The 71161-nt window shown below is 49.9% G+C and overlaps 1 protein-coding gene across 1 annotated transcript; it reads right to left on the reverse strand.

Annotated features, from left to right (window-relative positions):
* Positions 1-42724: 42724 nt before the first annotated feature.
* On the reverse strand, positions 42725-58353 carry LOC123623614 (rho GTPase-activating protein 27-like). The gene is given in 25 exon segments (XM_045530947.1): positions 42725-43783; positions 43786-43862; positions 43964-44055; positions 44229-44386; positions 44464-44541; positions 44716-44952; positions 45367-45407; positions 45458-45549; positions 46133-46231; positions 46532-46656; positions 49135-49238; positions 49985-50058; positions 50397-50480; positions 50866-50987; positions 50990-51050; positions 51052-51207; positions 51210-51350; positions 51353-51394; positions 51396-51438; positions 51440-51522; positions 54272-54382; positions 54533-54807; positions 56028-56187; positions 57764-57994; positions 58306-58353. Coding segments are annotated over 25 exon segments (2826 nt in total). The 3' UTR covers positions 42725-43691.
* Between the last annotated feature and the right edge of the window lie 12808 nt (positions 58354-71161).

Genomic DNA, 71161 nt, shown 5'->3' on the forward strand with positions numbered 1-71161 from the left:
GGGGGTCAAAGTGAGTTCAAACCTGGGCTAGAGACCCCAGGACTAGTGGACACTTCATATTAGAAGCAAGGGGCAAGTGTCTCTCCCTGGGAACCAAAATTCCACCAGAGACAATGAACAAAGCTTTGCAGAGAGAAAGCATTTGACCATTTTATTAGCAGAAACTGGCCCACATGCCATATGGACAAAACAACTTCCTTCAAGGCAAACTAGAGCCATAAGGCTTTTGGTCTAAGGAGTTTTGAGTATGTATGTACAAGGGATATCTTCACATACTAGGGAGAGGTAAATAACCCAGACACCTAGTTTGGTGCTTGAAGATTATTACTCAGACTTGACAGCTGACGGAAATTCTACCTGGTGACCAGGGAAGTAAGTCTTTCACTAGAAGGGCTGCCTGGGTTGGAAGGCTGAGACCAATCAGGGCCATCTCTTTTAAGCAAATAAGGGTCTCTGGTAACTTAGCTAGGATTTCTCAGTCTCTAAGCCTTCAGGGCTGTGACACAGTAGAGCAGTTCTGTTCAGGGACTCTCTGTGCATCAGGTTTCCTTTGGGCACAAACCGTAACATTCACACTGCGGTAAAACTCAACAGGGGACATAATCAATGCCATTCAAAGTCTGACCACCTTCAAGGCTCACATGAAAGCAGCCAATTATTACATAAGAATCATAGTCCCCCAATGTCAGGGCCAGAAATTAAAGCTGAAACTGAATTCTTGATTCATAAAGCATAATCTAATAAACTCTCCTCAGTAGAGTTTATTTATCTATTTATTCAGGTAGAAAACAATGATAACAATAGTTAACGTATTTTGTCTGTTTACTATGTAAGCATAGTTCTGAGTTTTTGCATTTGTCATCTCATTTACTCTTACAATATCCCCCATGAGGTAGGTTGAATTACTGACCTCAGTTTGCAGAGAAAGAGATTGCAGCTTAGAGATATTAAACATCTTCAAATCTCTGTGGCTATGAAACCTAAAACTCCATTAAAAATCTAAAAGACAGAGTTAGGCCTCAAACCCACGTGTCCAAAGTTTATAGTCAGTATTCTGTGTGACAGGCAAGCAGTTGAGAAATAAGACTTGGATCAAACACTTTCTGTGTGAACTGAGGCAAGTCATTCCACACCTGTAAACTGGGGACAATAATATTTGCTGTCATTTTTCTCATAAATGTCACAAAGAACAAATCCGAGACTGTGGCTGTAAAACAATTTAGTGAATAAAAGCATAATATGGAATGTTTTAGATATCCATACTTTCATCCTGTTAACTTTTCTTGCTCATTGAAACTGAAGTCCTTCAAGAACAATCAAGAAAGTCTTACTGGCCGGGCACAGGTACTCACACCTGTAATCCTGGCACTTTGGGAGGCACTTTCCCTCACCTGTTTCTTTTGCTTTTTAGGGCCAGTGATGGCATTGTGTCACCATCCACTTCACATGCACTGTATTGTTTAACTTGTGGGTGTGATTCTTCTTCTCACCCCCAACGTCCAAAATATCAGGAAGTTCTTTCCCTGTTACTTTCAAAACAGAGCCCCAGCCCTTCAGTTTCTCCATCCTCACCACCGCACTCCTGGTGCAAACACCACGATTTCTCTCCTAACTGATGACATTATTTTATTCTATTTTTTTTTGAGACAGAGTCTCATTCTGTTGCTCAGGCTAGAGTGCCGTGGCATCAGCCTAACTCACAGCAACCTCAAACTCCTGGGCTCAAGCGATCCTCCTGCCTCAGCCTCCTGAGTAGCTGTGACTACAGGCATGCGCCACCATGCCCAGCTAATTTTTTCTATATATTTTTAGTTTTCTGGTTAATTTCTTTCTATTTTTTAGTAGAGACAGGGCCTTGCTCTTGCTCAGGCTGGTCTCGAACTCCTGACCTCGAGTGATCCTCCCTCCTCAGCCTCCCAGAGTGATAGGATTACAGGTGTGAGCCACTGTGCCCGGCCTGCTGACTATTTTGATTTTGAACTGGGGTGGCCAAAAGCTTGGAGCTGCTGAGAAGACAGATGACAATGACAACAACAACAACAAAAAAAAAAAAAAAAAAACAAGACCAGTGAAGGAGACTTGAGTAGAACACATGCACTGAAAAAAACTTGAGAGAAGCCAAAAGCATGGTATTTGAACTGAGAAATGAACACATGAGCTGAAAGTTGAGGATATTCTCTCTTCAGAATACACTTGAGAGGCAGGAGAGTACATTGGTTAATGGCACAGCCTCTCAGGCCAAGGTGCCTGGCTCAGCCTCTTGATGTCTCTATGCCTCAGTTTCCTTGTCTGTAAAACAGGGGTGATGATAGAGATATTATGCTGGGTTGTCAGGAGAAGTAATAAGTCACCATGGGTAAGACACATAGAACAGTGCTTGGGGCACGCAGAAGTGCTCTGCCAGCATTGGCTATGGTATTACCCTGTGTGGCCGCCATCTTGCTCCTCACTGGGCATGGCAGATGTGGCTGTTGGCACTTCTTGTCTGCTCCTACCTCCAACACCCTCTACCCTGCCCCCACGTGGAGTCGTTTATTCATTCAACAAGTATTCCTTGAATACCTGCTCATTGTCCAGGCTCTAAACTCTTATTTTACTAGCACAAGTCCTCGAGCTTATGCGCAGGCTGCCCTGGGATTGCTGTCACTGGAGATAGGAGGCTCCCTCCCCTGCCATTTCTTGCTCATGCTCAAGGTCGTCTGGATGAAAAGCTGCTTCTGTGTGGTCCAGTTACCTCATGTCCTCCCTTTGGACCTTTGGCTGCTGGCTCTGAGTCCCTGGGCTGAGCGTGAGTCATGAATGACCCGTGGACCCTTCCTCTCAGACTCTGGAGGGTGCAGCAGGAAGCAAGGCTGCGGGTTTTCCTTGGGCCCTTGGCAGCATGGGAACTGGCTCTCCCGAGCGGGTGCACGCTCCGTGTGGACCCTGCCTTGGCCGTGGCCTTGCGTGCTCCTGGCTCAAGCCTCCTTTTCCTGGATGGCAGCTCTTGACCACAGGAAAGGGCCTGGAAGGGAGGAGGGAGAGGTGAACAGGAGGAGGCAGAGTGAGTAGAAGGAAGGAGTGAGGCCAAGTCAGGCGAGAGGGGCTGAGCGGGGACAGGGGAGAGGATGCTGATGACATTGACATGAGTTGACTGGTTAGTGCCCTAATCCCTGTGAGGCCAGTGCTGTTACCATCCCCACTCTGCAGAGGGGACAGAGGCAAAATGGGTTATGTAAATTGCCCAAAGCCTTTATCTCTGTAACCTGCAGAGCTGGAGTTTGAACTTGCCTAGTCCAGCCCCACCCCCTGGAAGGGGAAGGATGCGGAAGTTCCACAAGGGCACCCAGGGGAGGGCAGGCGGCTGGCACACAGCAGACACTCAATCGTGCTGAGTGGACGGCGGTGAGGGGCGTTGGGCCGAAGGCCACGGGCTGACGCTTTACATAAATCCCTGGTGTCTGTGGCACCAACTAGTGAGGCATCTTATCTTCCAGCGTTGTTGTCATCTCAGCTCTTTGTCACACACGCCCTGCAACCCTTCCCGCTCCCACCTCAGTCTGACTCGGGTCCCCTCAGCCGGTGGAAGGCGCCGCAGAACCTCCCTCTCTGTTTCACAGAGGAGACTTGCAGGGGTCTGCACGGGTGCCAGGGAGAAAGGGCCCCCTGGGTGGGGGAGAAGGGGACCCCGGAGCGGTGCAGCCTGCCCTCCCCTCCCCCCTTAGCTGCTGAGTCCACTCCCCGGCTGGGATCTGCTTGCCCATAATGGTCCTCACGTCCCTTTCCAGTGACAGCCTGACCTCGTCCATGTGGAGAAAAACAGGAAGCTGGGCACTGCCAGGAACTGGAACATGCCCTTCCTCAGCCCTGGGCTGAGGGGCTGGGGTAGCGGGGTGCTCTGGAAGAAGGACATGGGACAGGGTGTGGGGTGGGGGCTCCACAGGCTAAGCCAGGTGGCTTGGGCCACGCTGAGGGGTTTGGCTCAGGCCGCTGGACTTGCTGCGACACTCCAGGGCTGATAGGAGGCGGGAGGTGTGGAGGTGGAGACAGGTCCACGGGGCACCAGGGCCACGTCTGACTTTTGCCTTCATGGGTCCCTTCCTCCATAAAAAAAATAATAAAAAGTATATCATATGACTGTGTTGGCATAAATATAATCCAAGCTGGATTTGTGATTATATTCATTATTATTTTCTTCAATTTTTCTTCTGATTTTAAAATAAATTAAAATCAAAACATTTTCATGGGCCAGCGAGTGATGGCTCATGCTTATAATCCTAGAACTCTGGGAGGCCGAGGCGGGAGATTGCTTGAAGCCAGGAGTTTCAGACCGTGTCTCCACAAAAAGTAGAAAAAATTAGCCGGGCGTGGTGGTGCACACCGGTAGTGCCAGCTACTCGGGAGGCAGGAGGATCGCTTGAGCCCAGGAGTTAGAGTTTGCTGTGAGCTATGGTGATGCCACTGCACTCTACCCAGGGCGACAGAGCAAGACTTTGTTTCAAAAAACAAAACAAACAAAACAAAACATTTTTATTGCCCCCTAAATGTGTCGAGGACCCCAGGCACTGCGCCTCCTGTGTCTAAGGGAGAAGCTGGTTCTGTGGGAAGGAAGCTTCTCGCACTTTCCTGTCCCCTCGTGGCCATGCAGCACGGAGATTAGAGACCAGACATTACAGGGGGACGCTGGTTCAGCTGAAACAGAACCTTGCGGAGCCTTGGTTTCCCCTTCTGTAGAATGGGGGAATGAGAACACCTGCTTCCTGATGCTCTTATGAGGGGACCCTGTGACAAGTGTTTGGCCCAGTGTGTGACCCAAGTGAGCCCTGCGGTTCTCCCAGTGTATGTGAGCCTCAGAGCCTGGGAGGGACTCCAGTGGCTGCACCGGGCCCAGCCTTGGGGTTTGGGACATTCCCAGGGTTCCCACATCTTTTACTTCTCCCTCCTCTCCTGTCTGTCCCTCTTGGACCCCTGCTTCAGTCAGACCCAAAGCAACCAGGTGTCAGTCCAGTTCACGAATGTCTTTGGCTTCAAAATGCCATCTGTCCTCACAGCAGCCCCATGACTAATGTCTTGTGCGATTTTTAAGCTCACTGTCTGGGAGAGGACACTAACCATCAGAGAAGTGAGGGACCTTGTCCAGGGTCACACAGCCAGAGAAGACAGAACTGGGACAAGCACTTAGATGTGTCAATTCTGCCCTCAGTTGGCTCTGTTACATTCGGCACCCCAAGCTGTTCGTGCCAGCATGTGTGTGCTAGTGTCCCGTCAGAAGGCAGGTGACAAGGATCGGAGTGGGTCTGGAAGGCCTCAGGACCTTGCTGGGGTGTGTTGATGGGTGGGTCACAGCATCTGGACTTTTGTCTTTGCCCTGTTGGGGGCTGGGGTGGGACCTGGTCGCTGCCTCCTTGGCTGTGCTGCCCCGAAGCCCCCCATGCCCCTGCCCCCTCTCTCCTAGCCGTGTCCTTACTGGCAATGTAGGCGAGGCAGCTACTGGGTGCAGAACTCAGGAAGGTGGCTGAAGAGAACTTGCTACTTTCTATCAGGTCTCTAGGGTCATCTTTAATTTTTAAATTGTTACTGGAAAATAATTGACTATCTTCAAATAGACCCAATTTCACAAAACAGAAATACAGCAAAAAGCTGGTATTGGTGATAGATTGCATTAAAGAAGATTTAGGCTTATGAGAACAAAGATTGATATAAACCTTATTTAATATTATTTAGATACAGAAACCGATGACTGTGTACCATGTAGTGCATGGAGAATGCTTTTTAAAGAACTCACAGGAGAGACTGAATTTCCATCTGGCAGGGGATGGTTCAGGTGAAGGTTTTAATTTCTGTGATGTTTCTGATTAAAACCTTCCAGCTCCTCTGGCTAAGTTAGGCTGCTTTGATCTCTCATTATTTTGTTCTTTCCTAAGACTCTGAGCTGGGGTTGGATGACAAATATGGTCCTCTGCTGGGTCACCCGGGGGCCTCCCGGATCAACCCCGCCTTTGCAGAGGAGGATGGGGTGGGGGTGGACAGGACAGGCCCCCCAGCTGGTAGGTGCTGACACTGAGGGTGGGTCCCCTGCTGCGGGAGGATCTCCCAATGACTCAACTCTGATCCTGTCACTTCTCTGCCTGGAACCCTCAGGGGCATCCTACGGCTCTCCCAGTGGGTTGGGGGTGGGCAGCCTGCTCGCAGCCCTCCCTAGCCCAGCACGGCCCTGCCCCCTGCCCCCTGCCCTGCACCCTCCTCCCCCCACTGCTGAGACCAGGCTAGCTCCTCCTCTGCTCTCCCATCCTCACAGCCACTCTGGCTGAAGCAAGCTCCACAGTTCCTCTGGGCTCCAGCCTCCTGCTGGCCTCCTTCCTGGCCTTCAGCACCTGCAGACGACCCACTCATGGGTGCAAGTCTTTGGACACAGTCTGTGAGTCCACGGGGGTCCAAGTTCCTACCCTCAGCTTGTCCTGCTCACCGCACTGTGCCCAGTACCCAGCTTGGCCAGCCTGCACGAGGCACCCAGGAAATTCCTGTTGAATCCATGATTTTATTGAACCATACCTTATTAACCCGCACAAGAACGAGTTCAACAAATATCTCCTGGAGATGGGCTTAGAAGTCACCCAGACCGCGGTTCATATTCCAGCTTAGCAAGCCACTGGAGCTGAGTCCTCAGGTGCCTTCACAGGGGACATTGCACCTGGCTCACTGTACACCTGTGGGGAAAATGGGGCCACACACATAGAGCACTTTTCAAGTGAGCCCAGGCGATTCTGACCTGCAGTGGAGGGTGAGAACTGCTGCCTCACTCCAGGTGCGACTTCAAGGCCTTCTGTCTTCTCACCAGTTTCTTCCTCCACATGCCTGAAACCCATTTGACATGGCACGAAGACGAATGCAGAGGCCGACTGTGCAGAGAAAATGGCTGAATCTTATTCCTACCCGTGCTCGTCAGGCAGCGGTAAGATTCTTTCCTGTCTCCCTAGCAGGGTGGGGATTAGGGCAGAGGGGCTGGGCCCTGGGAGTGGGGATGTTAGAGCCGGTTCCCCTCGGCCCCGGGAACAGAAAGACAGAGTCACTGAGGCTGCAAAAAGGCAAAGGAGTTTTATTGACTAGCTCGAGCTAGGGTCCAAGCCCCGAGCACCAACGCAGTGGTCTCTTTCCATGGGCAGGGACCCCGCGCAGCGGGGGCGCATGTCTTTTATACCTTTTTTAAGCAGAGTACATGCACGGGGCAATGGATCCCCCCTCCCTCCCTTAATCCATTTGCTCTTTCAAAAGTGGCTGATTGTCTTGGCTCCTGATTGGTTGGTTTTCAAGCCACGGGACTGGCTTTTGATTGGTTGATTTTTAAGTTGCGAGACAGGCTTCTGATTCTGCCTTGCCCTTCTTATCTGGTTAATTGGTTGGAGGCCCCGGGACTCTCCAGCCCTTTATCAGGAAGTAACTTGCAGTTATCTCCCCGGCCTGTTAGACCATCTCTCTCGGCTCCACTTAAGCTAGGTCAGCAAATCATATTTACAGAAGCAATTAGCACCCGTTAGAATCAAAGAGAGCACACTTTTTTTTTTTTTAAACAATTCCCGTTCTTCAGGGAGAGAAAGAGGATCTAGTGTCTGGAGACCCACATCAGCTTTGCCACTGTGTAAATATGAGCAAATCACCTCTCTCAGCTCCCGCTCCATGAAATTCCCTTCCTTTGAGAGCCAGCAGCTTGCAGCTAGGGACACAATCCCTGAGAACCAGGCTTGCAGCAATCCCAAAGCCTGCACCTCTGTGTAGCTCCCTGGGGTCTCACTGGCCCTACTTTCTGAAATGTATTTGCCTTAACACAATCGAGTTATTATAAAGTTTAATTCCCAGAAGACATCACTGTACTTTTGAGGTTATCACGCAACTCAAAGTAAAATTTATAAGGTGTTGACAAGTAGAGGTCATGGGGACCAGTTTTTTATTGTACAGAAAAGAACCTTGTATAGTCAGCTGGGGGATTATCTGCAGCAAGATGTTGTCTGAGAGAGGGAAAACATTTCCTCTCTTGAGCAGGTCACTGTGGAGCCACTGTAATAACTTTTTTGCACAAGTTGTTTAAGGCGAACCCTGTTCTGATTCCGGTGGTTACCAATTGATGAGGTTTTTATAGTTCTTGGAATAAAGAAAAAATGGAAATTCTAAGGCAAGAGACAGGAGACCTACAAAGCACTTTTAATTAGATGCAGGAATGAGGAGTGTTGTGGTAAGGAATGTCCTGGAAGCAGCCTGAGGGTGGGCCAGGAAGCTGTCCCTGGGTGACTACTCCTGGCTTTCAGACTTTTTCCACAGTCATGACCTAGGGTCTCCCAGCTGTGGAGCCTAATCAGGCTGCAGTGATTAGACAAATCACAGATATCTAGCTCTAGACCAATCAGGCCCAAATCCAACATTTAGGTCAAGCTCTGTCGGACACAGAGAGGAAGGGTATTTGGGAAAGCACAAAGTTTTTCCAGAAAATCAGCCCCCCCCCCAATTCAGATTTGGGAGCACATCCAAAGCAAGGCAACAGCACAAAGACTGGGGAAGCTTTCTAGATAAAATCCACCTGATCAGCTGAAAATATGCATTGACTGAGTCTCCTTGTGCCTGGCACTGGGTTAGATCCTTGAGGAAAAGGTGGAAGGTAGGTGAGCTTGGCATTTTCTCTGTTCTCTAAGGAGGATTGAATAGTCCTGTGTTCTATGCATTGTGCCAGGGATTGGGGGTTCAGAGGTGAGGAAGACCTGCCCTTCCTCTGGAGGGGTTTACACTCTGTAGGAGAGACAGACGCTAGGCCTGGCCTGACTACCCTGTGCCCCACCCAGACAGACCCTGGCTCTTGTTTCCACTCATGGTGATCTTTAACCACTCCCTATGCCACTATACCCCTCCTTTATCCCACTGGCTGCCTCATGAACTATCTGGTCAACTCAGCCTCCAAATAATAATTTATCTTGATTAGTGAGTTTTTGGTAACTCCTGAAAGTTTGCTCTTGAGGCAAATACCTAACTCATGTAACCACAACAAACCTATAACTGATGGCAACACATCTAAAAGCAGCTGGTTGAGTGCTTAGAAAAAAGCCACATGAGATTCTTTCTGGAGGGACATTTGAGTAATTCCAGGGCAGTGTTTCCCAAAGTGAACACTGTGGAACATCAATCCTATGCAGTGCTCCTCCAAAAAATAAAAGATTTTGAGAGCAAGTGCATACTTGGGAAACAGTGCATACTCTAGCTTCCCCTTTAGATATACATAATGGACATGAACATAAAAAAGACTCTGGAAGAAACATTACTTTCCTTGACCATCCTCTTTGGCTACTCAGCTGAGTCAGCTTGGGCAAGTCTATCAGTGTTTCTTAAAGGACACTCATCTGAGAATCTCTCAGGAGTGCTTGTTAGAAATAGAGAGTTCCTAGCCCTGCTGCAGACTTTCTAAGTAAGAGTCTCTGTAGCCCAGGAACCAGGCATCTGCTTTGAACAGCGCCATTGATTGTGATGCATATTAAAGCTGAGAACCCCAGATAAATCTGCCTAGGTCTTGGCTTTTTCTCAGAGTGTTGTATAAACATTAAGAGATAAGTTTGACCAAATGTTTAGTGAAAAAGAAACTTAGACACTTCACAGCTCATTCTGTTGGGCTAGTGTTGCCCTGATACTAAAACCAGGCAAAGACGTTAGAAAAAGAGAAAACTAAAGATCAATATATATCATGAACATAAATGCAAAATTCTCAATAAAATCCTAGCAAACAAATCCAGCAACATATCAAAAGGATTATACACCATGACCAAGTGGGATTTACCCTAGGAATGCAAGGTTGGGTTGACATCCAAAAATTAATATAATATACCATTTCAATAGAATAAAAGACAAATACCATATGATCATCTCAATCCATACAGAGAAAGCATTTGACAAAGTCCAACACCCGTTTGTGACAAAAAACATTCAGCAAACTAACAATAGTAAAGAACTCAGTTTGGGAAAGGGCATTTGCAAAAATCCCACAGCTAACATCATATTTAATGGTGAAAGACTGAACACTTTCCCCCTAAAATCAGGAACAAGACAAGGATGTCCACTCTTCCTGCTTCTATTCAACATTGTGCTGGAGTTTCTAGCCAGGGCAATTAGGGAAGAAAATGAAAGAAAAGGCATCCAAATTGGAAAGGAAGAAGTAAAACTATCTATGTTCTAAAATGACATAATCTTTTATATAGAAAATCCTAAAGAATCCATTAAAAAAATTTTAGAACTAATAAGTATGTTCAGCAAGGCTGCAAGACAAAAAAAAATCAGTTGTATTTCTATATACTTATAATTAACAATCTGAAAATAAAATTAAGAAAATTATTCCATTTACAATAACATTAAAAATAATAAAATAGGAATAAACTTTTAAAAAAGTGCAAACTTCATACTTTTGAAAACTGTAAAACATTTCAAAAGAAATTAAGGAAGATCTAATTAAATGGAAAGACATCCTATATTTGTGGATTGGAAGACTTAATATTGTTGACAATATTCCCCAAATTTATCTATAGAATCAATGCAGTCCCTACCAAAATCTCATCTGGCCTATTTCCAGAAATCAACAAACTGATTATAAAATGTATATAAAAATTCAAGGGATTCAGAATAGCCCAAACAACCTTGAAAAAGAACGAAGTTGGAGGACTCACACTTTCCAATTTGAAAACCTACTGCAAAGCTACAGTAATCTAGACAGTGTGATACTGGCATAAGGATAGACATATTGATCAATGGAATAAAATCGAGAGTCCAGAAATATCCTCACATTTATGATCAGTTGATTTTTGGCATGAATGCCAAAACAATTTGATGGGGAAAGAATTTCAACCAATAGTGTTGGCACAACTAAATATCTACAAACAAAAAAAAAATAAAGCTGGATCCCTACCTCACACTATATACAAAAATTAATTTAAAATGGATCAAAGACCTAAATGTTAGTGCTAAAACTGTAAAAGTCTTAGAAGAAAACATAAGGGCAAATTTTCATGATCTTGGGTTAGGTAATGGTTTCTTAGATATGACACCAAAAGCACAAGCCAAAACAACAAAATAGATAAATTGGCCTTCATCAAAATAAAAACCTTTTGTGCTTCCAAGGACACCAACTAGAAAGTGAAAGACTACCCACAGAATGGGAGAAAATATTTGCAAATCATATATCTGATAAGGGCCTAGTATCTAGAATATATAAAGAACTCTTACAACTCAATAAAAAATTGATTTAAAAATGAGTAAAGGGTCGGGCGCGGTGGCTCATACCTGTAATCCTAGCACTCTGGGAGGCCGAGGCGGGTGGATCACTCAAGGTCAGGAGTTCAAGACCAGCCTGAGTGAGATCCTGTCTCTACTAAAAATAGAAATAAAAATTATCTGAACAACTAAAAATATATATAGAAAAAATTAGCCGGGCATGGTGGCGCATGCCTATAGTCCTAGCTACTCAGGAGGCTGAGGCAGTAGGATAGCTTAAGCCCAGGAGTTTTAGGTTGCTGTGAGTGAGGTTGATGCCACGGCACTCACTCTAGCCTGGGCAACAAAGTGACACTCTGTCTCAAAAAAAATAAAATAAAATAAAAAAATAAAAATGAGTAAAGGATATGAATAGACATTTCACCAAAGAACATATATAAATGGTCAATAAGCACATGAAAAGATGCTCAACATCATTAGCTATCCAGGAAATGCAAATCAAAACCATAATGAGATACCACTTCATGCCCACTAGAATGGCTGTAATAAACAATAACAACTGTTGACAAAGATAGAGAAAAAAATTGATGATGAGAATATAAAATAGGCAGCTGCTTTGGGAAACAGTCTGGCAGTTCTTCAAAATGTTAAATGTAGAATTACCGTATGCTCTAGCAATTCCACTCCTAGGTATGTACCCAAGAGAATTAAAAACATACATATGCACAAGCTCTTGTGCATGAATATTCATAACAGTATTATTCAGAATAGCTAAATAAGTGGAAACAACTCAAATGTCCATCAACTGAAGAATGGATAAATAAAGTGTGACATTTCTGTACAATGCACCATTATTCAGCAATACAAGGAATGAAGTGTGGATACACGCCTCAACCTGGATGAACCTTGAAAATTATGCTAAGTGAAAGAAGCCAGACACAAAAGGCCACTGGCTGTATAATTCCATTTATATGAACTGTACAGAATAGGTAAATCTATAGAGATGGAAAGTAGATTAGTGGTTGTTTGGGACCAGGTGGGGGTGGGGGAATGTGGGATGACTGCTAAAGGGTATGGGGTTTCCTTCTGAGGTGATGAGGCTGGGTGTGGTGGCACATGCCTGTAGTCCCAGCTACTCAGGAGACTCATGCAGCAGGGGCGCTTGAGCCCAGGAGTCTGAGGCTGCAGTGAGCTATGATTGAGCCACTGCACTCCACCTTGGGCAACAGAGTGAGACCCTATCTCTAAAAAAAAAAGGTGATGAAAATGGTCTAAAGTTGATAGTAGTGATGGTTGCACAGCTCCGTGAATATATGAAAAACCACTGAATTGTACACTTTAGAAGGGTAAATTGTATGGTGGATGAATTAAGTCTCAATAAAGCTGTTACAAAAAGAAAAGAAAAGAAACCTAGGGAAGGAACTCCAGTTGCACCCCCTGAATGACAAAGCTCATCAGCCTGCAAGCACACAGCTAACCCAAACATGAATCACCACCGGCCACCTCTGCTTCCTCTGACTTCCTCAGTGTGCTTTCCCTCGCCTTTCCCTGCACCCCCTGTGACCACTGATTGACACTGCCAAGGAACCCCAGCTGCTGACCCTAGGCTGGTGCTCAGGGTAGATTCATATTGATGCTTCTGGCTAATTTTTAAGATCTCTCTCATTCATCCCAACGAGCATTTATTTAAAATCTATGTTCTGCAGTGCACTTTGAAGAAAATAAATACAGCCATTGTCCTCAAGTTGCCTGCAGCCTAGTAGAAGAGATAAAACTGTCACTTAGGATTCATTCAGTTGATATGAGAAAAACCCAAAAGAACCATGGCTTTAACAAGATAGAACTTATTTATCTTACACAAAATAGAAGCCTGGAGGAGGCAGTCCAGGACTGGTCCTTGGGGTCACTGAGAATACAGGCTCTTTGTCTTTTTGTTTTGTTCTAGCTAGTGATTTCCCATCCTAAGAGCCACTCCCTCCCTCCCTCCCTTCCCTCCTTCCTTCCCTCTGTCCTTCCTTTCCTCCCTCCTTCCTCCTCTTCTTTCCTTCCTCCCCCCATTCCTTCAACAAGCATTTATCAAGCACTTACTGCATTCCATGACACTACTCTAGATGCTGAGATTACAGTAGAGAATAAACAGACAACAACATCTAGTTACCTGGAGCATACATTCTATTAGGTGGAGAGAGTCAACTAATAAAATGAATAAGTAAGCTGGGTGTGATCCCAGCACTTGGGGAGACTGAGGCAGGAGGATCTCTTAAGCTCAGGAGTTCAAGACCAGCCTGGGTGACATAGTGAGACCCTGTCTCTAAAAAAAGAAAAAAAAATTAGCCAGGCATGGTGATGCATACCTGTAATCCCAGCTACTCAGGAGGCTAAGGCAAGAGGATCTCTTGATCCCAGGAGTTTGAGGTTGCTGTGAGCTATGATGATGCCACAGCACTCTAGCCTGGGCAATGGAGTGAGACCCTGTCTCAAAAAAGAAAAAAAAAAAGCATAAGTAAGTTTTATTGGTTTTAGAAAGTGTTAAATGCTACAGAGAAAACTAAAACAAGCAAGAAGGTAGGGCATTTTAGTGGGAAGGAGAGATGAGAATTAGAGAAGGGGCCATGGAGGAAGAGTACGTGGGTGGTGGGATTGATGCTGTCCTCACACTCAGAGGATTGGTGCAGTGGGGACAAGAGTCAGAAAGCTAGAAGGAAGGGTGATGATGTCCAAGTGTGGGATGCCAGGAATCGGGATGTCAGAGGTGGGACAAGGTCTAGAGTGTGCTATGCACATGGGTGGCTGGATTGGAGCACAGCAAAAGGTCTCTGGGGATGAGGAGGTCAAGGAACTGAGAAGCCAGAGTATTGAAGGTCCTGCATGTGGTCGGTGAGGTCACAGGAACGTTGACAGGTGTGGGGGTGGGGGGGAGACTCTGCCTGGAGCTCAAGTCCACGAACAGGAGGCTGGTCGGGAGGCAGGTGGCCGCACTGGGGAGAGGTACAGAGTGGTTTAGCGGGTTGGTGGGAACTTCAAAGGAACTAGAGTATTTGAGGGAGTAAAGGAAGAGAAATGACTTGGAAGGAACATGAGGGCAAGGAAAACACCTGCTCCCTCCCACTTGCTGGCTCTGAGGGTCTTAGAATATGAGAAAAAAATAGTTTCCTCTGAGCAAGAGGCAGCGTCCTGGGGACTAGTTTGGTTTCCCTTAGGCTCAGGAGGTAGGGGGAAATTTCCAGAAGAGATCGAGAGTCCAGTGGAGTGGAAGATCCAGAGAGCCCAGGGGAGGGCCAGGAAAGGGTTGGGCAGCTTGGGATGAGGGTCTGGGTGATGATGGACCAACAGCAACTTGTTTCATGAACAAGGACATCCAGTCTGATGGGGGAGTCTCAGGGGTCTCTTAAAAGAAGAAAAATGGTCCAGAAAAATGGAGATTTGTTTGTTTTCCCCTTTATCCAAAACCTTTTATTATGAAAAATTTCAAACAGGCAAAAAATTGGAAAACTGGGCATTCATATACCTACCATGTAGATTCTACAATTAACAGTTTGCTCTATTTGCTTAATCACATAAATGTACATCTCTCTCTCCGTCCATCCATTCATCCATCCTTCCATCTTTTTGAACCATTTCAAGGAAAGTTGCAGGCAGGTAAAGAAGCTGTATTTTCCCCCGAAACACTTTAGGATGCATATAATTGATTAGCATTCAGTATTGGTCTTTTTTAAGGTAAAATTTAGAAACAGGAAATGCACAGATCTTAAATATACAATAGGTGAGTTTTAACAAATTCCTGTACCTGTATAACTCAAGCCCACTGCCCTGGAACGTAGCCTCTTGAGACTTCCCATTGTGATTTTTTTCACCATAGATTAGTTTTGCCTATTCTGGGACTTCATATAAATCAATGAAATCATGTTATATAAATACTCTTTTGTGTCTAGCTTCTTTCACTCACTGCTATGGGAGATTCATTAATGTTGTTGCATGCATTAATTCCTTTTTATTGTGGAGTAATATTCCATTATGTGATTATACCAGAAGAATTAGTCATTCTTCTGCTTATAGTCACTGGAGGTGTTTCTAGTTTGTAGCAATTATGAATAAAGCTGCTATGAATATTCTTTCATAGGTCTTTCTGTGGACATATGCTTTCATTTCTCTCAGGTAAATACTTGGAAGTGGAATTGCTGGATCATAGTAGGTCTAGTTTTATAAGAAACTACTAGCTTTTACCCAAGTGTTTGTACCATTTACATTCTGTCCAATAATGTGTGAGAGTTCCAGTTGCTCTATATCCTTGTCAACATTTGATGTTGTCAGTCTTTAATTTTAGCTATTCTGGTGGGTGTATGTTAGTGTCTTATAGTTTTATTTTGAATTTCCCTGATGACTAATGATGTTGAGCACTTTTTTACGTCCTTCTTGCCCATCTGTATATCTTCCTTTGTGAAGTTTCTATTCAAATATTTTGCCTATTTAAAAAAATTGAGTTATCTTTTCATTAATATTATTGAATTGTTGGGGGTCTTTATACAGTCTGCATGTAAGTCTTTTGTCAGATACGTTTCACAAATATTTTCTCTGAGTCTGAGACTTACTTATCATTTCTTAATGGTGTTTTTTCATGAGCAGAATTTTTTTTATTTTGATGAAATCTAATTTATCAATGTTTTAAAAATAGTTATTGCTTTCTGTGATCTGTCTTAATATATCTTTTCCTACCCTCCAAGTACCAAAGATATTCTCCTATGTTTTCTTTTAGAAACTTTATAGTTTTAGCTTTTAAAAAATAGTTTTAGCTTTTGACTGATTTCTATGATCCATTTAAAATTAATTTTTGTGAATGGCATGCGGGGGAGGGTTGAAGTTTATTTTTTTCCATGTGGATATTCCGTTGTTCTGGCACCATTTGTTAAAGGAGTTTTCTTTTTTCATTGGATTGCTTATGTGACTTTATAAAAAAGCAACTGACTGTTTAATTGTGGGGCTATTTCTGAGGTCTCTCTTTTATTCCATTGATCTATTTTTTAATTCTTGTTAGTGCTGCAATGTCCTGACTACTTTGGCTTTATTATAAGTCATGAAGTCAGATAGGGTAAGTCCTCCAATTTCGTTATTTTTTCCAAGATGTTTTGGATAGTCTAGGTCATTTGCATTTCCATAACAATTTTAGAATCAACATGCTAATTTCTACAAAAGAGTCCACTAGGATCATGATTGAAATTGAGTTAAATCTAAAGATCATTTTGTAGGGAACTCTCATCTCAACGATATTGAGTCTTCCAATCCATACACATATCTCTCCATTTATTTAGGTCATCTTGAATTTATCTTAGCAATGTTTTGTAGTCTTTGGTATAGAGGTCTTACACATCTTTTGTGAAATCTATTCCCAAGCGCTTCATGGTTTTTAAAAGAGCTATTGTGAATGGAAGTTTTAAAATTTTGTTTTCTATTAGTGTCAGCAGAACTGAACACCAGAACAGTGACAGAAAACAGTCCATCTGGATATCCCAGGTGTGGGGAAGCAAGTATGCAGGAGGTGCCACTTATTTGCAGACAGCTGTGTCTGTGGGGTTGAAAAGAAGGTGGCCATGGGAAGGGAGGGAGGTCAGATGCACGACACCGTGTGGAAAACTGACTTCCTTTCTCTCTTCTGTTCCTAAGAAGGGATGTTATTCCTCAACACTGTCCTGGAAGGGGAAGGCAGGCAATACCAAGGGGGCCTTGGGATGGTGCTCTTGTTCCCCAGAAACTTGTGAGCTCCATCATTCAACCAGCCCTCGGGATGGTTCAACCAGCCTGGGATGAGTGTGGCCCTCTGTGGGCAGGTGAGCTGGCCTCAGTGGTGTGGGTGGTGCACTCTGCTCTCTCCTGGAAGAGCCACCCAGCCTCTGAGCCTTAGCTGGCTCAGCTTGCAGAGGAAGATGGAGGCTGAAACTCTTGGGCTTTCTTCTACTCAAAATGTTGCAGCCAACCCCCTGGGCTGGCCTCCCTCTCTCTCCCACTGGCTGCCACCCTCAATGGTTTCTCTAGCCCATTTCATCATGTCACTCCACCCCGTTACAAAGTCAGCTGCCCACATCTTTCAAAAGAGCCAAAACTTCTAACTCAACTCATGCTCTGAGGAAAGATTCTCAGGAAGCAGAAAACTAGACAAGCCAGACCCCACCCACCCTGGGTACTGTCCTTGTCATTGGGAAGGGTGTGGGTGGGGAAGCAGGGCAGCAAGGCAGGACAGCTTTCCCATTGCCAGGCAGAAGGACCATCAGGGGAGGGGCGGTGGCAGTGCCAAAGGGGTGTGCATCCCACCCTGTACCCGTCACAGTGCTCCCAGAGCCCCTTCAAAGAAAGACATGCTTACCATGCTTTAAGACAATTCTAGTTGCCACAACCAGTAACCCCCAAATGTATTATGTTTATTTCTCTCTCACGTACCAGTTCCTAGCAGGTGTTCCTGGTTTGCAGGGGGACTTCCTCCATGCAGTGACTTAGAGACCAGGCTTTTTCCATTTTTGAGGCCCTGCCATCCCCTGGTCTAACCATCGTCTTCTGCACCCACCTAGTAGGAGGGGCAAGAGACCCCAGGAAGGCATAACTGCTTCTCAAAAGCCTTGGCCCAGAAGTGACACATGCTACTTCTGCTCACATTCCATTGGCAAGAACCTGTCATGGGGCCAAGGGGACCTGGGAAATGTGGTCCCTGGCTCAGCAACTGCTTCCCAGTGACAACACTGAAAAGGAGAGTTCACATTTTGCTGGCCCCGCCACTGGGCTCTGTTGAGTTTTCACCAGCGTGGTGGCCTTGCTTTCTAAACTGCTGCAGCGGTGTTTGGATGTGAGGCGTTGTCTGCTACTCCAATGCTGGCATGGTTTCTCATGGTCTCCTCCAGCTCTGAAGTTTCTTGGGCTGTTCTCCAGCCCTCTCCACCTCACTCAGCCCTCCCTCAGGGGCCTCCTCCTCCTAGAAGCTTTCCTGAATCTGTCCTCCTCCAAGAAGCTTTTTAGGAATCTCAGTATCCACATGGAAGTCTTCCATTCTCTGGGCATTTTGTTTGCCAGAAACGTGAGAAGGAACAATGGTTGGGGGCAGATGGGCCCCTCTCTCCTCCACTTGCTAATGTTTGGAATTCTTCAACTGAGGACCGAGAATTTGTCCCCACAATCAACACTGAGGCTTCACATACACATTCCCTGGGAGAGGGGGCAGATATTGTCACACACAGGAGAGTGGGCACTTAGGGGTCCCAGGAAGGGGAGAGAAGGAGAGCAGGGGACCCTGGGCAGGAGCGAGGAGGGGGACAGCTGTTCAGAGGGAGGCTGTAGGTCTAATGCAAGTTTTGCTGATGTCTCAGCTGTGTTTTCCAATCACATATTAAACATCTTCAACTTTTTCTAAACAAACTGAGTCTAATCAAATAGTGTCTGTTTATTAAATACTTACCACGAGCTGGGCATCACCAGCACTTTTTATAAACATTATCTGATTTATCTTCCCGACAACCTAATGAGGTAGGGACTCTTATTTTACCTCCATGTTGCACAGGAGAAAAACAAGGCTCAGAAAAATTTGGTAATTTTCCCATGGTCACATGCTCATGAAGAGCTCGTATTTGAATCTAAGCATCTGACCTCAAAGTCTGTGGTTTCCTCTGTGCCTCTGTCTCTTCCTCCCCAGGACAGTCAACGTGGCCACCCTGAAAGCTCATTGGGTGTCCTTGCAGTCAGGCTGTGGCCACATGATGAACACTGACCAATGGGCTGAGATTGGACATGACATGTGTCATTTCTGGACAAAAGCATTTAAGTGCTGGTGTCCAACCCTCCTATTCTCTCTTTGCTCTTGATGGTGAGCACAGAGGCCATGGCTTGAAATGGTGGAGCCACTAACAGGAGGCAGCCTGGATCACTGGGTCATCGTACAAGGGACAGCTGACCTGGAGAGCTGCCCAACCCGCAGCAGCTTTATGTGAATGAGAAATACACTGTGTGTGTGTGTGTGTGTGTGTGTGTGTGTGTGTGTGTGTTTGTGTGTGTGTGTGTGTGTGTGTGTTAAGAACCCACTGAGATTTGGAGGTAAATTTGTTACTGAGGCACACTATAGCCTCTCCTGCCTGATGTACAATAACAGGTCACCAAATATAGCTGTGTTTCACCGTGTTGGTTACTGACAACGTGATGTCCCTCGGACATTTTGTTTTGTAAACCATATAGTGCTCCAGAGTAAGGATGGGACTGATGGACTATACTACACACAAGCTGCCGGAGCAGATGGGAGAATATCGAGGGTCCCCTGGGTAGCAGGAGCCACCAGGCCTGGCCCCCTGGGTAGCAGGAGCCACCAGGCCTGGCCCCAGCTTCAATTCCTCCTCTGCCCTGCATCAACCTTCTTCCTGCTGCTGGTTTCCAAAGCTTTGGCACAGCCCCTCTGGCTCCACCCCCAGCAGACAGCTTCCGGAAGCTAAGGCCCCTCCCCAGATGCCAGCCAAAGTGCCTGGAAGTTGCCCCATGCCTCACATTGTCTTTCAGATGCATCCCTGGGGACACAGAGCTCTTGCCATCCTGCAATCCAGGAAATCGCCACTTGCCGGCCCCTGGCAGGCAGGAAGCTCCAGTCGGGGCTGCCCACTGCCAGGTCAGGGCCAGGGAGAAGGTGGAGGGTCTCAGGCTCCTGGCTGGGCTCCTGGCTGGGGTGGGGAGGGCCGGGACAGCAAGAGTGTCCCCTCCTCACACAGACAGTCCTGCAAACCCTCGCTGAGCCTCGTTGTGTGCGTGGCCCTGTGCTTGGTGCTGTGGGCGCACAGAGGCAAGAGGTCTTGGCACCTGGTTTGCAGGAGATTCCTTGCAGGCTCAAGTAGGACACTGTCATTGAAAAACAGAGCAGAGGGAGGATGTCAGTCAGGGATTTGCACTTGCAAGTCACAGGAATCCAGAGTCAGAAGATGATCTACAGAGAGAAAAGACCGTGCACTTTTCACTTCTGAAGGTAATTCAGATTCAAATGCTATTTTTTAAAATAAATGTGTGTATGTGTGTTAAGCTTAAGATTGCCTCTTCATATTTTCTGATTGCAAAATTCTAAATAAGTTTATAAAGGCTGAAACATTTCTTCCCCCACCATTGGTCCCCTAGATTAGCTGGTGCCCTAGGTTCACACTTTGAGTTATGCAATACTGAGCCAAGCTCGAAAAGGGAATATTCTGTCATCATGGACTGGGCTGGATCCAGGTTCTTATAATATTGTGAAATCTGTCTTTTGCCATCTCCTGGCTCTGCTTTTCTCTGTTTTGGCTTCATTCTTGGAAAGACTCATATTCTTTTTTTTTTTTTTTTTTTGAGACAGAGTCTCACTTTGTTGCCCAGGCTAGAGTGAGTGCCGTGGCGTCAGCCTAGCTCACAGCAACCTCAAACTCCTGGGCTTAAGCAATCCTCCTGCCTCAGCCTCCCAAGTAGCTGGGACTACAGGCATGAGCCACCATGCCCGGCTAATTTTTTCTATATATATTTTTAGTTGTCCAGATAATTTTTATTTCTATTTTTAGTAGAGACAGGGTCTCGCTCAGGCTGGTCTTGAACTCCTGACCTCGAGCAATCCACCCTCCTCGGCCTCCCAGAGGGCTAGGATTACAGGCGTGAGCCACTGCGCCCAGCCAAGACTCATATTCTTGGTATTGTATCCTGTGCATATCAGTCCCAGTTGAAAAAACGGGCCCATCTCCTGGTCACATCAGAAAAACCCCGACTGAATTCTGGCTCTGACTGGGTCACAGGCCCATCCCTGAACCAGTCACTGCAGCAAGCAGCAGGGTGGGGACCGGCGGGGGAGGGGAAAGATGTGATGCTCTGGCTGTGAGGCCTGGGTTATGTGCCTCTCTCTCTGGATCCTGGGGTGGAGTCAGCTGCTTCTGGACCGCATGCCTGAGGGTGGGGGATGGGTGATCTCCCAAGGACAATTAGGGTGTTGGTGTCAGAAGGGAAAGGATGCTGAGCAGGGTAACAGGCAAGGCTGACCGCTGGTAGGATGATGGGATACGCCCCCAGAGAGCTATCAGCCCAGGGCTGTGGGAAGTCAGAGGAGGGAGATGTCATTCCCAGCTGAGGGCATCAAGGGAGGCTTCCTAGAGGAGGCATCTGGGCTGGGCCTTGAAGGATGATTAGAGTTTGAGTGTTAGATCTGGGATGGGCAGGGGGAACGGTGTGAACAAAAACTGAGATGAGGGGAGCAAGGGCTGGTGCTGGATGAGAGGATGCCCTTGAATGCTAAGCTAAGGGGCAAGGAGTGAATTTGGGAGCCATTCACGGATGGCTATGCAGCCAAGGATGGGGTCGTTAGGCCTGAACTCCTGGGAGCAGATACTGCCCTCCACAGGGGCCCCGACGACTGCTCCCCACCCCACTCCCACCCCGCCCTGGGTGCCCACAGACCCCTTTTCCTTGGGTTCAGCTCAGACAAGGCTGGAGTTTTCCAGCAGAAATGCTTACTCAGAAACAGAGTGAAAGAGAAAAGACAAAGTGTGAGCGCAGAGCTTAGCTTTCTCCTGCCGGAGTAGAGAAGCTCAGGTCCCTCTGTCCTCCTGCCTACTCCAGGCTTACCCCCCTCTCCCCTGTGCCAGCTGAGCCCCGGGCTTGGCTGGGGTGGGACACTGTGGGACCCACCCTGTGGGACCTTCAGGCTCTCTGGCATCCACTCCTGCCTTCACCCCTGCCCTGCCCTGCATAGGACCTGCTCTGCGGTGGCCCTGGCTCCGGGCAAGAGAGGCACCCTCAATACTCAGCCCTACATTCGTCCCCTGACTCTGGAGCCACACCGCCCTCATTGTGTCACCAGCGGCTTTCTCCAAGATCGCTGCCAAGAATCAGATGAACGTCAGCTGGAAGCTGAGTCTGCCCCGGTTCTCAGCCCCGAAAGGGCAGGCAGGGCCATGTGCCAATCAAAGGTGGGGGCTTCGCAGTTAGTTAAATGTGGGTTTGAATTCCAACTCTGTCCCTTATGGAGAAGTCACGTAGCCTCCCCGAGCCTCAGTTTCCTCTTCTGCAATAGAGAGCTAATCAGCTTCAGCTCACAGGATCGGTACGAGGATGAAAGCGATCCCACATGTCATATACAAGCACAGGGTATGTCTGCAGGAAATGGTGACAATGATGAAGATGACGATGATGATGAAGGAGGGAAGAAAATGACCAACAGAGTCTTTCCTCTTGGATGGCTCTGAGCTGATACGATGAGTATGTGAGGCCACATGGCCAGGCTGGGCAGAGGCAGGACAGAGCGCAGAGACCAAGGGCAGCACCAGCCCCAAACCACGCTCCTGGCCTCTGAGCTCTTCTCACCTTGCTGGACTCAACAAACCCTAACATGAACACTCATCATGTCACCCACCTGGAGCTCCCCAAATTAAGGGAGGGGTGGGCTCTGAGTCATGCCAGGAAGCCTCCAAAAGTCAGACTGTGCTGACATTACCCTGATGGACCACCTCTGAGCCTCAGTTTCCCCCATCAGTTAGGGGATCCTGGTCAGGCTCTTTGGGGGCTGCCAGAGGAGCAGGATCTTAACGCGGTTTCTCCCAAGCTCAGGGTTGCTAGATTAGGCCTGGTGCCTGGGGCGGAGTGGGAGGAAGGCTCTAGCCAAAGGTCCCCAAGCTTATGGGATTTCCTCTCAGCAAAATAATTTGAGGAATTATCCCAACAGATGTATTTATTTACTTATTTATGTCAGGAATATAAACTATTACACTAATATTTTATGCCTACTATATAATATGTATAATGAAACATTTAAAAGAGGTATCAATGGGAAACAAGTTAAACAAATTAAATATCCCATGCATACAACCAACTCAGCTCATACGACTGAGCTATTAAAAAAAGAGGTCTTACAACTTAATAAGAAGACAATTTTTAAATGGACAAAAGATTGTAGTAAACATTTTGTCAAATAAGATATATGAATGGCTACCAAGCACATGAAAATGTTCAATTGTAGTTGTTATTAAGGAAGTGAAAATTAAAACCATAATTAGACACCACTTCACACCAACTAGGATGGCTATAATCAAAAAGACAATGAACAAGTGTGCTCAAGAATATGGAGAAATTGGCCGGGCACAGTGGCTCACGCCTGTAATCCTAGCACTCTGGGAGCCTGAGGCGGGAGTATAGCTTGAGGCCAGGAGTTTGAGACCAGCCTGAGCAAGAGTGAGACCCTGTATCTACTAAAAGTAGCAAAAATTAGCCGGGCATGGTGGCGCATGCCTGTAGTCCCAGCTCCTTGGAAGGCTGAGGCAGGAGGATAGCTTGAGCCCAGGAGTTTGAGGTTGCTGTGAGCTAGGCTGACACCACGGCACTCTAGCCCGGGCAATAGAGTGAGACTCTGTCTCAAAAAAAAAAAAAAAAAGAATATGGAGAAATTGAAACCCTCACACATTACTAGTGTGAATGTAAAATGATGCAGCCACTTTGGAAAAGTTTGGCAGTTTCTTAGAAAGTTAAACACAAACTTACCACACAACCCAGTAATTCTACTCCTAGATATCTACCCAAGAGGAAAAAATAATGTCTACACAAAGACTGGTGCATGAATGCTCATAGCAGCATTATTCATAATAAACATGCAAATGTCCAAGAACTGGTGAAGGAATGAGCAAAATGTGCCGTATCCATGCAATGGAATACTACTCAGCAATAAAAAGGAGCAAGCCACTTAAACACATTACAACATGGATGAGCCTCAACAACATTATGCTCAGTGACAGAAGCTAGACACAAAAGACCACATATTTGTATGACTGCATTTATATGAAATTTCCAAAAAAGGCAAATCCATGGAGACAGAAAGCAGATCAGTGGTTGCTGGGGTGGGGTAGGAACGAGGATCAACTGTAAACGAATCCAAAGGAACAATATTCTAAAATGGGATTGTAGTGATAGTTGCACAACTCTATAAATTTACTAAAAATTGTTGGACACTTACAAAGGATACTGTAAAGCTGGTGGCAGGTACCCCTCCCTTCCCTAATGAAAAAAGAAGAAGCCCCTCCTATCCCTCAATACCCACCCCAAAGCTGAAAGAAAGAAATTCCTCACTCCTCCCACCGACATCTCCTGGCCGAAGAAACTCCCATCCCCCAGCCCTAAGAACCTATATAAACCCACTCAGACTGCTGGGCGGGGCGGCCTCTCCGGTACCACTCCGTGGGTCCCATGAGGCTCGCCCTGGTCCCTCTCTCTCAGGGACTCGTTACCCCCACCCGGGAGCGCTCCAATAAATCCTCTTTACTATCCCTTTCTACTCTGCTTGTCTTTCCTTCTCTGGCACCAGCTACTTCAAAGAAACCTTACAGATACATTTTATGAAATTACATCTCAGTAAAGCTGTTAACAAAACAAAACGAAACAAGCAAACTTGTTAGGCATTGTTTTATTTACTTATTTATTTATTTAGTTTTAGAGACAGGGTCTCACTCTTGCTCAGGCTGGTGTCAAATTCCTGACCTCGAGCGATCCTCCAGCCTCGGCCTTTCAGAGTGCTAGGATTACAGGCCTGGGCCACCGTGCCCAGCTCCAGAGCTCTTTTCAAAAACGGAAACTTCATACCCATTAAAGAATACCTCCCCATTCCCCCCTCCCTCAGCTCCTGACAACCACCAATTTTCCAAGAATAACACTACCCAGGGTTCCTCATACAGCAGAATCACACAGTATTTTTTTTGTAACTGGCTCATTTCACTGAGCATAATGTCCTCGAAGTTGGCCTGTGTCAGAAGTGCCTTCCCTTTTAAGGCTGGATAATATTGCACTGTATGTATACACAAGCCACATTTTGTTTACCCATTCATCCTCCATGGACACGTGGGTTGCTTCCACCTTTTGGCTACGGTGAATAATCCCAATATGAACATAGCTGCACAAATATCTCTTCGAGAGCGAGACCCTTGTATTTTTGCATTTTTAAAGCATATGAATGTACTACCTATTTGAAAAAAAAAAAAAGAACTAAAATTTAAAAGGATGAAATACAAATAACTAAAACTGAAAGTTGTGCTCTTTCGTCCCACATCCCTTTTGGAGGTTCCTGGGCACCCCTTGGGAACAACCGGGTGCGGTCCCCACACCCTTCCTCCCCAGTCCTTGGGCAGCAGCGGTGCAGGGCAGCCCCGCAGTGCCCTCGCCTGCCTGCCGCCCACCCAGGCCACATTCCTGGGTGACTCAGGGCTCAGGCAGCCTAGGAAATCCTCTCCAAGGATAAGGCTGCAGCTCGCCGGGCCACGTCCTGGGGCCTGCAGCCGCCGGTTTTCCCATTTGGAAACTCCTTAGATGGCTCCGCTTCCAAGGAGCCGGTCTCCTCCCTGGTGCCCCGCAGGCCGACCAGGGGGAATCCTGGGGACCAAGCGCTCTCTCTGTGCTGGGACTGCAGGCCTTATCCCCCAAGAAACCGCCCTCCCTTGTCCTCAATTGCAGAATCCTCAAATGCCTGGAAACCAAACTTACAGGATGGCAAACACTGACCTGACCTGAGACCAAGTTGTAGACTACTTATCCTGCTTAGCAGTGAATACGCATGTTTGCTGCGGAAATGTACATGTTTGCTCATAGGGTGCTGTGCTAGGTCCCCTTGGGGTGCTATAGAACATACAACTCACTCACCAAACTCCTTTCTAATATCTGAAAAATTCTGAGTTCCAGACCATACCTGGGCCCAGGATTTTCAATAAGAGGCTGTGGGTCTGTGTTATACCCATTTTACAGAGCAGAGTCCAGGCTCAGAGAGGTGAAGTCACAGCTGGGAAGGAGCTGAGCCTGAGTTGCCCTTACCCTCACCCAGCTGCTGCAAAGCTCTGCCCACCCTCTCTGTCCCACCCCTCTCCCATCCCTCCGCTGAGAAACTTTCCTAGTCCACCTTAGCCAAAGCTATCGTCCTTCTTGACAAATGACCTTTCCTTCTTGGGTCCCAGAGCCAGCCCAGCACCCACTACTTATGGGCACTTGTTGGGCGGCAAGAGATCTTGGTGATTAAGCCCCAACTCAGGGCTCCAATTACAATTCCCAGGACGGAGCCTTTGGCCAGTTTTCAGCTGTGTGGCCTTGGGCAGGTTACTTATCCCTTTGGTGCCTCAGTACCCTCATCTGTAAAGGGTCGTGATAGTTGTACCCCTGTCATAGGGTTGGTGTGAAGATTAGAGAATGTGGCCTGGCACGGGGCTGCCAGGTAAGACACAAGACACTCACATTGCATGGGACATACTTAGGCTAAAAAATTATTTAATATTTATCTGAATTTCAAATTGAAGTGGCATCATTTATCTTTATTTGCTTAATCTGGCAACTTTAGCCTGGTACAGAGTTCATGCCCGGTATATGTCAGCTGGCATGTTAATAATAAATGTTGCATGGCATGCCAGGCTTATCATAGTATTGGTACATGCCTAATCGTCCTCCACTGGATTAAAAATGCTTGGAGACAATTCATTCATTCACGTAATTATTTACTGGGCACCTCCGGCATGCAAGTCACAGTTCTAAGCCTTGGAGATACAGCAGTGAACCAGACCTGGGCCTTGCCTCCAGGGAGCTTCCAGTCTGGCAAGGAAGATGGATATTAAACACCAGTTACCCAAAATGATTAATAATTATTGTTATTGTCCCAGCTGCAATGAGAGTCTATGGGAGCCTCACACTTTCCCCGCTCCTCCCTCACTCCTGCCCCGTGGGTGCCTGGGCAGCAGAGCTGGCAGAGCAAGGCTTAGCCAGAATGCTCCTGATCCCTGGGAAGGAGGGCTGGAGAGTCCAGTGGTGTCCCCAGCGGGGGAGCTGGGCCACCCCAAGCTGCCCACACTCTGTCCCCACCTCCCCTGTGAATGGAGCAAGTTGGCAGGTGGCAGGGGTAGCGGAGGAGAGACCCAGCCTGAGGTCATGGTGGATCTGGGCTGACCCACGCCCTCATCTTTGGGAACACGTGGCTCCTTCAGCCAGCCAGCAGGCTCTGGGCGGGGCCAGGAGAAGGGGCTTGGGGAGAAGAGTCCGGGTGGTGACGTCAGGGGAGCGGAGGGCCTTACAGACCGATCAGCCTGACATTTGCTAAGTGAGGAAACTGAGCACTCAGACTCTGAAAGTCACTGAGATCTTTCCTGGGGTAGCTGCTACCAAAACCCAGGCCCGAGTCCCTCCCCCAACCCCCCAGGCATGGTGTTAAAGCAGAGGGGTCCTGCGAGTTCATGGCCCTTCCCCCAAACTGGGAATCCCCTCAGGGGGTCTCCTCTCTCCCACATCCCTCAGGCAAGTTTCCCTATGTTTCAGGCCCCACCTCTGTGCCCCTGTCTGCCTCTCCCAGCAGGGGGCCACTGAAGGCCAACCTCAAACACCAGATCAAGCTGGCCTTGAAAGTTTCACGTCCCAAGGGCTGTGGTGGCTGCAATCTGGGTATGGGGATCTGACACCCCCAGGGCCCCTTGCCAGCTCCTCTCAAAGCCTGGCCAGGCTCTCTGAGAGCAGGACCCTGTCCTCCGTTCTCCCTGGCCCATGGTGCTAATTCAGGCTTCCAGCTTAGGACAAGGGCTTCTCTGAGCATGTGCACCTCCAGCCCCAGAACCACCCACTGGCCCAGCAGTCCCTGGCCCTCCATATCGTCCACACTGCACAGGACAGCACTCTTACCATCCTAGCATGATGCCTCTCTGGCCCATCCCTGGCCCACAGCCACTGCCTTCAGGAAGCCCTCCTCTCTCCTGGCAGCCTGGCATCATATGGAGTCCCACGGCCTAATGTAGACTCTGCCATCGGACATCCGGCGTTCACCTTCTGCTGCTACCTCTCCTAGCTGTTTGTCGGTTCCAAATGCCCACAAGTTATCTGGCACTCCTCCCATTGAGAACTGGGGGCTATGTCTTCTCTCCTTGAAGCTGAGCCAGGGTTATAGGGGACACTGACAACAGGACATGGCAGAGCAATGCTATGTGATTTCTAAGGCTCAGTCTTAAGGACAGTTCAGCTCCCTTCAAATTCTCCAGGGACACTCACCTTTGGAGCCCTAAGCTGCCATGGAAATGGTGCGAGGCCATGTGTAGGTGTCTGGCCAACAGTGTCAGCAAGGGTCCCCACTGACAGCCAGCATCAATTGCAGGAAGTGGGGGGGGGGCAGTAGGGCGGAGGGTGGTTGCATTGAGAGAGGAAGGGATGAGCCAGAGATGCCATCAGCAGTTCTATGAGCTCCTCGCTCGGTCAGGACTCACCAAGTGCTGGGACCCCACTTGGCCCAGATCTGGCTCCATGTTGTCTGGTCTCCAGAGACACATGGGCTCAGGGGGCCAGACAACCTCTCCCACCTGGGCTCACGGTAACCAGACAGGCCTGGGCCTGGAGGCTGCCCCAGCCCTTGAGCGAGCATCCTCCCTCCCTGGGGCTCCTGCCCAGGCGGAGTGCTCTCGCGACAGCAGGGTGGCTGCCGTGGTGGTGGGTGCTGTAAACCGCGCCAGCTCTCTGACTGACTTTGCGTCCCCTCTGCTTCTGTGTCCGGGAGGCAGAGTGTGAGCCCGTGAAGGCAGCGGCGTTTATCTCGACTGTAATCTGCTGCAGCCTCAGCGCCTACCTGTGCCTGGCATGTAGCGGGCGCAAAAACCACTCACCGCATAAATAGAGGATGGAGAGCGCGCTCGCCACCGTGGGCCAGGGCAGCTGTGGGGGGCTGAGCTCCCTCCTCTGTGGGGTGGGGGCGTGACACTGCCTACCTGCCAGGGGTGTGGCAGGTCACCTGAGGGGGTGGATTCCACATCTAGTGCTCACGCCTAATGTGTCACTAACACTCAGTGGGCCTTGCTGGGCCCACTTTATCAGTTGTCGCAGGCTGCTAGGTGAGCACCCTCCAACCAGAAAGACAACTTCAGGCTTCCTGGTGCCTCTTGGCCCATGAAGACTCCCAACCTGTGAGCGTTGTGACCCTCCAGACAGACAAGGCACCTCCTTGGGGATCCCATATGTCTGTGCGTGTCCCCATTCCCAGCTCTGGCACACCGATCACTTGGCGGTCTGTGAAATCCCAGGGTTTCGGGACTAGGCCTTACCCCCCGTGTTCCAGGGTCTAGCCCCATTCCTGCCCGGGCTGCGGAGTGGACACTGAGGGCACTGAGTTGGTCAGAGCTTCCCCTGACGTCACCTGACACCCTTCCATCCAGCGGACTTTGTCCCAAAACACCATAGCCTCCCTCCCTCCCACGGTAAGGTCCACTGCTCTATAATAACCAAGATGGTGACCACAGGGCCAGTTTCTTCCCATCCCCTGTCCCACGGTGGGAGTCCCATGGCAAGCCTGTCAGGACAGAGGAGAAGGTACATTACACAGGTCCCACCTGCACACACGGATAAGGCAGCCTTGGCCCTCTCGGAGGCACCTGCCTTTTCCATGGAACAGAGGCCGCAGGGGGCCTGATGGCTAGTCCAGTGCCCCAGGGTCCCCACAAACTCCCTCGTGGTGGGAGAGTGGTCTCTGCGCTGCTGTTAGGTGGCGCCTCTCTGCCCAGGGGCATTCTCTGCAGAGGAGCAGGGCTGCGGAGGTGGGCCCACCCCTGTGCCCTTCAGCCACTCACACCTGGGTCTGAACCGAGTGCTCCAGAGCAGAGGTGGGGGGTGGGGAGACTAGTGCTGCTGGCCTGGAAAGAGCTGGGCAGAAAGCTTCAGTTTGGGGGTTCTAGGCAGTTCTAGAAAAGGTAGTTAACTCATGCTAAAAGTTAGTTACCTTCTCACCCCTCGGACCTTCCCACTTTCCCCCGTGTCCTCTGCCACTCACAAGTCCCTCTCCCCGTCCTTCTCTTACCCCACCCCACCCCCCGCCGGCCCCGCTGGAAAGTCTGTCTGCCAAGTGTGGCCTCAGCTTGGCCACCTCCCTGTCCAGACTCTCTCTAGGGGGCTTGGGGTTCTCAGGGTACCCCTACTTCCGTGCCCTGGTGGAGACGTCCCAGCAGCCTTTTCCAGAGGAAACACCTCCGGGCCAGCACGTGGAGGTTGGCACCCTCCTCGTTCCCTTCTGCAGCTTCCAGACTGTTCCTCATCCTTCCTCCTTCACCCCTCGGCTCCTCTGGACACACACCAGCCAGTGCTGGCGCCCACCACCTCCACCTCCACCTCCACCTCCAGCCACTCCCCTCGCTGGGGGGACTTTGGCTCTCCTGGAGCATGGCATTTGCAATACCCAGACGACAGCATCCTGACCACCTCACCTCTAGACATCACTTCCTCCCCTGCACCCAGCTGCCCACTCCCACGGCCATGCCCCAGAGCTCGTCCTTGCTGACAGCACCGTCCCTGCGTTTGCACCCTGACCACAGCTCTTGCACCTCCAGCTCACTTTCTGTGGGGCGGCTCCTGCTCAAGTTCCACTCTCTCACGGCCACCACGTCTCCCCTGTCCCCTCCCTCTTTTCCCACCTTGGAGTCCATGATCTACCATTTTGATTTTTCTCTGGCAACAGCCCCAGCTCTTGTCCCTTTTCATCTTCACCTGGCGGAACCTCACTGTGGCTGAAGCTGAATGTCCACTGTCCCCACCTGCAGCAGGGAAGCAGTGAGTAGCTGGGACTCTCCCACGGCCAGGCTGCCTGGGTGCACCTTAACCTCAAACGCGACTTGGCACTGCCTGGAAACTTCCCTTCTCCTGGTGTGGACACTGACAGAGCTGGAGGCGGGGGGCGGGGGGGGAGGAAGAAAGGATGCAGAAGTTAGACATTTCTGGCTGGAGTCATAGGGTTGCAGTGGTAACATTTTCTGGAAAGATGGGGAGAAATAGGTTTGGAAGAGAAACCAAGGCTTCTGGAGTTGATTCCGACAGTTTTATCTCTCACATAGACCTTAAGCCAATGTGGATCTTCCCATCTCCGCTGCCTCCAGTGTGGCCCGATGATGGTGTGGAGACGTCAGCCAGGACATGCTGGTTCACCTCTGTAGAACTTTTCGGTGGACTCGATTCTTACTGTAGGGACCAGGCGCGGTGGCTCACGCCTGTAATCCTAGCACTGTTGGAGGCCGAAGTGGGAGGATCCCTTGAGCTCAGCAGTTCAAGACCAGCCTGAACAAGAGTGAGACCCCGTCTCTACTAAAAATAGAAAAATTAGCCGGGCCTGGTGGTACACATCTGTAGTCCCAGCTACTTGGGAGGCTGAGGCAGGAGGATCATTTGAGCCCCGGAGTTTGAGGTTGCTGTGAGCTTGGCTGACGCCATGGCACTCTAGCCTGGGCGACAGAGTGAGACTCTGTCTCAAAAAAAAAAAAAAAACTCTCACCGTAGGATGAATCCAAATGTCGACAAGCCTTTCCTAATCTGGCTGCTGGCTTCCTCTTCCATCTCATCCCTTCCTCTCCCCACTTCACCCCATCGAATAGTCTAGTTCTCCGGTGACACTCAGGTACTGTCCCTCCAATGCCCAGGTACTGTCCCACGCCGCTGGGCCCTTTGCATTTGCTGCGAGTTCCGCCTGTCGCGTTCCTCCCATGGCTGGAGGTTTCTCTAATGGCACCTTCTTAGAGAGCCCCCCGACTGACCAGACTGATGGGCCCAGTCTCTCCCCATAATATCACCTGTTTGTTAGGTTTTACACAGAGTGTATCACACTTGCAGACTGCCTTGCTGGTTTGTTTACGAGTTTGTTCTTCCCCACTCCATGAGGGCCTTGCTGGCCTTGCCTGCTTTGCATTCCTGGCACCTGGCACGTGCTCAACACTTGATACACATTTATTAAGTGTTTGAGTACGGGAATGGATGGACGGATGGACAGATGGACAATTCCTTTCTGTAGGGCTGCTGTGAGCATGAGGCATGATACCGGGTGGCAAATCACTCTGGAAATTGGCCTGTGGTGCACATGGTAGGTGTTTTGCCCCAACGCCATACCTTGCACACAGTAGGGGTTCAGTAAGTGCTGATGAATGAACTTGCATCACATGAGGCAGGATGTAGGGTGTGAAGGAAGTGTAGAAAAAGTGCTGGGGCTGTGGGATCTCATAATAGGCAGGGGGGAGGGAGGCTGAGGGCCTCTCCAGCCTCATCCCTCCAGCCTCTACCTGTCCATGCCAATTGCAGCCCATCTGTCCCCCACACCCTGCTGCTTCCCACCTCCAGCCCTTTGTTTACCAAGTGCCACCCTTCTGGAATACTGTCAGAAGGGCCACTGCCCACGCAGCCCTCACAACGTAGCTATTACCTGATTTCCCACAGATGCTGACTGAACACCACCTACTCTGCGCCCATCACCATCCCAGCCACTCAGAATCAGAGACAGCCATGGACAAAGTCGAGGTCCCTGCCCTCGTGGAGCTTACAGGCTAGTGGGACAGAGCATGCAGTCCAGCAATCAAAACATTAACCTTGACAGAGTGTGGTGGCTCACGCCTGTAATCCTAGCACTCTGGGAGGCCAAGGCGGGCGGATTGCTTGAGGTCAGGAGTTCGAGACCAGCCTGAACAAGAGTGAGACCCTGTCTCTACTAAAAATAGAAAGAAATTACCTGGACAGCTAAAATATACATAGAAAAAAATAAGCCAGGCATGGTGGCACATGCCTGTAGTCCCAGCTACTCAGGAGGCTGAGGCAGTAGGATTGCTTGAGCCCAGGAGTTTGAGGTTGCTGTGAGCTAGGCTGACACCACAGCACTCTAGCCTGGGCAACAGAACAAGAGTCTGTCTCAAAAAAAAATGGCTAAGATGGTAAACTTTATGTTATGTATATTTTACCACAATAAAAAAAAAGGTAGAGGTACAAAAATAAATCTCATTCCTGGGAGGCCGAAGCCGGAGGATCGCTCAAGCTCAGGAGTTTGAGACTAGCCTGAGCAAGAGTGAGCTAGAAAAAATTAGCTGGATGTGGTGGTGTGCGACTGTAGTCCCAGCTAAGGGGTCTACAGAAAGAAAGAATAAAAAAGAAACCTGGTATCACATGTCATATATAGAAGGTAACTGTAAAGTACATAAAATAAAAATATTAATAAACCATATTATCATTCCATCTATTAATCGCTAATTGTCTTTCTTTTTGTTGTGTTGTTTTTCTGCTAGTTGCCTTTCTGGCTGGCCGGCAGCTGTGGTTGGGGTCCTGATTTCTGCAATAAGGAGAAATTAATGAGGGAAAAAAAGGTGTTTCTTTCTCCTCAGTGTAATCAGAGTTAGAAAGAACCAACTTTCTCATCTTGCAATTCTGTGTTAATGGTCACCCCAGGGTGCCCTGGTGCATGGTGTAGGTCCTTGAACTGTTAGAGCCGGTTTGCCTCTGCCCCGGGAACAGAACCAGAAGACTCATCCAGAAGAATTTGCAGTTTTGAAGGTGCCAGGGGGGTGCATTGCCAAGCCTCTGCCTGGGGCTGAGGAATGTCTCTCAGAGGCCTTCCCCTGGGCAAGACACTCACCTGGTCTCCAGGCACCGGTGGTCGGTGGTCGCCACCTGCCCTATCTTAGGGCAAGATCTTGGTGGAACCTCCAAATGTTATGGTCTGAGATGCGAGAAAGGACCACCTGAAGACCGAATTGAGCCAAATCAGGAGTCTTTATTAGCTGGCCAGCGACTGCCCTCTGCACCGCCCGAAGGCGGCACAGAGAGCAGCAGTGAGCCTTTGAAACAGAAAGTTTTTATATTGTAAGTTTGTGGGTGGACAATTACTAAGACAGAACAAGCACGTGTACAAGAGGCCTTGAGTAAGCATGATATCATTTTCTTATCTTTGGTGTAACAGGATCTGGGCAGTTTGGGCTCTGGCCCATATCTTGTTCACGTAAAACATGAATGTCATAATAGCTTTATGCAAAACGTGGGGGCTGTAATCATTTTATGCAGAACACGGGTGTTGTAGTCACTTAGGAATTTCTGTGTTGGGGGTAGCAAGCAGGAGCAAGCAGGTTTTACAGAAGCAGAATGGCAGATTAATGATTTTTCAGCACGAAACTCAGACTGTAACAGAACCTCCCAGAATCATGTTATGTGCCACTCCGTGAGTCCTACACTTCAGGAAACACAACTGGAACATGGATGCAATAAGGGCTTTAACTCAGAGTTGACATAACAAGACTGACGTCTTAGAAAAATCATTCAGGTGGCAATGTGGTCAGAAGAAAAGGCACAGGCAGGAAACCCAGCTGCCCTGAGGAGAGGAGGTCCGGGTGGGACGTGTGGCGGGTCTAGACTAGGAGGGACTGGAGTGAGGTGGGGGTGGGAAAGCTCAGAGGTGGAATCCAGGCAACACAGTGACTGGCTGATGTGGGGAAAGGAGCCATCTGGGGGGACTATGGGATTTCTAAATTTGGGGACGAGGAGGAGAGAGGTGGCAAAGACAGGAGAAGGAAGTTGTGGGGGGTATGTTGTATTTCAAGTGTTCACAGGACCCCAGAGGGAGAGTAATTCATTCATTTCTTCATTCATTCATTTCACAAATATTTTCTGAGTATGGGCAGGTGCTGGGGATGCATTGGTCCATCAGACAGACAAGATTCCTGCTGCGATGGAGCTTAATGTTTGTGTGAAGGGCAGAAAAAGACAAGCAAAGAGGAAGCAGTGGGAGGTATGCGTGGGGCTCAGGGCTCTGGGCTGCGTGGTGGATTTGGGGTCTGGCAGCACAAGTGTGGAAAGTAAAGCTGTCTGGGTGGGTGAGCCTGCTGGGAAGGGGGCGGAGTGACCTGAGCAGGGGGAGGGCAGCCCACCAGCGTTCTGGGGCTTCAGGGGAAGGAATGCCCGCATAGACAACCACCACACAGCAATCAGTGGGGGAGGGAAGCTTCAAAGATAGGACAATTGACACGTTCATTCATTTATTCAATCAGCCTTCACTTGGCCCCTTCTGTGTGCCAGGCTCCGGGCAACAAGAGATGAATGAGAAGTCTCACAGGTGTATGGACCAAAAATTATTAGGCGGGGCCTCACGAGGGAGATTCTCTTAAGAAGTACAGGTAACTTACACGGGGAGGGGGCACAGAGGATGGGGATGCACATTGTTTCAAGCCACACACAGCCAGCGCCCAGCCGGCGCCCTTCACCAATGCGCACCCGCACAGCCCAGAGCGGGGAAGGGGCGGCGGGTGGGGGGCGTCGGGGAAGGCGTCTTGCAGGGAGGCGGGTGGGAGGGTGTAGAGCACACGCCAGGGGCTGGGGAGGGAAGTGGGCAGGGAAGTGCGGGCAGTCGTTAGGGATGGGAAGGGCGGGCAGAGGTGCCCCGGCGCAGCCCCGTGGCCTGAGCTCAGAGCCACCCTCTGAGGGGCACCCCCGGCCCGCTGAGCACCGCCCTGGCCCGACCCCAGCCCGCCCCTTCCTGGTCCAGGCCTCCCCTTGCTGCCTCCTCCTTGAGTACACATCGGCCTCATCCCGCAGACTCGGACGCTCAGGGCTGGACTGAAACCTGAGCGCTGGGGTGCGGACACGGACAGGACTTCAGGGTTCTCTCGGCCGATGTGCACAGCGGCCCCAAACTCCCTCTAACCTGCCCTGGCGGCCCCGCTTCGGAATCAGCCCTTGGGCAAAAAGCCTCTGGCGCCCCCTGCTGGCAGCTCTGCTTCGCGACTCCCAAACCCTGCTCTGCCGCAGACCCACCCGCGTGGCCTGAACTCACCCAGGCCGTGCCAGCCGGGCGGGATGCGTGTCCGCCTCGCGCTGTTTACCCGCAGCCTCCTGACCGGGCCCCTTCCTCCGTCCTTCAGCCACCGCGGGGAGAATGTCTTTAAGAGCCCATCTGCGGAACACTACCGAGCGATACAAGTAATGAACGATCGATCCCCACAGCAGCTGGAGCGGGTCTTAGGGCCCTACGCTGACTGCAAAAAGCCAATCTCAAACATACCGCGTGATTCCACCTATTAACATTCTCAAAATGAAACATTTATAGAGATGGAGAACGACAGGGTTGCCAGGGATGAGGGAAGGAGAGGGAGGATGTGACTATAAGGGAGAAACGTCAGGAATTTCTTCTGCAGAATGGAACATTCTGCGTCTTGCTTGTGGTGGTGGTTATATGAATCCACACATGTGACAAAATGTCACGGAATTGTACACAAAGGCAAGCAAAAATGAGTGCATGCAGACGGCAGTGACATCAAGCAAGGTCTGTAGTCTGACTGTGATAACGTGCTGTGGTTATGTAAGACGCTACCACCAGGAAAGCCAGGTGCTGGGCACACCAGACCTCACTGTACTATTTACATGACTTCTTGTGAGTCAATAATTCTTTCAAAATAAAAAATTCATAAAAAGAAGAACGCATCCCTGGCCATATTGTCCACCTGGTCGTCACGAGTGGTGCCTGCTGGGCTATAAAGAATGACGTCCGTTCTCCCAGCCGGACATACGGGGCTTTCCTGGCCCTGAAAGTAAATCTGCCACCTCCCTTAGCTCACCAAGCTGTGCCCTGGGGCTGGCGAGCAAAGCAGAACGTGCCCTCTTGGAGGGCACGGGAGGCAGGACCTTACTCGCCCCTAGTCCCACCTGGCAGGACCTCTCAAGTTAATCCCAAGGGGTCCCCTCCTGTCCTGGCCTGAGGGGGCACTCTTCTCTCTCTGCTGCTCTAGTCCTAAACAAAGTACCCTTCCCTATGGCACTGCCAGGCTGAAGTCTTGAAAAAAAAACTGCTCTAGAGCTCTGGAAACAAAAGGGTCCCAGGCCCAATGTGCTGTCCTGCCCTCGAGGCAATCTGGCTACACCCCGGGGGGACCTCTGTGACCCTTCTGCATCTGGCTCCTTCTGGCCCTGCCACAGAGACCGTCTCATCCCGGGACACAGGACTATCCTTGCCTCTGAGGAATGAAGGCCAGCGAGACTGTTCAAGTGCCCCTGCACCAGGTTCTGGGCCGTGCATGTTGCACTTCTCATTTTATTAATCATAAGAGGTTTCCGAGGTAGGCGCGAATGTCCTAACTTTACTGCTGAGCACATTGAGGAGAGCAGCTTGCCCACGATCATGCAGTAGGAAATAGCAGAGCTGGGCTTCTCGCTCGGGCTGTCTTCCTTTTCATGTATTGGCTTGAACACCTGCTACATGCCAGGCACTGTGCTGGGTGCTGGGCGTAGAGTGGTGAGCAACAACAGAGTCCTCGTCCTCCTGGGCTTATAGGATTGTGGGGGGAGGGACACACAGCAATAATCATGCTGTATAAATGTAAAATGACAAACTGAAATAACAGAAGTGTATGGGTCTCTGATGGTGTGTAACAGAGAAAGCTGACCTGGCTGGGCACTCAGAAGAGCCGCCTGAGGAATGGTTACCTGGGCACAATGCTAAAAGATGACTAAGCAAAGGGAAAGAGAACTGCAAAGTGGGCACAGCAAGTGCAAAGATCCTGGGGTGGGGGGGGAGCATGAAACATTTGAGAAACCCCTGGGAGGCCAGTGTAGCTGCTGTGCAGAAACTAAGAAAGCAGGTAGGCATGAGGCCCAGCGAGTGTTCCCTGGATGTTCACTCTGAACAGACTCTGTTCTCACAACCTTGCAGGTACCATCTCGTCATCTGCCCAGCCCCCCTGAGGCCGGCGCTGCTGTTGCATCCCTATTCTCCAGATGAAGAAACGAGACACAAAGGATGAGTCACCCAGAATCTTCTACCATGGTGGAGCTCAGATTTGAATCTGGGTGGCCTGACTCCAGAGCCCACACTCCCAGCCACTGAGCCGCACTGCGTCACAAGAGGAGGCAGAGGGGTGGGCAGGCCATGCTAAAGCTTGGGGTCTTTTCCTTGGGCAGGCGGGATGGTTTCCAAGCAGGGCGATGATATGATCAGGTGTGTGTGTTTAAATGAGGCTGGGGGGGAGTGGGGGCCACGAGGATGTGGAGGGGGAGGGCTGGGAGCAGCTGCAGTGTCCAGGTGGGAGACGTTAGCCCCTGAGGCCGAGCAGGGGCCCTGGCTGGAGAGGAGGAGTGCGGGAGAGGGGGACGACAGGACTGGGACACAGATCAGGTAGGGAGGCGGGCAGAGAGGGGGAGATGGAGGGAGCAGGCCACATTCCCAGGTTCCTGGCTTGCCTGGCTGGGGGGGGGGGTGGAGCCTGTTCCTGGAACAGGTAAAACCCTGGAGGAGGACAGGTGTGGGGAGGAGCAAGAATCCAGTCTCAGACTGAGGACTGTCCCAGAGCAGACGTCATGAGGTCGGCAAGGGGACACTGGGGTTGAGAGTGTTGAGGGGCAGTCATGCCTGCTCACTAGTCACTGATGCGGCGTGTGTGGACGGCGACATCCAGGGAGGGAGGCCAGGGAGAGGAGGGCTGGCCCCACGGGCTCTGCCCTTACTGGCCACGCAGCGGAGAAGGGGCTGCTTGGCCAGAGGCAGGAGGAAGATGAGGCCGTGGCATCGTGCAAGCCGAGAGGAAGGCAGTGTTTCCAAGGCAGGGGCAGCCAGCAGCGGACAGGGTGTCCCCAAGAGAATGATGACTGTGAAGACCCAAAAGTACCCAATAGACGTGATGTGGCATCTCAGTGGTCTGTTGGTGCATCGGGGTTGGGGAGTGAACAGGAGCAGCGCGTGGGGACAGTGAGTGTGGAGGACTCTTTCAAGAAGTTTGGCGTGGAGGAGGAGGAGGACGAAAGCAGGCAGTTGCAGGGATGTGGGGTTGAGGGAGGATTTTTTCAGAGAGAGACTTGAACATGATCCCATGGTTAGGGGAAGGGGCCTGTTGGAGGTCAGAGCGGATGCCATGGGCACCACCCAGAATCCCAGGACCGAACCTGAACTGCCCCAGCTGCAGGGGGGCCGAAGGCTGACGGCTTTCCTCCGAGCCCCTCTCCAGGACGCGCCCTGGGCTGAACAGAGCCGTGTGGCCCCAATCCGTGCCCTCCCTGCCCCAGCCCTGGAGGGCAGTGGCCTGACTCCTGGCCACAATGTGGCATGACGCTGAAGCTGTCCCTGCTCCAGAGCTTCCTGTGGGGTGGCTGAGGCCTTCCATGGGCCTGAGTCACAGCTTAACTGTCCCTCGGCTCCGTCCTGCCTCCCCCAGCACAGATGTCGGTCCTGAGAACATGCCCAGTGAGCTTCCTGCTCGCTGATCTCTGTCTCCCGGGGCCCTCAACCCCAGACAGCAGTTCAGTGAGCAAGAGAGAGGAGCGGTCAGTGATCGTGGATATTTCCCGAAAGTCAGAGATCAGCTGTGCCCTAGAGAAATGTCTGCTCTGAGCTTCCGGGGAGAGGAGGCCAGGGAGGATGGGGTGGGGGGGGTCTGAGCCGGACGCTGGGACAGGTGTTTCCACTTTCCTGCGAGGTGGAGGCAGGCCCTCTGTTGAGAGGATGGGAAGCTGGGGAGGGCCAGGGGCTTGAGGAGAATGAAGACCCGAGACAGCTGTTGCAGAAAGTGAGTGAGAACAGAAACCCTCGCGCACTGCTGGCAGGTGTAAATCGTGCCGCTGCAAACAATCTGATGGTTCCTCAACAGGTTAAACTCGGAGTTACCTTTAATCCAGCAATTCCACTCGTAGGTATGCACCTGAAAAAAATGAAACATGAGTCATGGGCTGAATATTTTTGTACCCCCCCCCCAATTTATATGTTGAAGTCCTAACCCCCAATGTGGTAGTATTTGGAGGTGAGGCCTTTGGAAGGTAGTTAGGTTTAGATGAGGCTGTAAAAATGAGACTTGTGTCCTTGTAGGAAAAGGAAAAGACCGGAGCGCAAGCTCTGTCTGCCACGTGAGGACACAGCCAGAAGATGGCCGTCTGCAAACCAGGAAGAGGGTCCTCATCGGAGCCCGACCATGCTGGCACCTTGATCTCGAACTTCCAGCCTCCAAAACTGTGAGAAACACATCTGTTGTTTAAGCCACTAGTCTATGGTATTTTGCTATGGCAGGCCGAGCTAAGACAATATGTCCATGTAAAAACTTGTACACAGATATTCATAGCAACGTTATTCATAATAGCCAAATAGTGGCAACAACTCAAATGTCCATCATTTGATGAACGGATAAACACAACGTGGCATATCCATAGGATGGGATGCGATCTGGCAACAAAACGAGTGAGGCAGCAGCACTGTTGGTGAAGTGGGTGAGGCTTGTGAACGTTCTGCCAGTGCAGCCTAGCGGGGAGAGGTGACACTGAAGCACAGTTGCGTCCAGAGAGCTGAGCGTGAGGAGGGAGCTGCACACATGGGGGAGCTGAGGCTTCAAAGCGGAGGAGGAATGAGACAGGGGAAAGTGGGAGAGGTGGGGAGACCTTCGACTCAAAGGCACCGAGGCAAGAAGCAGCCTGCAGTGTGCTGGGAGTGACAGGCATGGGCACAGCTGGCATGTGGAGATTGGGGACGTGGTGTGGTCAGACGGTTGCTGGGTGGAGGATGGAACAGGGCGAGGAGCCCTTTCAGAGGCTGCTGTGCTCAGCCAGATGAGAGAGAACAGAGGAGGGTGGGAGAGGCAGATCTGGAACATGTTTAGAAGGTGGAAGACGGGGACTTGGGGACTGGAGGTGCCATGCTCAGAAATAGGGAAAAGAGCTGGTTTGGGAGTTTCGTTGCAGGCGGGTTGCACTTGGGGTTTCTGGCAGCCATCCACATGGCAGTGTCCTGCAAGCAGGTGGACCTTGCACATGGGACTCGGGAGAGAGAGGTCTGCGTTGGTGATAGAGATTGGGTGACACATGCGCAGGAGTGGTGGCTGAGTCCCCACAGTGGAAGGCATGAGGGCCTTCAGGAAGGGCACAACCTGGGGGCCATCACCATTTACAGGGCGGGCAGAAGAGGGGGAGCTGAGGAAGGGAGGGGTGGAGTGATGGACAGGACCCGGGTTGCCTGGGGCAAAGGAGCGGTGCGTCTCAGGGAGGACAGCAGGCAGTTCATGTGTCCCCTGGACTTAGCAATCAGGCGGGCACCATGGCCTTTTCAAGAGTGGCTACAGGGACATACTCCAGGCTGCAGGAGGACTTAGGGGCACCTGCTAGGAGCCTGTAGGCTTGGGGACAGGCCCCTGTGCCAGCTTATCAGCTGTGCCACTGTCACTCCTTTTTATGTCCCTTTCCCAACCAGACAGAGCCTCAAAAGGGCTGATGCTGTTTCTATGTGTCTTTGTGTCTCTGGATAAAGTCTAGTTCATTCAAAACATCTTGGAAGTGCACCTACAGCTCCCGCCACGTGCTGTGCTCGGTGTGGAGAACGTCTGCTGTGCCTCAGACTCTGGTGGGGCGCACAGTAGGTCCTCAGACTGCGCAAACAAAGCCCTGGGCCAGGCCCTGCCAGCAACCTGCCAGAAACCTCAGGCGAATTCTGACGTTGTCTCTCTAGGAGTTTTCTCATTGGCAATGAGTGATTTCTGAAAGATAGAGATCTGCTGTGATTTCTGGGTGATTTCTGAAGCTCTTCCTTGTGACAATTCTAGGACTTCTCAGCCTGCTGCTACATTATTTGCCCATGAGGCCTTGGCAGAGTCAGAACCCTGGGGTGGGGGTGGGGAGCAGACACTTCCCAAGACCTCTCTGCCCAAGGATCCTCCAGCTTGTTGTCTTGGTGACCCAAAGCTCTCGGCTACATGCCCCACATGCTCTGTCCCCTGCCAGCTCTGGTGCCCATGCCCACTGGCTTTCTGGGCTCCAGTCATGAGGGTCTTCTCTCAGACCTTGTTCTCCCCACAAGCCTTCCTGCCCCAGAGCCTTCGCACATGCTGTTCCCTCTGACTAGACACCCTTCCCTTAACCCCTCACCTGGTTGCCTCTTCATTCTTTTCTGCTTCACTCAAATGTGGCTTCTGCAGAGGCATCTCAGATCCCTGAACAACAGTCACCGCCTTGACACATCTTCAGAACACCCTATGCTCCTCCCAGCTCTTGTGCAGTGGTTGAGCAAGTCATCAGTTGCTCAAGGTCTGTCCAGTTTCTGCCCTTAGACTCGGGTGAGGGGCGTCCCTGCCATTGGTCCCCTGCTTGGCAAGACTCCAGTCCAGACCTTCTCTGTCTGCAGCTCCCCTCACAGGGTAAGAATTCCGTGGGGCCCTCTCGAAGGCCAGACCCTCCCCTTTAGACCACACTCCCAATACAAGGGACTCCAGAATGTCCCTCAAGGGTGGACTGTGTCACCAGTGGGGTAGCCAAGTGGCAGCGGGTTGCAGGAGGTATGGGCAGCTTGCACACAGGGACTAGAGTGTCCACACGTGTGCATGTGAACCTCTCCTCAGGCCAACATGGCTCTGGGGGTGGGGAGACAAGCAGGCAGGCTGAGGGCCAGGCCAGCTCTTCTCATGCCCACGTTGGGGCAGGGAACTCGGAAGTCACAGAAGTTTTAAATTAGAACCTGGCCTTCCAGGTCACTATCAAAGCATATCTGTCAGAGTAGGGGAATAGAACATGTTTTATTTAACAGTTGTTAGCTTGATGTATAACTTCCAAATGTCTAGACATATGGTGTGAGGCCTCTGTGCATACTCTTGCCCTGGCCCCGCTGGCACTGGGTCAGCCCCACCCACTGGATCATAAGCTCCACCAGGGCAGGCAGTGTGTGCAGTCCCCGGCCCAGGACACAGTGTGTGGCACACAAGAGCAGACAATAAATATTGGCTGTGAGTAACAATGAGATAGGCCAAGTAAAACGCTTGGTGTGGTACCAATGTCCAATAAATAGTAGCTGTCATTTTTTGAATAAATGAACAGGTGAGTAGGGCAGGGGGCCAAGATCTGTAAACTGAGGTGGCTCGTGTCTGAGGAGGGAGGGGCTGCGGACCCCTAGGGTTTACACTTCCTGTCCTGAGGTTGTGTCCTCCTTTGCCCCACCCCGCAGCCTCTCCCAACTCTTCAGGTTAGGTGGGCACCAGGCAAGGGTACTTGACAGCTAGAGGGCCCCCACCCCACCCCCGGCTGTGCTCTAGTGTGAGAGGAGCCTTTTCTGGGGAGTCAGATCATCTACTGGGCCCTGAAGAAGTCACTTTGCCTCTGCAAGCCTCAGTCTCCTCATCTGTAAAATGGGACGGTGTGTGGAACTGGTGCACGTCAAGTGGCAGGTTCAGAGGGCACACTTAGCCAACATGAAGCACCCTTGCACAGAACACCAGCGGGTCAGGGAGGGCAGGAGCATGGAGCCCGAACGGGAAAGCAGGTGAAACTGGGCCGCAGCCAGCCTGCCAGGGGGCCCGCGGCAGCGTCATCCCTGAGGCCTGAGGAAGGCAGGTCCGGCTGCCCACGCTGGAGGCCGGGTCAGTCCTGTTTGGGCAGCGGGGCAGTTGTCTTAGCTGCTTCATGGTCCGCACAGGTCTGGGACACACGGGGTCTTGGTGAAGGCCTCATTCAGGGGAAGGCCCGAAGAAGCCGGGAAGCCCCCTCAGCAAATTCCTCCTCCCAGGGTGGTCTCTCCCAGAACACTCACCCGCACGCTGTCGCATGCGCACAGGGGGCGGCACTGCGCTACAAAGCAGAACCCAATTACCCCAAACAGGACATGCTTCAGAAAAGTCACATTTTGTGAACTGCCCACCAGGGGTCACCATAGCCTCGGAACCGAGGGGTGAGGACGTCACAACCGCCTGCAGACGCGGGGGAGGCGGAGGGTCTGTGAAGTCCAGCTGGGTGGCCTCCATCCGCACTCAGTCGCAGGTATCCGAGCACGGCCGCAGGATGCGCTCCGCCGCCTGGCTCTGGAACACCACGGTCATGGGCACGCTGGTCTCTTCCGTCCCGGCCGCAGCAGCGTGGGCCCGAACACGATGGCCGCGCTCTGCACCGACATGCGTTTCTGCTCGCCGTGCTCGATCCCCCTGCGGCGGGGCGGGTGGAATCAGGGCCCAGAGCAGGGGGGAGACGTGGAGGGGTCCTGCCAGGACCCGCCACCCCATTCCCAGCCACCCGCCCCGCTCACCGGCACAGGTGCTGGAAGAGCGGCCGCAGCGTGTCCCGGCTGGGGGCGGGCAGCGAGCCCACCAGGTCAGGCACACAGCGGCTGCGCTGGGCCTGGTGGTTCAACTCGGAGCAAGGGAAGGATCAGAGGGACAGTCAGACAGGGAGGGAGGAGGAGGAGGGTGGGCTCTGAGAGGGGAGCGGGGTCAGCAAGCGTGGTGGCACAGAGCCCGGCCAAGGGGGTGGCCCTAGGCAGGACAGTTCCACCCCTGCCCCATCCACCCCACCTCCGGCAGGTGCGCGCTGATGGCCGTGATGAACTGGCAGAAGTGTGAGAAGGGGAAGAGGGGCTCGGGCAACTCCCGAAAGAAGAGCCTCAGCGCGCCCGTGATAACCTGCGCGTCCTCCCAGCGTCGGCGTCGGTCGCCCAGGTCGAGAGGCTCATCTGTGGCGGAGGAAGGGAGGAGGTCAGGGCCTCTTAGCGCCTTCAGGCCCCGGGGCAGGGATGGGAACCGGCCTCACCGTGGTCCACCTTACAGCGCAGCTTCTGGATAGTGGCCAGGTTTCCACTGATGCGGTACAGCCCGTCGACGTCCAGCCCTGGGGCAGAGGGAGGCGCGGACCCGGGTGGGGTGGGGTGGGGCTGAAGCCCCTGCTGTGATTCCTACTCAGGGCCCCCTGTTCTTTCCCCACTCAACCCTGCGCCCACCCAGGGGTCTCCACCCTGCAGTCCTGGCAGGAGGCCCGGCCCAGCCCGCCGCACACACAGCGCACCTCGACCCACGTGGCACGAAGCGCGGCTCCGGCTCCGCTCCCGCTCGCACAGCGCGGCCAGCGCGCGGCTGAACCTGGTGCGGGGGAGGCTCGTCAGCGCCCGGCCCTGCGCCACCCTCGCGCGCCCTCTGCAAGCCGGTACCTTTGAGGTGGCCCTTCTGCCGCAGCGACTGCAGCCTGGGCTGCCCCTGCAGAAACTTGCGCTCCCCAGACCCCTGGGGCCCAGGGTGAGCGCACCTGATGTAGGGGAAAGTAGGACCTTGTGAGTTGTCAGTGGCATCTGGGTTGTTAGCAGGGCAGGCCCCAGCGGGGCATCGCCACCCGCTGAGAGAGGTCTCTGGAATGCTCCCCCCCCCCCCCCCACCCCCCCCCGCGCCCTGCACATACTGGGACTCAGCCGCATGTCATCCTCTTTCTCCTGCCAGCTTCCCAGGGCTCACTAGACAGGAAGTCCACACTGCCACTCTCACTTTCCTCCTGGGGGGGGCGGGCAAGTCTGCAGACTGCAATCACATAGCTTCAGAGAGGCAGGACCTTGGGCCAGCTGCGGGTCCTTCTGGGGTGGGGCAAGGGACCTGAAATGCCCTCCCCGCAGGCACGGTCCTCAGGCAAAGCGATCCCTCTTCCCTTACCCAGATTAACTCCCCTCACCTCTACTATGGAACCTCAGCACATTGGCCTCCTTCAGCTGCCTGGAGCCGAACAGGTGTTGGAATCAGTCATCCTGTCCTCCCCTACCCACCTCCCAGTGCCTGGCCCCTCTTCCTGTATTTTCCTCAGCTCCTGTAGATGTAACCCAGCATATGGCTCCCAGTACTGAGCTTCTAATTCCGACTAGGGCCAGAGTACTGCCAACAACTGCACCAACATCACCTCTCTGGCTCTGGGTTCCTACCTCTATTAATACAGCCAAAAGCCGCACCCAGTATTGGCTCATAGGGAATTAAGGGTCAAAACCCCCCAGGTCATTTCCAGGTAACTAGTTGTCAGAGGGGACCTGCCCTATCTCTACTTACACAATTGATATTTTGAACCTAAGAACTGGGAGACTCTTGAAATCGATACTTTTAAACTTTACCTTCTAGTTTTAGCCTGCCATTCCAGCCTGAATTTGGTTCCCAGAATATTTACTTTTCCTCCTGCCTCCCTCAAAATGGGAAACTCCTCTAGGATGAGCCCCCATCGCACGTGGAGAGGGTGCCTGCAGGGTCACCCCCAGGCTGGATTTGCAGATGACAGAAGGCAGTTTCTTTAGCATCCTGCCATCCCAGCCATGCAGGGGACACTGCATTTGCAGGGAGTGTCACCTGCCCACTGGTGCCATGGAGCTCCCTGTGTCCCACAGTGGGCACAGCTGCCCTGCGTTACAGCTGGCCACCCCTCCCTAGTGGCCCTAGAGACCCCAGGCCCTGCCTACCAGCTGCTGGCTGCCCTCGGCGATGGCCTTGTGCCAGGTGTTGATGATGGCCTCTGAGTCATGCTGGATCAGGTACTCTGAGCCATTGTGGCTCCGTAGCTAGAGGGACACAAATCACTGGGTCATCTCTGGTTCCCTGAGTCTGTCCTGGGGATTGGCACCGAGGGGGGGGGGCTACAGAGATGGAGGTGACCTGTCCCCTACCCCCAGGAACTCAGAGCCTAATGGAGCCAAGGGCTTCCACCTCACTTAAAGCAGTGGGTGACAGCTTCTCTGTGTCACAGATGACCAAACCGAGGCTCAGTGACTTTTAGCAGCTTCCTCATGGGCACATAGCTAGCGGCAATGGAGGGCAGACCTGCATGGCTCAGCTGTCGGGGAAACTTCCCCTGCCCCAACCCACCTCCACATGAGCCCCCGCAGGATGTGGCAGGCCTCACCCAGAGCGCTGGCCTGCAAAAAACTAAGCGAGGGAAGCTTCCTGAGGGACAGCCCCGGCCTCTGGAACTGACAGGGAAGGAGATCTGGGGAGAGAGGATTTGAAAGCGGATCCCAGAGAAAGCGAGTGTCCCCCGCGCTCTGAGGACCTAGAGTGCTGCCCTCCTTTAGCAGCCAGGAGTCCCCACCCTCTCTCACCCCCCAGCCTGGGCAGTGCATTCCCTCTCAGCCCACTTCACCGAGACGCAGAAATTTGAGAAGCAGAAATTAAACAAAACACCAGAAGGAAGCTGGCTACGACAGGCCTGAAGCTCCAAGCCCTTTCTGAGTGGATGGGTCCTCCGCAGCCTCTGGCTCTGAGGACCAAGTTCAGGGTTAATGTCAACGCTGGGCAGTGGCAGCCCCCACCAACCGTGCCCTTTAGGTCCAGTGGGAGAGGCAGCAGAAACTGTCTCAAACAAGGAACAACTTCTAGAATCAGAGAGGACTGTCTTTCGGCTGCCCTTTTAAACTCATACATGAATACTATCAATATTTAAACTGCTTTAAAAATGAAGAAAAAAAGAAAAACGCATGTTCCACCCCTCCACCTCCCTTGCAAAGACTAGAAACCCTTGAGCGGCAGCCAGCACAGCCCCACTGTGATCTAAGCAGGCAGGGGCCCCTCTGGGGATGACCCCAGAGAGTGGCCTAGTGACACTTCTAAAACAACCTCCATTCTCGGTGGCAGCTCTCTCAAAACATAGTCAGCTCGTATCTGAAAGTTTCATGCAGAGGACAAAGCTGTTCTGCAGATTTGTTCTGGTTAAAAAAACAAAATGTGGCCAAGCTGCATAGCTACACAGCAACATACTGCAGGATACGCTGATCCTGCCACATGCACAGGCAGGCTGAGGGTACTAGCGGCTCCCAGGGGACTGATACTGACGTTTTCTGTGGCTTATGGGGTGACTAGGAAGACCTGCTGTGAACATTTCCTGGGCCCCACTAACCCATCTGTCCTTGATGATATAGAATTTGGGGCTGTCTCTTGAGGAACGTCCTGGAGTTGCCTACAGGCCACCAGGAGTGGAGAGAGGGTGGCTACCAGCCAGCCTGGAGACAGGGGGTTCCTTGACCTCCACTCAGGACTGTCAGCCTCCCCCTGGGCTGAGCAGCTTCCAAGAGCACCGTCTGCCTCCTGCTCCTGGCCAGCACAGACAGCTCAGAAAGTCCTGCTCCGACACTTTCATCAAAAGCCCACAGATGACCTTCATAAGAAAACTGAAGGCTATCCCTTGAGGTCAGAGAAGGGACATGGCTAGCAAATGTGATGTCCCTCCTCCACGTGACACTATAGCAGACATTGCTAGTTGATCACAGAATCCTACCCTGCCAGGCCTGGAGAAGGCTCCAGAATTCTCAAGGTAGCTCCAGATCAGAGTAGCTCATGAAACGAAACCAGTTTTCCAACTCTGCTCTGTAGCCATCCTGGTTCTAGAACTGAATGAACCTTGATGAATCATCAGAAAGCTACACACTCAGCCTCCTTGCAGAATGGCTTTTTCTGAGCCAAGGTACAAGGTTATGCTTTTGGCTATCATCATCATATGGTGCCCCAACAGCCCTGAGACTCCTAACTAAACCTCCGGGGAGTTCTTTTGCAGGCACTGGCCTCATGCCTCTAGATCCCATGTTTGTGGAGCTACACACTAGACATTTTTTAAGAGCTAAGGGTTAGGCTGGGTGCAGTGGCTCACGTCTGTAATCCCAGCACTTTGAGAGGCTGAGGCAGGAGGACTGCTTGAGGCCAGGAGTTTGAGACCAGCTGGGACAACGAAGCAAGACCCTGTCTCTACAAAAAAAATTTTAAAAATAGGCCAAGCATGGTGGTGTGATGGTGGTGTGTGCCTGTAGTCCCAGCTACTCGGGAGGCTGAGGCAGCAGGATTGCTTGAGCCCAGGAGTTTGAGGGTGCTGTGAGCTATGACGACGCCATGGCTCTCTAGCCTTGGTAACAGAGTGAGACTCTAGCTCCAAAAAATAGAAAAAGAAAAGAAAAAGAAAAATGAGACAGCACATGAACAGTGAAGGGTGTGGCGTGGGAGGACCCTTGCCTGCTGGGGGAGCCTGACAGCTCGTCCACTGCCCTGGCTTACTCACTGGGGACCCAGTCCAGTTGGAAGCTGGGCTCTGGCCCAGGGGCAGGATGGGGACCCAGGGAGAAAGAGCAGGGTGCCCAGCCCGTCAGAGTAAGCACCAGGGCCAGGGAGCTTCCTGCCTCAGGCTGGGATGCTGCCACCATTCTAGCGGCCACTATTCTAGGCAGGACAGGGTCTCATCTCCCAGAGGCCTCTACTTCTCACTACCCTCCAGGGCAAGGACGAGTAACTCAGCTCCTGGGGAGGGAACTACAGAATCCATGGCCTTGAGCCCTGAGAATTCCAGCCCCAACTCTTCCCAGGTGCTCCTCCTTGGGGCTTGCCTACAGTGAGGGTCCCTGGACATCAGGACGCCCCTTCCCTCCTTCTGGATTTGCCTTTGGGGACTCAGGAGAGAGAGGCCCCCTTCAGCTCCACCGTGTACTCAGGGGTGCAGAACCTGGAAGGCTGCCTCTGTGGGACAGGGAGGAAGGGTGGGCAGGGTCACAGGGAGCCCTCAGCTCCAATGGGCCTGCTACCGCACTGTGGCTGTAGGGACAGGATGGGGTGGCTGGGTGAAAGGGACCCAAGGGTTCCTGGAACCCAGAGATCCTGCTGGCTGGCCTGTCCCTTGCCTGTCCACCCAGGAGACGAAAGGAAGGAGCAGAGCCCCATCCCTGTGAGCAGGTGTGTCCAGCCCCCAGCCTCCCTGCCCTCCAGCCCCGAGCTGTCCACCCTCAAGGACTGCTCCCCATCCCCACGTGGCTGAAACTGCTTGTCCTGGGGTGAACCTGCTGTTGTCACCTGCTCCCTGCCAAGGCCCAGCTCCTTTGACACTCACGGACCACTGTCTCAGACCTGGTGTGTTCTAAGCCAGACAGAGCAGCTGGGGGGGTCCCTGCCCTGGGGGCCTGGGCCTCACCAGGCCAACTGCAGTTGGGGTCTTTGAGTCCTTGAAGAACGTCAGGACACCACCCTCCAGCACCGTCCAGGAGGCGCCCCCCACCCCCGTGCTTCTTCCCAGATGGGGGTGGCTGGTGGGCAGGACTTAGACTCGGTCCTAGGCTGAGGCCCCCCTCCTCGCCCCAGGAGCAGGGCACCCGACTGTGAGGGGTGGACTCCCAAATCTAACACTTGGTGGCCAGGTGATCTCAGGCAAGTCACTTTAATCTCTTGGTGCCTCAGTTTCCTCACAGGCCCTCTCATGAGGTCACTAAGATTAATAAGAGCCTGGCATATGGGGCGTGAACCTCATCTCTAAGGCCCACCCTGCCCTGGTCTAGGAGCAGAGGGGCTCTCCCCGGAGCCGCTTTCCCTTGTCCACCGCCCTGGTGCGATGCGGCAGCCCTGCCTTGTCCAGGGTCTCGATCTAAGAGAAGGGGAACGAGCAGGTGGTCCAGAGGGTGAGGCATGGGGGGCAGAGGCCAGTCTCCCCCTCAGCTCAACTCCCTACGGGCTGGGCCTGTGTCTCCACTGAACGCTCGGTACCAGCCCAGCCTCCTGGCTGGAGCGGGTGGCGCCTGCTCCCCGGCAGCAGCGGCAGGAGAGATTCCTTCCCACTTCCCAGCCTCACCCACCTCTGGGGGCTAGTGCTGGGGCCCCTGGGGGGACAGATGTGTCCCACCCAGTCTTTGCCCCCAGGATCTCCAGAAACTCCCCGTTTCTTCTGTGGTGGTCCTGCCAGGGCCTTCATGCCACCCCCGTTACCTTCTCCTCGGGAGGGCTGGCCTGGGCTGGAGTGTCACTGTCCTGGCTAGATTTGTGCATGCTTCGAGGGGCAGGGACAGGGACCTGGGGAGAAAGACACTGTCATATATAGTCTCCCCCTCTCTCCCCAGCTGGTTACCTGGGGCAGCTCCGACCGGACGGACGAGTCGTCTGGGTTGTAGAAGTATTGTTTGTTTCCCGTGCTGGTCCTCCAACCTCTCCCACTGTGGGGAGCGGGATGATCAGGGCCCCCCACCCAACTCGTGAGAGGAGAGAAAAGGCTCCCTCCAACCAGGGTCCAGGTCAGCAGCAGGAAGCTCGGAGAGGCAGACGCCGGCGACTCTGAATCTCAGCCTGGCTTAGGGTCTCCGTGGGAGCTGCGGTTTAGAGTGCCAAGGGGAGCCCATAGTGAGGACAGTAGACGGGAGCCACCCCTGGCTGTCTGGGTCCATCTGCCCACTGCCCCTACCTGCTCTGGGGTGAAGCTGTTGGTGTAAAGCTTCTGCTTGTCTTGGCTGATGCGACAAGACCGGCCGCGGGGTGTGGTCAAGGGAGAGGTGGCGCCGGGCTCACCGAGGGAGCCCACGGGGAATAGTCTTCCTCCGGGTAACCGGTCAGCAACTCAGGGTAGTCCGTCTCGGGGCTGGGGGGCTGCAGGGACCAGCCCACCCCCTTGCCATTGGGTCCCTGGGGCTGGGTGGAGCAGGAGGCGGGGCCAGAGGGACGGCAGATAGCCCCGCCCCTCGCCCTCTGGTCCCTGGGGCTGCCGGGGCCAGTCTCGGCGCATCTCCGCCCAGGCGGTGTCGCCGGTCGGGCACGGTCGCAGAAGAACACCCCGCGGCTCTGCTCATCCCAGCATCGGCTCCACTCGGTCTCGAGGCTCTCGCGGCTGCCCACGGAGGTCGCGGAGGTGGCTGGGATAGCGGAGACCTCAGCAGTCTCAAAGGGCGACTCGACTCCCAGGTCGTCAGGCCCGTGTCCGGGTTGTAGCAGTAGGGGGGCGCCGGTGCTGGTGCCTGTGTGCGTCTCCCACCCCGGGCTGGGGCGGGGGCCGCGGCCGCGCCCGGCGAGAGGCCCGAGGCTGCCTCGCTACGTTCGCGTACACAAGCTCCGGGGGTTCATCCACCTAGGGAAGGAGGAAGGAGACGTGACTTTCAGAGGACCACTGGGGTCACACAGTGCTGACTTGGGCACTTGCCACCTGGGTGACCTTCAGAAAGTCACAATGCCTCCCTGCCTCAGTTTCCCCAGGTACAAAATGTCTACTCTGCCCGTTCCAGAAATTGTAGTGAGGATAGAATGAGGAAATGTTCTTGAAAGTGCTTTTCAAAGTATTTAGTGATGCAGATGGATGTGTCAATTGCATTAATTATATTTATTACCAATAATAAGATATCGATAGATAACCCAGATCTCACAGCTGTGTACTCACAGAGGCCAGTAAGATGTTGGGCAGGAACAAAGAAGTGGCCTGGGTGCTCCCTGGACCCAGCTCGCATGGCCTTTTACCGACTAATTTCTTTCTCCCTTCCTCCTTTTCAGAGCTGACTTCTCTATCCCTCACTTAAACACCAGCCCCCTGCCCAGAAGGCCTTCCACACTCCCTTGATGACAGATCCCGTCCTCCTGCAGCCTGACTGGGCTGGGGCTGCGCCGCCTCTGCCAGGGCCCCAGTGCCGGGTGTCTCACCTTGCTTCTCGCTCTGCCGCCTGCGAGAGCATGACCAGCTGTAGGTCACCACCTCGCAACCCCTCTCTGGGCTCACACATCCAACTGCTGCTGGGGTGTCCTTTGTAGGCCTAGAAAGATGTCCAAAATCAAATTGTCTCTCTTTCTAGTATCAGCATCACCTGTTACTCAGGTAGAATCATCTGTGACTCCTGCCTCCTTAGCGTCATTTGTCACTGAGCCCTGGTGATCCCCGTGCTTGAACCTTTCAGACCCTACCACTTCACAGGTCACATGGGTTAGGACAGGGACACGCTGCCACAAGAAGTCAGCACGCACGACAGACAGGTACCCCACGGGGCAACTGGTCTGGTCTCTTGATGAGTCAGCATCAAGGCAAAGGAAAGGGTGGGGGGTGTTCAAAAGAGATTAAAGAGACAGCCAGAAGCAAGGCACGACCTTGGACTGGATCCTGGTGCAAACAAACCAGGAGAGAGGGAGAGAGGGAGAGAGAGAGATGTGTTAGGACAACGGAGGCAATTTGACTATGGCCTAGGTCTTAGACAACATTCAGGAATGAATGTTAACTTTGTCAGCTATAATAATGGTAGAGTGGTTATGAAAAACAAAACATTACTTTTCAGAAATTCATGCTGAAGTTTTCAGGTGTGAAATAGGATGTCTGGAATGTATGACTCCTCAGTGGAAAATGAATAAATAAAATTAGCCTGTCAGTTATTAAATGAAGCTCGAACAGATCGAATTCTCTTAGTAAAAGAGTCAGCTCAGGTTTTAAAATGCAGTGATATGATGTGTACAAGAAATACAGTTTAAAAAATGATAATGGTTGAAAATAAAGGATTTATTTTTAATGTAATATAGTGTAAAATAAAGAGTGGCCATATTAAAAATAGAAGGGTAAAATTTAAGATTAAGCACTAAAACACAGTAAAGAGAGATGACATGTAGTGACAGGAATGCACAATTCATAAAGATAGAATACTCAAAATCTGCACGCTCCCAAAAGCAGCATCGTTAAATATGAAAAGCAAAAGCTAATAAAAGCACCAGAAGAACTTTATAGGGGAAATTTGAGAGGGAGGTTTAATAAAACTTCATCAGAATTAGCATAAAAGACCAAAACCAAAAAGGATACAAAGGAAGTGAAAGTTTGAATTATACATAATCAATAAACTTAATAAACTTGATTTGATACAGGAGGGACCTTTTATCCCTTAAATAGAAAGTGTACATTTTTTCCATATGTCTATGAAAAACTTAGAAAAAAATCATTTACTTGGCCACAAAGAAATTAATAAATTTTAAAAGCATAATATATACAAATCTAGAGAAAACAAATGCTTTTGTAGTAAAATTAAAATGACCAAAATTAACTAGAGAACTAGTAGATACTTGAATAGATCTAATTAACACTGAGAAAAAAATCTGCCACCAAAAAAGCACCGGGTCCAGAGGGTTTCATGGGAGGGAATCGTAGAAACCTTTAGATTTTACCTCTGGCAACACCTTCCTCCTCAAGGAGGCATCCCTAGAACTTCCTCTCCCAGCAAGATCCTGCACCCAGCAGACACGCCACCACATCATATCATAACCACAGCATATCGCATTGTCACATCGTGTCATGTTCTTCCCATGCCCAGGGGCCTGGCACTGACTACCTGTGCAGGCTGGCATTTCAGTACTGATGCCCGCCCCCTCCCACCACTGGACTTGGTCAGCTCTAGGAAGGGCAGAGAAAATAGGTGCAGAGGGAGACTGACTGCTGGGGCCCAGGAAGGAGGTGAGGAGGCGGGGTGGGCTTGTCAAGGGCCCATCTCAGGAGGCCTGGGGCCGCAGGGAACCAGGGGCTGAGAGGGGAATAATGAGGCCGGGGCTCCAGGGAGATCCTCAGAGGACCATTGGGCCACCTCCCAGCCTGCAGGGGACGGAGGGGTAGTTGCGGAGAGCTCCGGGTGGCCAGAGCTATGTGGGGTGGGGGAGGGACCCAAGAACCTGCTCTCTCACAAGCCGGGTCACAGGCTGGGCAGCGGCGCTCCCGGGCCCTGGGGCAGCAGGTGCCTCACGGGGAGGGAAGGTCAGGCCAGGTGTTCGGAAAGCAGCCAGCAACCCAGGGCTGCCCTAGCTGGGGGCCGGGGAGCTCCCTGGAGTCCCCTTAGCTTGGCTGCAGGGCCTCTGCTGTTACCAACCCCACTTTGCAAAGGCCCCTGGCCGGCCCCGAGAGAGGACGGGTGGATCTGTCCCGAGGCCAGTTGCTGTATCTCAGTCACAGCCACCTCGGGCTTCCCTTGGAGTTTGCCCTGGGAAGTGGGAGCGGGTCTGCGATCCGGAGAGGAGGAGTCACCAGGTGAGTTTTTGGACAGGATAGGGAAGGGCTGGTGGGGAGTCTGGGGGAGGGGGGAGGGCAGGAAACCGTGGCCGCCCCTTCCCCAGGTGAGGGGTCCACTCACAGTTCCTGGAGGAGGGAGGACGAGGGCCCTGGGCTCCTTCCCGTGCAGGCCGCCTGCTCCAGTGCGGCACCTCCCGGGCTGTTTGGGTAAGAAGTGGCAGCTGGGCCGTAACTCCTCCTCCCAGTGGCCGGTGGCCGGCAGCAGCAGCAGCGGGCTCCCGCCGCTCTCCCGCCTCTGGGGCAGGACGGTGACCGCACCCAGAAATAAGGACTGTGGCCTCGGGGGAGGGGCCTCTGAGGCTTTCGCCGGGCTTCCCCCGCTCCCTGAGCGGCCACCTTGGGGGAGAGGTGTCCTCCCAGCTCACCCTCCCCCACCTCTCCCTCCTCAGAAGCCTTTGCTTCCGCCCTCTCCTGGGATGTCAAGACTCTCCTACTGCACCCTCAGCTGCAGACAGCAAGGGCAGGGTTTGGAATTCATGTCTGCGACAGGGCTGGGCACATAGGTGTGTGCAGAAAAGTGAGCGCTTGTTTGCCTTTGGCTTGTACTGTTCTTGCTGAAGGTAACACGGCGGTTAACCCTGAAGGCCACTTGGCTGAAATAGGGCCCAGAACTGACCTGGACACAGCCACTTCCTGGCTGTGTGACCTTTGGCCAGTCATTAAACCTCTCTGAACCTGTTTGTACTCAGGGCAAATTGGGGTACCTATGTCTGCCTTCCAAGATGCCAGGAGCTTAACCCTGGGTGCAAGCCTTTGAGTGAGAGCCCACAGGACTGTTAGCTCCTTTGGGACTGTGCCTTATGATGCTTTGGGTCCCCAGTGTGCAGCAGGGTGACCAGCACACACCAGGTGCTCGGTATGTGCTATTTGAGTGAATGATGAATGACAAGGCTGTAAAATGCCATACATGGCAGAGGCTCCTCTCTTCTGGGGGTGCCCTGGGCCTGCCGAGTAGCCTGCCCCGAGCCCTGATATGAAGCCCTGCAGATGGGCACCCTTCACCCTCCCCAGTGACCCTGGTCGTCTCCCTCCACACATCCTTGCCTCTCTGTTCTGGGCCCTCCCGCATCTTTTCTCCCAGGATCCCCTCTCAGCAGCCCCCTCCTCCCCATCCTCAGCCTCCCGGTCTCCTGGCTCTTGACCGTCCACTTAAACTTGGGGAAGGCTCCACCCTCGGCCCTATACCGGCTCTGGCCTGTTTTCTACACGCCGTTCTCATCGTCACCTTCGCGCCTGCCTTCAGCAACTGGGGATGCCAGGACCTGGGGGATCTACTTCTTCCTTGGTTTGGGCTCCTAGGTGCTGGCCCTTGGGCAGACTTATAGAGCCCTGGTTCATGGTCAAGGGCTGCCTCCTCGCCCCTCCTCAGCACACACACTCTCTGTGCACACTGTCCGAGGGCAAGGCCATTCCCCCACCTCCAGCGCACAGCTCAGAGGGGCAGGCACACGCCCACCGTCACCGGGACAGAGAACGTGCCTGGGAGCGCGCCACCGAGAGCCTGCCCAGAAAGGAAGGGGCGCTGGGGGAAGGAGCGCTGGCATCCGGCCACCTACCCCAGAGGAGCTGCCTGCCTGCAGGCAGAGCCAGGGGACACAGGGCCCCGCCTGCGTCCCCGTCCGCCGGGTGCTGTTCCCCACCCTGGCCACCAGGGGGAGGGCTGCCCCCGAAGAAAGAAACCCCAGTGAAGGCCGCGCAGACCCGAAGGGAAGCGCACTGAGAGGGACCCCAGGTCGTCTGAGGGGACCGCCCGCGACTGCCCAGCGCTTCCACGCCCCGCCCAGGGGTCAGACGGTTTCTGCGCATCTGGTTTTCCTCAGGGCGCCCCTCCCTGAAAAGTTGCTAAAGTTCGAGATGTCAGGGCCCCCGGAAGGATTCTGAGGATGTAAGAGTGTTTTTAAAACGTGCTCTATTTTCAATTTCCCAAATTAACACAACTGGACTCTGAAGAGAGAACCCCCGCCCCCTACCATAACTGGCCGCCTTTCTGAAACAGACTCATTGAGAGGTTTTTGGGTTTGGTTTTTTCAAAAGAAAGAAAGAAAGAAAGAAAGGGAGGGAGGGAGGGAGGGAGGGAAGGAAGGAAGGAAGGAAGGAAGGAAGGGAAGGAAGGAAGGAAGGAAGAAAGAAAGAAAGAAAGGAAGGAAGGAAGGAAGGAAGGAAGGAAGGAAGAAGAAAGGAAGAAAGGAAGAAAGAGAAAGGAAGAAAGGAAGAAAGGAAAGAAAGGAAGAAAGGAAAGAAAGGAAGGAAGAAAGGGAGGGAGGGAGGGAGGGAAGGAAGGAAGGAAGGAAGGAAGGAAGAAAGAAAGGAAGGAAGGAAGGAAGGAAGGAAGGAAAGGAAGGAAGGAAGAAAGGAAGAAAGAAAGAAAGAAGGAAAGAAGGAAGGAAAGAAGGAAGAAAAGAAAGGAAGGAAGGAAGGAAGGAAGAAGAAAGGAAGAAAGGAAGAAAGAGAAAGGAAGAAAGGAAAGAAAGGAAGGAAGAAAGGGAGGGAGGGAGGGAAGGAAGGAAGGAAGGAAGGAAGGAAGGAAGGAAGGAAGAAAGAAAGGAAGGAAGGAAGAGAGGGAGGGAGGGAGGGAAGGAAGGAAGGAAGGAAGGAAGGAAGGAAGGAAAGGAAGAAAGGAAAGAAAGGGAGGAAGAGAGGGAGGGAGGAAGAGAGGGAAGGAAGGGAGGGAGGGAGGGAGGAAGGAAGGAAGGAAGGAAGGAAGGAAGGAAGGAAGGAAACAAACTGAAATGTTGGAAACAGCCCAAAAGGGAAATGGATGCCTGCCATTCACATCCATCTCGTCTGAACCCCCAAGCTCCCGGGAGAGAGGCGAGGCCGCTGGAGCCAGTGCAGGGCCGCGAGCCCCCATCCCTCATCCAGGTGCGTTTCGGAATACAGATTGGCTGCAGGACAGCACACACCTGCCAGAGGTTACATAACCTCCCGGCAGGGCTTGGGCTGCACCCTGCGATTAAGCTTATTTGCATTTCTGCAGCAAAACATGAATATTCACGCCAAGTGTGATAAAGATTGTCAACATCCTCATATTGGTCCAAATGAAATTTTGTCACCGGGTGAATTACAAAATCCTTTGGGCTTCCAGGGAGCTTTGGCACTTGGGAATTGCAGAGAAGGGATTGTGAGCCTGTACCACTCTCATTTTGGGTTTGGGGAAAGTGAGTTCGTCCGAAGTCGGTGAACACAGTGGCAGGCCTCTAGCGGGACCCTAAGCCAAGCAAGTCTCCTCGCACCCCGGCTCCGTGCAGGCGCGGCCACCCGCCCCCCTCTACCCCAGCACCCAGCTGCGTACCTGCTGCTCCGGGCTCTCCTCCCACTGCGGGCCCTGCACGTCCAGGATGGCCTCATAGACATTCTCAGAGTCGCTGTGTGCCAGGGGCCATGGGCACACCCAGGAGCCCACCACACTGCAGGCTTTGAAGCAGCCCGGGCTCCTGAGGAGGCCAGCAGGAGGCATGCGGTGGTGCGTGCCAGGTCGTCCAGGGACCGACTGTGCTGGTTGCATTGGGTGCCCAGGGCCGCACTATGGGCAGGCCAGGTGCCAAGTTGCTGCATTTCCTAGGGGAGTCTTCTTTTAATTAATTTGTTGGGGGGTTCCCTATAGGGCCACTCCAGTCTTGGGGAATTGCCCCAGGCAACTCCCACTCAGGACTCCAGTCACCCAGGGTTGCCAAGGCTGGGAGGTGATTAAGATGCCCCTTCTCTTCGGAGCTGAGGAACCCAGTCTCTCACTTATCTAGGATCCTAAACAACAATTCTTAGTAAAAGAACCAGCTCAGAGAAAACCAAGACCATCAACCAAAAATGAGAGGTCGGGAGCTCAGGAGGACTTACCAGTTCCACCAAAGGAGAAGCTCCGAGCAGAGGGCCCAAAACGGCCATGCCGGTACCTGGCGCCGACTTTGTGCGGCTCCTTCGGCGGTCCTGAGTCTTCTCTGAGCCCCACGTCTGGGCACCAATCTTGTCAATGGAAAAAAGCCAAACTCTGTAAAATAATTTTAAAGAGATTTACTCTCAGCCAAATTTGAGGGCCATGACCTGGAGCCATGCGCAAGAAGCCCTGAGCAAGTGGACTGGCTGTGGCTGGGTTACAGTTTGGTTTTATACATTTCAGGGAGACAGAGGTTATAGGTAAAGTCATAAATCAATACATGGGAGGCATACATTGGTTTGGCCCAAAAAGGTGGGCCATCTCAAAGAGGCGGCTTATAGGTTATAGGTGGGTTTAAAGATTCTTTGACTTGTAATTGGTTAAAGACATGGAGCTTTGTCTAAAGGCTTGAAATGTTTTAACATAGTTGCTGTTTATCAGAGATGAGCCACTGGACATAGATTTGTTGTGTAAATTGAGGACCTGCAGGTTTGTCTTGCATACCCTTAGGCCTGTCAATGGGTTGTCCCCAAGAAGGAAGTGGGGCATGATGAGGCATGTCTCACCTCCCTCCTCCTGGCAGGCAATTTAGTTTTAGGATATTTCTTTGGCCATGAGGGGGTCCATTCAGTCAGTCAGTGGGGGGTGAGCCTTAAAATTTTATTTTAGTTCACACTTAGAAACATTTACTCTGAGGCTGCTTCACACCCAAGGAGAAATCAAGGAAATTAACTCACACTCAATATAAATTTCCAAATATTAAATCCTGTGTCTTCCCCCCCACCCCTATTTCTTATTCATTAGCAGAAGAGCTGAATCATGATGATTTACATAACTGATAAAATTTCCATTGCTTTTTTCTCTTCTTGGAAGGAAGGTGTTTTGTGATCCATTATTTGTTTATATCTAAATTCATTTTGATTTGGCTTGGTTTCGGTTTCTCTCCTTTGTTTTCTTTACTTCTGTCTTTCTCCTCTTAATAATTTATTGTCTAATCCACCGGCTTTTAGGTTTTATCTTTGATCATTTGCGAAGTATGCCAAAAGAAATGACTGACATTTTTCAGGAGATTAATAAGTAAAGAAAGTTGGCATGTAAGAAATAGTAAATCTTGAAATTTGGGCACCATGGCTCATGCCTATAATCCCAGCTATTTGGTAGGTTGAGGTGGGAAGATCCCTTCAGGCCAGGAATTTGAGATCAGCCTAGGCAACACAGTGAGACCCTGTCTCTAAAATAAAATAATAATAATAAATCTTAAGAAATGAGAAGATAGTAGGCTGGGTGCAGTGGCTCATATCTATAATCTTAGCACTCTGGGAGGCTGAGGCAGGAGGATCGCTTTAGCCCAGGGGTTTGAGGTTGTAGTGAGCTACCATGACATCACTGCACTCTAGCCAAGGGTAATAAAGCGAGACTGTCTCAAAAAAAAAAAAAGAGAGAGAGATAGAGAAGATAGTATAAGTCCCTGTGAAGTTTGGGTTCTGAGTTCTACATATTCCTGGCATCCATGTTCCCACCAAATCTGACCAGATGGTACAGTGGTCCCAGGTGGCTCCCTTGGATCACATTGCCAGGCCACTGGGATCACTGAAAACATAGCACAGTTCAACGTAATAATAATAAACCCTTTGACAGTGTTCTGCATGCTGAATACTCTATGTTCTTGCCTTTCAGAAGACATGGCAGCTGCTTGAAACACACGGATGTGGCAACACCTTCATAATTACTTTAGGATTCAGAGCTCCCCCCGGGACTAGCAAGTTGCAAGTCCTATAATCAAATTTTATCTTGTGTAAGACACAAAAGCACTCAATATTCTTTCCCTTTGTTTCCTTTTCTGTGAAGAGATAGGCATGGCGACCCAGACAAAGGCTTGGCCTGGAGCTGGCACAGGCTCCAGACGTGACGTGTGGGTAAGATTTCCACGACGCGCTTCAGCAGCGGCTGGCTCGGTAGGCTGGCCCGCAGGGGCGGCCCACCGTCAGTGAGGCGAAGTTTTCAGGACCTCCCCGGGGCAGTGCGGAGGAAGGGATCCCAAGGAGGGTGAAAGACCAGGTCTGCCAATGACTTTCATGGGTAGTTAGGACTAAGTAGTAATCGAAGTGTTTTGAACCATAGGATATTTGGGAGAGGCTAATCAGTCACAGTAGCCTTAGAACGGAAACAGGTGAGTAGTCTATGCTGGATCTATTTAATAGCAGTAATTTAGGTCTTGTTCCAGTTATCTATTTTTGTATAACAAATTGCCTCAAAACTTAGTCGATTAAAACAACAGTCATTATCTTGAACAGCTCTGTGGATTTCTTTTTCTTTTTTGTAAAAGACATATGACATAAAATTGACTACTTTAACCATATGTAAATGTACAGTTTTGTAGCATTAATGACATTTACAAGGTTGTGCAACCATCAGCACAATCCATCTACAGAACTCTTCATTTCCCAAGAGTAAAGCTCTATACCCATTAAACACTAACTTTCCATCCCCCCTCCCCTATGCTCTGGCAACCACCATTCTGTTTTCTGTGTCTATGAATTTGCCTATTCTAGGTACCTCATATAAGCAGAATAATATAATATTTGTCTTTTTGTGACTGGCTTATTTCATTTAGCATAATGTCTTCAAGATTCATCTGTGATGTAGCATGTGTCAGAATTTCTTTCCTTTATAGGATGAATAATATTCCATTATATGCATATATGACATTTTGCTGAATGGATAAATCCATGTATCCATCAATGGACATTTGGGTTGTTTCACCATTTGGTTATTGCAAATAATGCTGCTATGAACATGGGTGTACACATATCTGTTCAAGTCCCTGCTTTCAATTCTTTTGAGTATATACCCAGATGTGGAATTGCTCAATCACATGGGAATTCTATGTTTAATTTTTTGAGGAATCACCATACTGTCTTCCACAGCAGCTGCACCATTTTACATTCCCACCAGCAATGCACCAAGGTTCTAACTTCTCTACATGCTCACCAGCACTTGTTATTTTCTGGGTTTTGATTGTTAATGGGTGTAAATGTGGGCAGTTCTTGCTTGGAGTCTCTCAGGTAGCTGTAGTCAGATGGTGGCTGGGCTGAGATGGCTGCAGTAGCCGGGGCTGGTGGACAGTGCTCCCTGAATGTAGTCCCCCCATGTGGCTAGTTCTGGCTTCCTCATGGCACAGTGACCTCAGGGTAGTTGTGCTTTTTATATAGCTCCTGGCTTCCCCAAAAGGAGTATTCCAAGACACAGGAAGTGGAAGCTGCCAGTGTCTTAAGATCTAGGCCTAGAATCTGGCATGAGTTCACTTTCACTGCATTCTTTAGTTAAGTTCTCAGAAGTGTGCACAGTTTCAAGGGGAGGGGACATGGAGGCTACCTCCCAAGTGGAGGAATGTCGAGGAATGCCAAAGAATTGGTGGCCATCCTCAGTCTACCTGACCGAATCATCACAGTGGGGAATCATGGTCTCTCATGAAGCTGAGTCACAGACCTGAGGTATGTTGGTTGCAGAGGATCCCATATCCTCCTGAGGAAGTTCCCTGTGACGTGGCTTCAAGTATATGCTGCAGTTTTCTTCCAGGTCTTCCCTAAAGAGACAGACATTCACTGGAGAAGGGGAGATATTCATCCTTCCAGTGTGCTACTTAATACTGGATTTTGAGTTAGCACGTGTACTTGGATACACAAAATGCCTTTGTTTCTCCTGCTTACAGTAGGGGCTTCTGGATATTAGAGAACTGTGGAAGTTGTGGCCCAAGTCCTCACAGTGGGCTCACAGGTCTGCAGACATGCTAGTGGTTATTCCCCCATTCCTAAATGTGTCATTGCAATAGATGCCCTCAGCAACTGGCTCCTGCCATGTGGGGTGAGGTCTTTTATGGTTGGACAAACCTGGGGGAAACTTCTTCATTAAGTGAGTGAACCCAAAGCCACTCCCCACCCCTGAAGGGACGAGTCACCACTGGTGACTTGGAAAGTGAAGAGGCACTGATTCTGATCACAGCCCCACTGACAGTTGCCTAAATAGCCTGTGAAACAGGTAGCTGAGTCATGGGGAAATCACTGCGGATTTACAATAATCAGGTTGTGGTTCCAACTGCAAGTGCTGTTATGGTAATTGTGGCATCTCTACTGGAGCAACTGGCACAGCTTCTGGCACCTGGCATGCAGCTATTTATCCAGAAAATGTTCTTTGTCTGTGACAATTTGCAAGGAGCAGACACTATCAGCACTTTAGCTCTTTGTATAGCGTTGCAGAGGTTATCTTGATGTCCTAAGGAATGTCACCTGGTTCTTTGCAGAGGTGACATCATGCTTTACAGACTGGGTTAAAAAGATAGGAAAGTACTGTCGTTAACAATTGAATACTCATATTGGATTGTTACAGAACTTTTCAAACAGAACATGAACCTTCAAAAAACTTTTGTCCCCACACTTGTCTTAGTTGACCTCTCAGCAGCCTCTCACACTCTTGGCCACTCCTGCATCATGAAGTGTTTTCTTCCACTATTCTCAGCACACTTGGCCCTGCTGGTTTGCTTCCTGAGATTCCAGGGGTCCTTTGTCATTCTCCTCCACAGATCAGTCTTCAATGTGGCAATTATATGTTGGGGTTCCTCAGTGCTTAGTCCTAAAGCTCCCAATCTTCTTCCCTTCCTAATTTCATCCAGGTCCATGATGCAATGATCTTTGGCATACAAAATTTGCCAATAGTAGACATTTTATTTTCACACTTTTTGCACCCAGTTTTGTATTCTCTTCCTGAGTTTGTGGAATCCACCATCTTTGAGGCAGCAATCTCCTCTTCTATAGAAACTTAAAACGTTATTTGTTTTTCCAGCCTTCCCTGCAGCTTAAGTATGGACACATGACAAAGGCACTGCCATGTTTATTTTTTAAGCTTTTTTTTTTTTTTTTTTTTTTTGAGACAATCTCACTCTGTTGCCCAGGCTAGAGTGCCATGGCATCAGTCTAGCTCACAGCAACCTCAAACTCCTGGGCTCAAGCAATCCTTCTGCCTCAGCCTCCTGAGTAACTGGGACTACAGGCATGTGCCACCTTGCCTGGCTAAATTTTTTTTTCTATATATTTTTAGTTGTCTAGCTAATTTCTTTCTATTTTTTTGGTAGAGAGAGGGTCTCACTCTTGCTCAGGCTGGTCTCAAACTCCTGAGCTCAAACGATCCACCTGCCTTGGCCTCCCAGAGTGCTAGGATTACGGGCATGAGCCACCATGCCTGGGCCACTGCCATGTTTTTAACTGGTCCATAGTGACTTACAGATCAGTACGTCACTCTGGAGTCCATCTGGTGAGCAACAATGGTGCTCACCAGATGGGCTGCAAACCCAGATGGCTAGATCACTTAATTGTGGAAGAATCATTTCCTCTTTATTCTGTTTAAGTAACAGGAAAAAATAATCTGATCAAAAATATGACCTTACTTAGAAGTAAGAATTGTGAAGTTCAAGCAGTTCTTGGGGGTATGTTTTGTGGTCATAGGAGGTTGTTCCTGAGATGAGTAAAGACTGAGCCAGAAAAATTCTATGTTTAATACATTTTATTTTGTATTTTTTCAAATTTTAAAATAAGAAAATGTATCTTGTATATAATTTACCTTTACATAGTATATAAAGGTAAATGTACACATTTACTTTACAGTTATATCTAAGAGTTATACACATTTCCTTCTGTATACAAGAGTATATAAAGGTAAATGTATAGTTTGAACAGAACAATAAAATGAGCATGTGCATTCTCAACATTCAGGTTAAGATGGTGAAGGTTACCAGCATCTCAGAAGTTCCTTACAGATTCCTCTCGAGAGGTTGCTATATATCCTGACTTCTATGTTAATAATTCCCTTGTCTTTCCATATAACTTTACCAACCATGTATGAGCCCTAATAAATGATTTTGTTTTGAAAAACTCAGTTCAGAGCTCAAACCCAGCTGCACAGTGAAAGAATGACATTGTCTCTATTATACAAAGATTTGCAGGAAAATAAAAGCTGGACAAGGTCTCCAAGTCATATCAGGATCTTCTTTTTCTAGCTTCTTAAGGTGAAAGCTTAGAAATGTTAGTGTTTTCCCTTTCTTTCTTTCTTTCTTTCTTTCTTTCTTTCTTTCTTTCTTTCTTTCTTTCTTTCTTTCTTTCTTTTCTTTCTTTCTTTATTTCTTTCTTTTCTTTCTTTCTTGTTTTTTTTTTTTGCCAGGATGTTGCTATGTTGCCCAGGCTGGTCTTGAACTCCTGGACTCTAATGATTCTCTGACCTCAGCCTCCCAAATATCTGGGATTACAGGCCTGTGTCTCCCTACCTGGCTACAAATATTACTTTTCTAATATAGTTGTTCAGTGCTCTAAATTTCTTTATAAAAATGCTGTAAATTTCTCTCAGCGTATTGCTGAGTGTATGCTACAGATTTTGATATGTTGTGTTTTCATTTTCATTTACTTAAAAATGTTTTCTAATTTTTTTTGAAAGACTTTGACTCATGGGTTGTTTAGAAGTAAGCTGTTTAATTTTCAAATATTGGAGATTTTCCAGATATCTTTCTGTTACTGATTTTTTATTTAAATCTATTATGATCAGAGGATAAACATACTTTGTATGATTTCAATTCTTGTATTTTATGGCCCAGAATATGGTCTATGTTGGTGAATATTTTATGTGCACTTGAAAAAAATGTATTCTACTGTTGTTTATTGGAATGATCTATAAATGTCAATTGGATCCAATTGGTTGATGGTATCATTCAGTTTTTCTACATCTTTGCTGATTTTCCATCTACTTGTTCTATCAATTGCTGAAAGAAAAATATTGAAATGTCCAAGTATAATTGTGGACTTAATTTTTTTCTTTCAAGTCTAGTAGTTTTTTTCTTTTTGTATTTTACAGTGGTTTTCTTAGGTGCATATTTTCTTGGTGAATGAACACTTTTATCATTATGTATTGTTCCTTTGTGTCTGTGGTAATTTTCTTAGTTCTGAAGTCTACTTATTTCTTCTGGTGAGTGTTTGATGGATGTTTCTATGGTATATCTTTCCCATCCTTTACATGTATCTCAGTATTGTTTTGGTTTGCATTTCTCTTATGATGGCTGAGATTGAACATCTTTTTATATATTTAAGGACCATATTTATATCTTTGAGTAAATTACTAAACTTGTGTCATTTGTCTATTGTTTTTCAGTTTTTGATCTTTTGTTCCTTCAGTTTTTAAATAGTGTTTTGTATGTGAGGAAGATTAGCCCTTTAGCTGTGACATATACTATAATACAGTATTTTCTCCTCATTTGCCAATTGTATTTTAACTTTAATTCCCACTTGGTCATGGTGTATTATTTTCTTAATGTGGTGTTTAGTTCTGTTTATAAATATTTTATTTTGAAATTTTGCCTCAATTTTAATATGAGATAGTGGTTTGTAGTTTTATTTTTCAATGTTATACTTACTTCATAAAAAGAATCAGGAAAATATCCTTCATTTGTTCTGGAACAATTTAGAGACTACCTTACCTTTGAAGTTTTGGTAGAATTTCCCTCTGAAACCATCTAGGCCTGGTGCATTTCATTTTATTTAATTTTCAAATTCATTTGCATAGAGGTCTTCAAAATAACCTCTTATAATAGCAGAGCATGTAAACAGGTGGAAAACCATACCATGCTCATGGATTGGAAGAATCAACATTGTTAAAATGTCTATACTACCCAAAGTGATCTACAGATTCAATGCAATCCCTATTAAATTACCAACATCATTTTTCACAGATACAGAAAAAATAATTTTGCACTTTGTATGGAACCAGAGAAGACCCCATTTAGCAAAATCAATTTTAGGCAATAAGAACAAAATGGGAGGTATTAATTTACCAGACTTCAAACTATACCACAAGGCTGTGGTTATTAAATCGGCTTGGTATTGGCACAAGAACAGAAACACAGACCAGTGGAATAGAACTGAGAATTCAGATATAAAACGATCCTCATATAGCCATCTAATCTTTGACAAAGCTGACAAAAACATACACTGGGGGAAAGACTCCTTATTCAATAAATGGTGCTGGGAAAACTGGATAGCCACATGTGGAAGACTGAAACAGGACCCACACCTTTCACCTCTCACAAAAATCAAATCACGGTGAATAACAGATTTAAACCTAAGGTGCAAAACTATTAGAATTCTAGAAGAAAATGTGGAAAAAACTCTTATAGACATTGGCCTAGGCAAAGAATTTATGAAGAAGACCTCAAAGGCTATCACAGCAACAACAAAAATAAATAAATGGGACCTGATTAAATTAAAAGCTTCTGCACAGCCAAAGAAACTGTCACAAGAGCAAACAGGCAACCTACAGAATGGGAAAAATTTTCACATGCTACACATCCGATAAAGGACTGATAACTAGAATCTATTTAGAACTCAGGAAAATCAGCAAGAAGAAATCAAAAAGTGGGCAAAGGACATGAACAGAAACTTTTCAAAAGAAGACAGAAGAATGGCCAACAAACATATGAAAAAATGCTCAAGATCTCTAATCATCAGAGAAATGCAAATCAAAACCACAATGAGATATCTCTTATCTCCAGTGAGAATGGCCTTTATCAAAAAGTCTCAAAACAATAAATGTTGGCGTGGATGTGGAGAGATAGGAACACTCATACACTGCTGGTGGGACTGCAAACTAGTGAAACCTTTGTGGAATGCAATATGGAGATACCTTAAACCGATACAAGTAGACCTACCATTCGATCCAGCAATCCCATCATTGGGCATCTACCCAAAAGAACAAAAGACGTTCTATAAAAAAGACATTCTATAAAAAAGACATCTGCACTCGAATGTTTATAGCAGCACAATTCACAATTGTACAAATGTGGAAACAACCCAAGTGCCCATCAATCCATGAGTGGATTAATAAAATGTGGTATATGTATACCATGGAGTACTACTTAGCTATAAGTAACAATGGTGATCTAGCACCTCTTGTATTTTCCTGGATAGAGTTGGAACCCATTCTACTAAGTGAAGTATCCCAAGAATGGAAAAATAAGCACCACATGTACTCACCATCAAATTGGTTTCACTGATCATCCCCTAAGAGCACATTTAGGAATAACATTAATCGGGTGTCGGGCAGATGTGGCGGCGGGGAGGGGATGGGTGTATACATACATAATGAGTGCAATGAGCACCATCTAGGGGAGGGACACGCTTGAAACTCTGACTCAGGTCAGGAGGGAAGGGCAATATACATAACCTAAACTTTTGTATCCCCATAATAAGCTGAAATAAAAAAAATTAAAAAAATAATAATATGCTGAAATAAAAAATAAATAAAATAAATCAAAAAGGAAAAAAAAGAAATAAAATGATTTGCATAGGCAGGTAGAGCTATCAGGATCAAATGTAGGCTCCTCTGAGCACAAAGACATCTTCCCCCCCACCCCTGGGCAGAAGGTGCTCTGGAGAAATAATAAATATTAACTACCGCTTTCCTTTAATGAAGTCTACACAGCCTTTTTTAGGTCTGCAAGAGCAGATGCTCCCTGGTCAGGTCTGGTCTCTGAATTCCCACTGTTGGCTTAGAATTTGTCATCATATCTTTTAAAACAGTTAACTATACGAACCATATATTCAGAGGATCCAAGAGAGAAGTTTTCTTTCTAAGGCAGAAACAAGATATGTTAACACTTTTTAAAAGGAAATTGCTGACTAGAGTTACAGTATCAGTGAAAACTAAGCCCTAAAACCTCTATGGCTGCCCTTTAGTTCTAGTAAGCTTGGAAGGAACACACATGGGCTTTATCAGGCAAAACTAACTCTGGACAAGTGTGTTAATGGACACAACCAGCTCAATGTCCGGGTCCAATGGGTACGCTAGACAAAGAAAACCGGACTGTTTGGTTCGGGGCTGTGTGCTGAGGACCTCCCCTCCACCACCACCCCGGCAGGACTATCCAGCCTGTTTTGTTGACCATAGTGGCCATGCCTTCTTTCCCGGAAATCCACCCCAGCAGCAGAAACAAATGGGGCAATCAGGTGGCGAATAGGCAGGGCCTGGTGCCCTTAAAATAGGGTGGCCACAGTGCCATGTCAGATTTATTACTGGCCACGTAGTACACAAAGGAGACAAGAACTGTTTCAAATTCAGATGGGGCCAAGTGGTGAACTGTGCAGGCAGGGGCTAGGTACCTGTGGAGGTAAGCGCTTACATAGGCAGGGTATTTGGTATCTTTTCCATTTCTTCCTTCCCAGTGTCCAGTCTGTAATCTGATATTTGGCCTTACTTAATAATTTCTTTCTTTCTTTTCTTTTCAGAGACAAGGTCTCACTCTGTCATCCAGGCTGGAGTTCAGTGGTGAGATCATAGTTCACTGCAGCCTCGAACTCCCAGGCTCAAGCAATCCTCCTGCCTCGCTTCCCCCTTGCTGACTTTTTCCTAGATTCACTGTGATCCTTGCTGTTTCTCAACACGTAGACAGGCCTTTGCTAGTCTATTTGCCTGGAACGCTTAGACACCCACAGGACTTGGTCCCTTGCTTCCTTCAAAGTCTTTGTTCAAATGTGTACCTCGTGAGGCCTTCCCTGACCCCATGCCCTGCTTTTTTCTCCTCTGTGACACTCACTCATCCTTGAACATGTTACATCATTTAGTTATTTCAGAAGTTGCACTAAAACATCAGATGCATAAAGAAGTGATTTGTGTTTATGTGCTCATTGATGTGTTCCCAACTATTCTAGGCCTCAGGTGTAGTGGGTGCTTTATAAATATTTGTTGAATGAGTGAATTAATGCAATTCTTCCTACACAACTTCTCTTATTTAGATGGAATGGGCTTACTGTCTGAGAAGAAAGGATAAATCCTTGGTGGCTTAAAAAAGTTCCCGTTGTTTCCCCCTGACCCATCCAGATTTATTAAGGTATAATTGACAAACAAAAAAATTATATGTATTTATGGAATACATAATGTGATGGTTCGATTCATGTATACAGGTGAAATAATTACCACAATCAAGCTAATTAACATTTCCATCACTGCACGTACTTATTTTTTCTTGGTGAGAACACTTAAGATCTACTCTCTTAGCAATTGTTAAGTATGCAATACATTATTATTAACTATGTAATCACTAAGCTGTCTGATAGATCTCTAGAATGTATTCTTCCTGCCTAACTGAAACTTTGTACCCTGGAAACTTTGTATGCAGTGGTGTTGTTTTTGAAGTTCCCTCCTATGGTAAGGTAAAGCTTTTCTGTATGTTAAATATGTGTGGTGTAGGTACTGTCCATCTTTCTCCCTCTTATGTGCACCTCCATCCTTTTAGACATTGAATACACCCCTTGCCACGCAGAAGGCATTCAACTGATACGGCCTGAAGTGAGCCAGATCGAGCTGATCGGCTTCATTTTCTTCCTCAGAACAGAGCAAAGTCACTCATTTTAGTGGGTTGCCCTTGTGTCCTTTCTGGCCTGAGTCTTTTTTTGCATTTTATTTTATTTTTATCTAAAGACTGTGGTTATAGGCATAAAAGGAAAAGGAAATTGACATTTTTTGTTTAATAAAATCCTTTGTGCTGTTCATATTCATCTTCTGGGTTATTTTCAGATTGAATAATTTGAAGGTGCTTCCCTGGAATATGCAGCAGGAATTTCCTCTGCACTCTCGAGTCCCAAAGGGCAGAGTTTCAAAATTTACAGAAACTAGAGCTCAACAGCAACAAGGCTTTCTCTATATTCCCTAGGGAGAAGTAGCCCAGAAGAATGTTATTACCAGTGGTTCCCAGATCGGGTTTCCTGAGGGGCTTGGGCGGTACAGAAGTCTGGGGTTCAGTCTAGGTCTCGCATGGCCACGTGGGTGCTGCAATCCGAGGGGCCCTTGCTGCAGAGACCTCCCCTGGGCTTCCTTGGCCTCCCAGAGGGACCAGCGATGGGCAACCCCGAGTGTCTCTCTTCACCCTCCGTGCCCACCGAGCCCGAGAGCAGCAGCGAGGGCACCGCCCAAGGGCTGTGAGTGCCAACGGAGGACGGGGCACTTCCCCGCCTGGTGAGCGCTGTGGGGCAATGATGGCGGCACCCTTCAGATTGCATTAGGCAAAGGCTGTGGACAGGGCTCTTAGACAGCCACGACTCTATAAAATGTGTGTGTGTGTGTGTGTGTGTGTGTGTGTGTGTGTGTGTGTGTACACACACACACACACACATATCTTTTTTTTTTTTTGAGACAGGGTCTCCCTCTGTCACCCAGGCTAGAGCACAGTGGTGTCATCATAGCTCACAGCAATCTCAAACTCTTGGGATCAAGCGATCCTCCTGCCTCAGCCTCCTCAGTAGCTGGTGCGCACACACCCTATGCCTGGCTAATTTTTCTATTTTTTATAGAAATGGGGATCTTACTCCTGCTCAGGCTGGTCTTGAACTCCTGGCCTCAAGTGATCCTCCTACCTTGGCCGCCCAAAGTGCTAAGATTACAAGTGTGAGCCACTGCTCCCAGCCTATAAAATATTTTTAATGCAACTTACAATTTTCATATTTTGCCTGATCAGAAAGACATCTGAATTAAAGAAATTTTAGAAAAAAACATTTTAAACATAAAGTAGTTGATCATTTAATAAGTCCATAAGTTAACAATGGGACTCAATGTTTATGGGATTAACTTAATGAACAGATAAAAATTATTTCAAATTAGCAGGCACATATATAAAATGATGTTTCAATAGGGCATGATAGATAATCTACTTCTTAGCTACCTAAAACATTCCCTCTACAATTTTTTTTTTGAGACAGAGTCTAACTCTGTTGCCCAGGCTAGAGTGCTGTGGTG

Source organism: Lemur catta, chromosome 18, assembly GCF_020740605.2.
Source record: "Lemur catta isolate mLemCat1 chromosome 18, mLemCat1.pri, whole genome shotgun sequence".
In the NCBI taxonomy this organism is placed as follows: domain Eukaryota; kingdom Metazoa; phylum Chordata; class Mammalia; order Primates; family Lemuridae; genus Lemur; species Lemur catta.